Here is a 72,089-nt window from a genome sequence, read left to right on the forward strand (position 1 = left end):
TGAACATGAACATCATTTGAAAACTGTCCTACAAATACTTCAGGAAAGGAAATTATTTGCCAAGCTAAAGAAATGTGAGTTTTGGTTGGATGGAGTTGTTTCTTAGGGCATGTTATCAACAAAGAAGGGATTTCAGTAGACCCACAGAAAATAGAAGCAATTGTGAATTGGCCCACACCGACGAATATAACAGAGGTCCGCAGTTTCATAGGCTTGGCCGGGTACTACAGGAGATTTGTGAAGGACTTTTCGAAATTAGCTGTGCCTCTTACCCAATTGACACGGAAAGGGCAACCGTTTGAATGGAACGACGAAAGAGAAGCTGCCTTTCATGAACTAAAAACAAGATTGACCACTGTACCAATTCTGACACTACCTTTAGGTACGGAGAATTTTGTAATTTTCAGTGATGCGTCTTATAAAGGTTTGGGTTGTGTGTTGATGCAAAACGGAAAGGTTATTGCTTACGCCTCCCGACAGTTGAGGCCACACGAGAAGAATTATCCAACACATGACCTAGAATTGGCCGCAGTTGTTTTTCTTTGAAAATCTAGCGGCATTATCTATATGGAGCAAAGTGTGAAGTCTACATAGATCACAAAAGTCTGAAATACTTCTTTACGCAGAAGGAGTTGAATATGTGACAGAGGAGATGGCTGGAACTGATAAAGGATTATGATTTAGAGATTCAGTATCACCCCGGGAAAGCTAACACAGTTGCTGATGCCATGAGCAGAAAATCAACGGGGTGTATGGCTTGTTTGCTTACTGAACAGAAAGAGATCTTGCAAGATTTTGAGAAGTTTGAAATTGAAGTGGTAACGTGTGAGCAGGGCGGATTGATAGCTGCTATTATAGCCGAGCCAGCAATCATTGATGAAATCAAACAGAAACAGAAAGGGGATGAATTCCTCAAGAAGGTGATAGATGAATTTGAGACAAGTCCGAAAGCAGAGTTTGGCGTTGTAAATGAAGTGTTGAGATTTCAAAACCGAATGTGTGTCCCAGACATTCCGGAACTAAAGAAGAGGGTTTTAGATGAAGCCCACAAACCAACGTTTGCTATGCATCCGGATAACAATAAAATGTATCAGGATTTGAAACAGACCTATTGGTGGCCTAAGATGGAGAAAGAGATTGCAGAATATGTGTCCAAATGTCTTCAGTGTCAGCAAGTTAAAGTTGAACATCAGAAACCAGGTGGTCTACTGCAACCTCTCCCTATTCCTGAATGGAAGTGGGAGCATGTGACTATGGATTTTGTTGTTGGCCTACCTCGGACTTCTCGAATGTCTTCAGTGTCAGCAAGTTAAAGCTGAACATCAGAAACCAGGTGGTCTACTGCAACCTCTCCCTATTCCTGAATAGAAGTGGGAGCATGTGACTATGGATTTTGTTGTTGGCCTACCTCGGACTTCTCGAGGTATGGATTCTATTTGGGTTGTAGTTGATAGACTGACTAAATCTGCACATTTTCTGCCTGTCAAGACTACATTTAATGCTTATAGATTGGCTACTATTTATGTTGATGAGATCGTCCATTTACATGGAGTTTCGGTATCTATTATGCCGGATAGAGATCTGAAATTTGTATCTAGATTGTGGAAGAGTTTGCAAGAAGCTATGGGGACGGAACTAAGGTTCAGTACTACATTCTAGCCACAGACAGATGTGCAATCAGAATGAACAATACAGACTTTGGAAGATATGCTTCGGATGTGTGCTTTGGATTTCCAGGGGAGTTGGGAAGACTATTTGCCACTTGCGGAATTTGCTTATAATAAAAACTTCCACTCCAGCATCGGTATGGCACCATACGAGGCTTTGTATGGTAGAAGGTGTAGATCACCAAATTGTTGGACAGAGGTCGGGGATAGAGTTTTACTTGGGCTCGAAATTGTGCAAGATACTTCTGAGAAAATCAAAATTATTCGGCAAAGGCTCAAAACAGCTTCGGACCGGCAAAAGAACTATGTGTAGACGTCCCCGAACGCCCCGGGAGGGTGAGCTCCCATTCCGTTCATTTTTAGGGTCACTACAGCTCGGACTCTCAAATTGTCACGATTCTTAATCTGAACCAAAGAGTCAAAATCCGGCAAATCGTTTTGAGAAACAGATTTTTGAAAAGAAGTGCTAAACATGGACTGCTTTGCCAGATACAGAGTCGCCATCTAAATATTTTTTATGGGGAATTTAGGAAACCCCGACTCGGTGCCGAAGGCCACATGTTCGTCATCACCAAAATTGTCTTGGCCCGGGAGCTTGGGTACGATCGGGGAAGGTCAGCTATGAGCACCCCCTTTCGCCCGGTCCGAAGACCGGCCTCTACTAACCATGATATCCGATTTTGAAAACGTTATGTGTTCTTATTCCGGTTATTAGCCTAGAATCACTATGTTATGCGCGCAGCAAACAAGTATAGACTAGATTGCCTAATTTGGAAACAAGCATTGCATATCCGTTTGTTTAAAAAAAGTACTTTGGAATTTGCTACTCGCAAGTAGGCTAAAATACGGATTTCAACGAGTTTTTCCAACTCAAACAATCCAACCTTCACCCACAGGCATTCAAAAAATTTATAACACATAAGCATCTAGCCACATGGTAAGCATGCTGTCAGGTTAACATTCACACGCATGCGAGATGCTAAAGCATAAATACTTACATCGTACTCCGTGCCAAAACAATAAACTAGTTAGCAAACATGCATGATCCTAGTTCATGTCAAGTTGACTAATGTAGCACATGCAAGATGCAATTAGAGTAGGCTCGGCTAACCTAAACATGGCATGTGAAATGCAACCAATTAATGCACGTTATTCAATTTGGGATTGAAATACAAATGCAGTTAGAATGATGTACCGAGCCCGGTGCATGTAAGACAAATGTATGGATGCAGGCATGCATAGCATAAGGTATGCTAAATTAAACATTTCCTAATACTAACCATCAAAGCATGTAAGTAAAAGGGAGAAAGAAGTGGGGATTGGAAGACATGCACACACGCACCCACACTTATTACAAATACGCCCTCACTCGGAGGGGCCGAATAAATATTACAGTCCGAATAAATAACTAACTACTTAATTAATTATTACAGAATTCCTATTTAATTAACAAATTAAAGGCAAAGGGAAGGTAGCCACGGCCCCCGCCTTAGGATGCGCGAATGATGCATGCTTGACCTATATCGCCTGGAAACTTGCTGCCATTGCACTGTTGCCTCTGTTTTTCACTGCCCTGCTCCTCTGAGGACTGTCAAAGTCTAAGGACATGCTCTCTGGATGTTGGGGAATACCACCGGCTGGGAGGGATGGCCACTGGCCATGGGAAATGGTCACCGGCTGCTGATGAAGTTATTGGCCATTGATGGATTGCCGGCCAGCACTATATTTAACCGACCGGCCAAAGCTTCCAGCAGAACCTGCAATTGGCAGCAGCAGAGGACAAGCAGTGTATGGCATGGAATTTTTAGGCAAATGTATGCATGGACACACTCCCTATCATATAATGGACTCAAGGGAGCATGGCCCTCGACCCTCAGGCCACCAATCACGCATTTCAATGCATGATGGCCCAAAAGCCAAGTATGCAACTTTGATATCAAATGAAATGCAAGCACAAAACACATCAAAGGGATCCAACCTCAATCATGGTTGATCAAGAGGCGAGGCAATGCACAACAATGCACATGCGACCTAAGCATACAAGCAAACATACAAACATGCAATGCAACTACATGGCACACACAATGCTAACAACATAATATGCACAACGCATTGAAACATGGCATACACAATCCAACATGAGAGAGCCTCAGCCACACTCACATAGGAGGCCATCAGATGAAAACAAGACAACTCGAAATGCGTGCACGCGTGCACGCAAACCGAGGACCGACCCTCAGGCACCGAAATGCCACTCTAACGAGACATGGCAAAGACATGGAATATGATACGCAAACATGAAAAAATCAGTAGCAAAACGAGGGGCAAAACAGCCCCGAAATAAGGCGAAATGATACCTGATGCATGAAATGAAACCGAAATGCAAAACTAAGCCCATGCATTGGCCTATAGCTATATAAAACATGCATAATTTGTACATGAGATGAAAATAAAGAAGCAAGGCAGCCCCTATACAAGCACTTTTACAGTTCAAAACATGGCCAAATAGTAAGCACAAATATGGCAAAACTAGCATGCAAAAATGGCCCTAAACATGAGGTAAAGAAGCAACTCACAGCTTCCGACCCCAAAAAGATTAGGGGCCTTCTACAATATTGAAGAGGGGCCAAAAATATGATATTTTACAGTTGATGGCCAAGCCTAAATCAGTACACAAGTATGCTCAAAATGCCATGCAAGATAGGGCCCAAAAGAGGTCAAAACACAAAGTATATAAAACATTCATCAAACAGCCAAATACCCTTAATGAAACATGAATATGGGGTCAAAATAAGACTGTTTTCAGTTCTGTAAAATGACCAAAAACAGAAGCATAATAGGCTAATAGATCATGCAAAAATGGGGACCAAAGAGGGATATAATGACAAGTGGCACATGGAGGTCCCAAATAGTGATGATCCCTTCTTCAATGTTGAAGATGGGCTCAAAATAATCCTATCTAAAGTTTACACCATGCTCCAAAACAGATCACACACAGGCCAAAAATATTATGCAAGATTATGGCATACAAGAGGGATAAAGAAGGAGGTGCAAGATGGGGACCTCAAATGAGAAAATTTCCTTAATGAAACATGAAGTAGAGCTCAAATAAAGGGTACTTTAAGTTTTGGTCGGAGCTCAAAACAGCAAGAAAAAGGGGCTAAGAAAACTTGCAAAAATGAGCTAGAAAGAGGGAGAAATCAACTCACCCTTGAAGACCAATCCTTTGCTACCTCTTGGACCAAGAAAAGCTGCCTCCTAGCCTCTAAGAAGGCCCTCCAAGCTGCTGGAATGGAGTGGTGGTGTGGTGCTATAGGGTGTAGTGCAAATAGGCCAAGAACAAGGGTCTTTGAACACTCTAACCCACCCAAATGTAGAGAGAGAGGGAGATATAGAGAGAGAGGGTGATATATATGTTATATGTATGTATTAGGTCTGATTTTTCTGAACCAAAACAATGGAGGAGGATGGGTCTCTTTTATAGAGTAAGGAAAATGACATAAAGCTTCTCAAAGAAGCTATACAAAAGGGTGAAAGGGACCAAGCTTCTAAGAGAAGCTAATGCAAAGGTGCAAGCTTCTTGAGGAAGCCAAGACAAGGGGTCAAAGCTTCCTCAAGAAGCTTTGAGCAAAGGGTGCAAAAAAAAGGGTCAAAAGGTGTGCAAAGGGTGCAAAACAGCCACACACGTGCATGGGGAGCAGGGTCTGTGCATTCCAGCTGCCACAGCTGGCATCCATTCAATCTGTAGAATACTCCGGAAGGTCATCGGCTAGCAAACTTGGTCGGTCAGCCATCTTTTCTGGCTGGTCGGCAATCTATTTGGCCGGTCGGCCATCTATTTGGTCGGTCAGCCATTTGTTTTGGCCGGTCGGCAGGAAAAATCTGCTCTGCAGGTCCAACTTCAAATGGGCATAACTTCTTCATATGAACTCCTTTTCAGGTCATTCTTGTGTCAAACGTGAAGCCCCGGAAGTAAGATTTCCAATGGCACCAGCCTTGCCTCAAAATTCCAACTATGCAAAAAGTTATGCTTGTTTTAGTGAAGGCTGCTCAGTTTTGGTCCAACCGGGATGATGCCCAACTTCAACCAATCATATCTCCGCCCTCTGGTCTCGAATTTAAGAGATTCTTGAATGAAAAATGAAGCCCCAGAAGTCTTCTTTCCAACGGTGGTGGCCTCATAGCTTAACTCAAAGTGTATAGACAAATAAGCTTGATTTAGCGAGGACTGCTCGTCCCTCTCTTAGCAATTCTTGCCTATCTTCTTCTCCAACTTGGCTTCTCCCCTCTTCTCCTCTTTTCTTCAACTTCAAACCCCTAAGCAAGGTGTCTTGAAAGATTTTTCAAAGATTTCATCTCTCTTTCATTCATTTCCACTTTGTCCTTGCTCAGTTTCTCGAAAAATGCATTTTTTTGACAAAATGTGAGCCTCGGAACATCGTAGAAACTTTATTTCAAAAATGTTTTAAAAGAGAGGGTTTTAAGGTCTGAAAACCATTCAAAATAGCTTTGGTCTAAAATGGGGTGTGAAGTTGGGATTTGACCTTCTCATTGCCGAAGAAATTGAACCTTTGACCTACACACCTTTCATCATCGAGCAAACCATCAGTAGCGCCCAAGTCTTAAGGGCGGTCAAAAATGGGGTGTCTACAGTTGCCCCTCTTTGACAGAACTCGAAAGTCATAACAATGACGGGAGTGAATGTCAAAGCCCAGAGACGACCCATTTTTGACAAGGCCGAAGACTTGGAGAAACAAAACAAAATAGAAATGAATGAATGGTTGTGCCCGCAGGCTGCCTACGTATCCCTTTGCAAGGAATCAAACCAGCGTAGTTCAGGGGCAGGATGCAAATGATATGAAAGAAGACTTTGACAATTGGACTTATACGCTACGTGAAGCCGGTTTGTATTCAAAACCATGCAATGTACTAACAAGTACAAGTGAGGTGCGCAAGATAGCGTGATAGGATGCCTGCAAAATGCAAGTAAGGTGCACAAAACAGTGCGATGCGCAAGAAAGCGCGAGTGATTTGAAATGCACAAGACAGTGCGATTGAGGTGCCTAAAATAGCGCGAAATGTAAACTGCACAAAACAGTGCAATGCGCAAAATAACGCGAATGATAAGCTGTACAAAACAGTGCGATTGAGGTGCGCAAAATAGCGTGAATGTAAACTGCACAAAATAGTGCAATGCGCAAAATAGCGCGAATGATAGCTGCACAAAACAGTGCGATTGAGGTGCGCAAAATAGCGCGAATGATTTGAAGTGCACTAAACAGTGCGATACGCTAAACAGCGCGATTGATTTTGAAATGTACGAGACAGTGCGATACGCTAAACAGCGCGATTGAAATGCACTAAACAGTGCGATACGCTAAACAGCGCGAGTGATTTTGAAATGCACTAAACAGTACGATACGCTAAACAGCGCGAGTGATTTTGAAATGCACGAGACAGTGCGATACGCTAAACAGCGCGATTGAAATGCACTAAACAGTGCGATACGCTAAACAGCGCGAGTGATTTTGAAATGCACTAAACAGTACGATACGCTAAACAGCGCGAGTGATTTGAAATGCACAAAACAGTGCGATACGCTAAACAGCGCGATTGATTCGAAATACACTAAACAGTGCGATACGCTAAACAGCGCGAGTGATTTGAAATGCACTAAACAGTGCGATACGCTAAACAGCGCGATTGATTTTGAAATGCACAAGACAGTGCGATACGCTAAACAGCGCGATTGATTTGAAATGCACTAAACAGTGCGAGTGAGATACAACCACAAGATGCACAAGACAGTGCTAGTGAGATACAAAGTGTAAGTGCACAAGATAGTGCGAGTGAATGCATGTTCTATGCAAATGAGGTGCATTTTCTATGCAAGTGTGGAAGAGTGCATTTTCTATGCAAAAGTTACGAGCATTTTCTATGCAAGAAACAGGAGCATATTCTATGCAGAATCGAAAGCAAGCATATTCTATGCATGAATCATAACGATGTGCGGCACACATGTCACAGAAGTGTATATGAAAGTGCACATTCTATGCAATGGAAGGGCATCAAACGTGTACTCTGGTGCCTCCGATTTACCTTTCAGAGGACTCGGCAATACGCTCAGCTCAAAAGGGGACACCCTGTTTATATTGACGAGAGATAACATCTGCTGCTGCTTTAATTGCCATTCTGTCTTGAAGCAGGCTTACACTTGGGGTCGAGATACACTCATACTCTAGAGAAATGGCGAGGTCTGGGAAGGTGCGCCTGAAATACAGTCTCGGATCTTGCCAAAGCTGGAACACCCTAAGATGCTCCAAATTTTCCTTTTTTCTTTTGCTTTGCAGTCTGGAACCTACATAGCTTCAGATAGGTCCTTGTTCTACTATTCTCACTTATCGGGGGTGGACCCTGCAGTTTTATGAAAGAACAAATACTGTTTTGCACAAATGTGGAGAATGGCACAGCACTCTGAGCACAGGATGATTTTTTGGAAATTGAGAAATGAGTTCATGACCGGGTATTGAGCCGACGACTGGCCACAGCCAAAACGACTCGACAAGGGAAAAAACAAAGGTAAACAACCTAAACACATCGGTTAACACTCAAAGTGACTTAAAACAAGAATCGAGACAGACAAAATAAAACACAAGGCTCAAATGTGCACATGGAGCCTGTTTCCCCGGGTATTGTTTCCCACCCTTTCTTATTTGTGATTCTCACATCGCTCGGCCCTCAGGCTCTGTTTTCCTGAAAAAATCCCTTTTCTCACTTTTTCTCTCAGCGCACATCTCTCTATTCTTTAATCTCTCATTTTTCATCCCTCCCCAGGGTGTTTGATGAATAAACAGGAAGTTGCGGGTTCTTGCCCCAAGCATTCTGCTAGATTCTCTTCTTCTGCTCACAACAGTGAACTTTCTCCCACAGAGGGGTTGCGATGCGGCTGTATGTGCAGCAGATCTGCAATTGACATTGGTTGACGATGCTCTTACTGGGGAGTTTGGACGTGATTAGATCTGTCCAAACAAAGGAGTGGAATATCTTGATCCATTCCCGTTCGTGCTTCGCACTTGGCTTGATACCTCGTTGCGTGGAGGATGTGAGAGCCTTCTGCCCTTTTGCGGTCAGCTTCAGTGGTGCCTTTTTCTGGCAGGTAGAGTGCCCTTTCTGGCAGATGCATTGGTAACGGGAGAAAGACAGGAAGCCTGACTCAACTGTGTCCCTAGTTCGTCATTTTGACCATTTTTTGTTTTGCTTTCTACTGAAACAATTTTGACCAATATGAGAGTCAGATTAACATACTTGTTCAATTTTTGATTTGAAAATCATGCAAATTAGGTTATGAGCACTGAAAATTTTCCCTTTTTGGGTCCAAGAAATGGTCCAGTTTTGGAAAAGATGGAATAATTTTCGAGAGATCAGTCAACCTCAATAAAAATTCTCAAAAATTATTTTTGCAAACGGCCAATGCTCAACAAGCACGGAACCTACTCTTGAGATGCGTAACTTCAGATCCGAAGGAAAATTGCCCCTTGCTTGGAAAGAGCTGCATGGCAACGGAAAGTTGCCCCTTGTTTGGATGGCATCGCAGCGCATTGCAATCAGTCCTCAAAGTAACGATGACAACCGAACTCTCGGATACAGAGAAGGCAAAGATGATCAAAACCATTACATGGACACAGTCGATTTTGAAGTGCTTTACGGCTGGACTTCGGAATGAAGTTGCCTACGTATCCCAAAGATGAGAATCAAGCCTTACGTAGTTCGGGGTTAAGGTACACTCGGGTATTTAACCTCTCTTTTTGCGCTCTAACTTTTGCCAAGGCCGCCCTTCCGGGTTTTCAACCTTGTGAGCTCTGTTCTTCTTTTCTTTTCAATTCTTTTCATTTTTTTTCTTTTCTTTTCTTTCTTTTATTTCTTTTTTGTTCTTCTTTTCTTCATTTCTTTTTTGTTCTTTTCCTTTTTTTTCTTGCTCTAACTTTTTCCTGGGTCGCCCTTCCTGGTTTTCGACCCAGCGAGCCTCTCAAGGGTAAAAGTGTAGCTTTGTCCATGTCAAATGGTTCTGAGATCTCGAATCCGTCTGAATCCAGGAGAGTGACTGTTGTTCGCTGACAATGCAGGAGTCCATCCCATGGGGGCTGGATTTTCCCCTAGTGTTGTGGATAGGAACTCAGTAGTTCTTCAGCAATACTTTCTTCTTTCTTCTCTTCTGGGGTTTGGCATTCTTACCAGTCTTCATTGATTTGCAGGACGACCAATCTTCGGCTCTTCGAGCACATCTGGCATTTTTGCCCCTAGTTCCAGGGATACTTTTGATCTAGCTTTACAAGCTTCTGTTGGCGACATCTGATCCCCTTGATCTGACTTTTCTTGCCCCGGTTTGAGGGCTGCTTTAAATATGGCCACACGGGCCTCCTTTGATGGTTGACCATCGACCATTCTGAATTTAAGTCTGAGGTTTGAAAATGAGGGGTCAAGTCCCGAGACTGAGAGCGATCCTAGGCTGCACAATCTCAAGAGCGGTTCCACACAGGTCTTCGCAGGATCGCGCAAAACATTTTTTTTTGAAATCTTTTAAGAAAGCGACTAGTCGCTCGCGCTGAAGACAGTGTGAGACCAATCTGGATCAAGCCAGGATCCTTCTCAGTACTCACATTAACAGGCATGACCTCGATCGTTAAAGGCTTAGCATGCCTCTCTTTCTCTCAAATGATCAATTTTTGCAAAACCCAAGGAATTCCTTCCTCTTCGTTTTCACCGCAGTGTTCAAAAAGTTTTGAAAAACTTAGGTCAATGCAATGATTTTGGGGTGCAGAAGAGTAGGCAAAAAGTACTACCGTTTCATTCAAACTTTCTGGCACAACTGGCACAAGGCAGAAGCAAGCACAAAAGCATGAAAAACCACTGCTGTTTCATTCATAACTATTGGTGTAACTGGCTCCATGGCAGAAACAGACTCAAAACAAAGCGAAAAGGCAGACACAAAACAAAATAGTGATGCCCGAGGTAACACCCTCGGAATCATCTGACTCTAACAAAATAGGACTGACTCGATATAACAAGACAGACCCGAAACAAAAAGACTGACTCAAAACAAAGAGACAGACTCAAAACAACACAACAAAAAAAACTTACCTAAGTACCCAAGTCAGAAACTAGCATTCGCAAATGCTCAAAACAGTGTGTGCCATACGCCATATCTGGAGTAAATCGAGCGCCATCCGCAGGTGGTTCATCCCCCGATCACATCACATTATCCCCCACAAGTTCACTGATCCAATGACGATAGACTTTGTTGAGTTGGTGAGACGATGACCTTATTGTCAATCAGATCTTGTATTTCGTGGCGAAGACGGAAACAACCATCAGTGACATGGCCGACTTGCTGATGAAAGGCACAGTACTTGGTCGGATCATGGGAGTGAGGAAGTCTATCTAGCAGTGGTCGCGGCTCCAAGGGTTTCAAATCCCCCTCTCTAATCAAGATCCTAAAGGCCGCTGATAGAGACATGTACAGTGGTGCGAACACCTTCTGGCCTCGAGGTGGGTATTTTGAGGTTTGTGGAGTTTTGCTGGATGCACTAGCAAAGGGATTGGCAGGCGTTGACTGGGTTTGCTGATCGTTTCCGAGCACGGGATTAGGGTTGAAAGGAACATTCCTCGTACAAAGGCCCTTCTCCTGGCTTGCCCCTTGATTCAGACTGCTCTCATTCTGAGTGGCGAAAGTGTCATCTATAGTTTTTGTAACAACTGCGAGGACTTGCTCTTTGTTCAGTCCCTCAGCTTTCAAAGCCTCAATATCCCACCGAAGGTGTTCATGGGGACCAATGCCTGCCCCTCCCTTGTTCTTACCAGTCGCTTCCACTTTGTCAAGAGATTGGCCTTCTTCTAATGCAACTCGTCCCGAAGTTGGGGAGCCTTTAGATATGAACTCCCTGGTACGTGATGTGGTTGATGATGGGGCCAAAACCCCAAAGGCCAGATCTGCTACAGTTCTCTGAAGGTCTTCAATCATTTTCATCAGCTCAGAAGTAGTGGGTTCGTGGGTTTGAGATGATTGGGGTTCAGATGCACCCATCATGCATAAGTCCAGGCTCTCTAGGATAAACACATTAGGCCTGGGTAGATGGACTAGGGTGATGTACATGCTGGGGTCGTAAGGGACGGCCAGTGTGTGGATCAGATTGAGATGTGGGTGATGTACTTGGTCATTAGGGTCTGAAGGTGGAGCTATCGTCTGGTTGTCGATGAGATTTTGGACCTCATGACGAAGGCGGTAGCAACGGTCGGTGCCATGACCGCGCTGCTGATGGTACATACAGTACTTGGAGGGATTATGTCTGGCTGGAAGTGGGTTAGGCAGAGGTTGAGGATCGAGGGGTTTGAGATGCCCTCTTTCCATCAAGGCTTTTAGTGCGCTAGTCAAGCTCATATAGAGGGGAGTGAAAGTTCTGCCCTGAGCTCAAGTTGGGCCGACTGTTTGTAGGCTTGGTTTGGCAAAAGGGTTGGCTGAGGCGACTACATTGATCTTAGTGGGTTTGGGAATGACGCTACTACCAGCATTGGTACTCCCTGCAAAAACCTTCCTCGTCGGTTCACTTGTTCTGGGAATGATCCCACTGTTGAACGCATTCTCGATCTGAACCCCCAGATCATGCAAACCTTTGAAAGTGAATAGCGGAGCGACTATAAACTTTTGCAACATATCATGCTCGAGGTTTCGCACCATCATCTGTACTTGATCCCTCTCAGAAGGGCGGCGATCTATCATCTGTGCTGCCTTTACTCTCCACTTCGCAACAAATTCCACAAAAGGCTCTGTTGGGTTCTGGCGGGTTGCTTCAAGCTCTTGCATGGTCATTTCAACTTGGGTATTGTAAGAATACTGATCAACAAAGGCCTCAGCCAATTCTTCCCAGTTTTGCTTCACTTTATCTTCTAACTTAGCGTACCAAGTGGCTGCTACACCCGACAGGGTTCTTCCATACAGGGAGAGTTTCTGTGGCTTGGTCAGACCCATCGGCTTCAGGACATCCAAGAAAAGTCGAATATGCACCATTGGATCTCCAGACCCGTCGAAACGGTCAATATATGGCATTTTGAATCTGTCTGGGAGCCGAACGGCAGCCTCGGTGTGCCCATCCTCAATGTCGGGAATGGAGTTAAGGCCCTGTGCCTTTTTGAATTGCTTCTCAAGGTTTGCAATCTTCACTGCAGTCGGATTGAGCTCATTAACATCAAGGTGATAAAGTCTCTCATTAGACTGCACCAGGGGTCTGAGCACCTGAGCTTGAGTCAACCTTTCTCGAGGATTCGGACACTGCAAATCTATAACTGGCGAAAGTGGGTCAAAGTTTGGCTGGGGTCCCAAAGCTGGATGTGAGGCAGATGCCCCAGATGGACGCTGCATTTCAATACTGGTCTCAGCCTGCATGGCAGTTCCCTGATTTAATGCTGCTATCACGGCCACAAATTCTTCCGAGCCCTGTGCCATCATGGTCTGCTGAGTCTGAACAAAGGTGATGTGGCTGGCGACTGACGGATCAGATGAACTGGCGAGCCCTGACTGGCCTTTCTTTGCCTTGCCTCAGCGAAAGAACACTAGTTACCCTTGAATTGAATTTCTGACCTAACAAAGTCTATCAACACTAGTCCAATGTACCCCGGGGATATCGGAGCCTTCTGAAGCTATAGTTCCAGGAGTACCCTAGCAAAAGAGAAAACAGACAGCATCTCAGCATAATTTCACTGGAACGGATTTGAGCATACTAGGATGACTGTACTCAATACTGATCACTGTTTCCCAAATATCTGCCTGTAAACTGATACCCTCGGGTAAATCTGATTCCCCAAATACTGATGCTGATGCCCAGAGGCCTGATACCTAGACTTGCAAACTAGTATATGCGTCCCTGTAGAGATACACTCTAAAAGCACATAGCAAGTAAGAGAGAGCCAAAACACCCCTATGTTGGGGTAGGGTTTCCCTGTCCTATTTTGTCAGGAGCTATGGGTTTCACTACGCACGCAGCGGTTTCAAACAACTTAGCATCGGGTAAGCAACCTGCCCTAGCTTGGAATGGTCACTATGGATTCCGAATATGCACTAGGTCGAATGGTCAAAAGGGGTGCCCCGGTAAAACCGGGGTTTGTGTTCCCATACTGTCAGAGCCCATAACCGGTCAGCCTTATGGTCATGCCTTGACAAGACAAGCCTCCGGCAAACCATTCAGGAATGGCAGATGGCAAACACTATGTTCCTAGGCGCACCAATGCACATGCAATGCAAAGAAACACATAAGCGTAATCAAAACAGGATATCATGAGTTCGAGTCAAGCTCTCTAAAATCCCCAGCAGAGTCGCCAGAAACTGTAGACGTCCCCGAACGCCCCGGGAGGGTGAGCTCCCGTTCCGTTCATTTTTAGGGTCACTACAGCTCGGACTCTCAAATTGTCACGGTTCTTCATCTGAACCAAAGAGTCCAAATCCGGCAAATCGTTTTGAGAAACAGATTTTTGAAAAGAAATGCCAAACATGGACTGCTTTGCCAGATACAGAGTCGCCACCTAAATATTTTTTATGGGGAATTTAGGAAACCCCGACTCGGTGCCGAAGGCCACATGTCCGTCATCACCAAAATTGTCTTGGCTCAGGAGCTTGGGTACGATCGGGGAAGGTCAGCTATGAGCACCCCCTTTCGCCCGGTCCAAAGACCGGCCTCTACTAACCATGATATCCGATTTTGAAAACGTTATGTGTTCTTATTCCGGTTATTAGCCTAGAATCACTATGTTATGCACGCAGCAAACAAGTATAGACTAGATTGCCTAATTTGGAAACAAGCATTGCATATCCGTTTGTTTAAAAAAAGTACTTTGGAATTTGCTACTCGCAAGTAGGCTAAAATACGGATTTCAACGAGTTTTTCCAACTCAAACAATCCAACCTTCACCCACAGGCATTCAAACAATTTATAACACATAAGCATCTAGCCACATGGTAAGCATGCTATCAGGTTAACATTCACACGCATGCGAGATGCTAAAGCATAAATTCTTACATCGTACTCCGTGCCAAAACAATAAACTAGTTAGCAAACATGCGTGATCCTAGTTCATGTCAAGTTGACTAATGCAGCACATGCAAGATGCAATTAGAGTAGGCTCGGCTAACCTAAACATGGCATGTGAAATGCAACCAATTAATGCACGTTATTCAATTTGGGATTGAAATACAAATGCAGTTAGAATGATGTACCGAGCCCGGTGCATGTAAGACAAATGTATGGATGCAGGCATGCATAGCATAAGGTATGCTAAATTAAACATGTCCTAATACTAACCATCAAAGCAGGTAAGTAAAAGGGAGAAAGAAGTGGGGATTGGAAGACATGCACACACGCACCCACACTTATTACAAATACGCCCTCACTCGGAGGGGCCGAATAAATATTACAGTCCGAATAAATAACTAACTACTTAATTAATTATTACAGAATTCCTATTTAATTAACAAATTAAAGGCAAAGGGAAGGTGGCCACGGCCCCCGCCTTGGGATGCGCAAATGATGCATGCTTGACCCATATCGCCCAGAAACTTGCTGCCATTGCACTGTTGCCTCTGTTTTTCACTGCCCTGCTCCTCTGAGGACTGTCAAAGTCTAAGGACATGCTCTCTGGATGTTGGGGAATACCACTGGCTGGGAGGGATGGCCACCGGCCATGGGAAATGGTCACCGGCCGCTGATGAAGTTATCGGCCATTGATGGATTGCCGACCGGCACTATATTTAACCGACAGGCCAAAGCTTCCTGCAAAACCTGCAATTGGCAGCAGCAGAGGACAAGCAGTGTATGGCATGGAATTTTTAGGCAAATGTATGCATGGACACACTCCCTATCATATAATGGACTCAAGGGAGCATGGCCCTCGACCCTTAGGCCACCAATCACGCATTTCAATGCATGATGGCCCAAAGGCCAAGTATGCAACTTTGATATCAAATGAAATGCAAGCACAAAACACATCAAAGGGATCCAACCTCAATCACGGTTGATCAGTAGGCGAGGCAATGCACAACAATGCACATGCGACCTAAGCATACAAGCAAACATACAAACATGCAATGCAACTACATGGCACACACAATGCTAACAACATAATATGCACAACGCATTGAAACATGGCATACACAATGCAATAATGGGCTTACACCAACATGAGAGAGCCTCAGCCACACTCACATAGGAGGCCATCAGATGAAAACAAGACAACTCGAAATGCGTGCACGCGTGCACGCAAACCGAGGACCGACCCTCAGGCACCGAAATGCCACTCTAATGAGACATGGCAAAGGCATGGAATATGATATGAAAACATGAAAAAATCAGTAGCAAAACGAGGGGCAAAACAACCCCGAAATAAGGCGAAATGATACCTGATGCATGAAATGAAACCGAAATGCAAAACTAGGCCCATGCATTGGCCTATAGCTATATAAAACATGCATAATTTGTACATGAGATGAAAATACAGAAGCAAGGAAGCCCCTAGACAAGCACTTTTACAGTTCAAAACATGGCCAAATAGTAAGCACAAATATGGCAAAACTAGCATGCAAAAATGGCCCTAAACATGAGGTAAAGAAGCAACTTACAGCTGCCGACCCTAAAAAGATTAGGGGACTCCTAAAATATTGAAGAGGGGCCAAAAATATGATATTTTACAGTTGATGGCCAAGCCTAAATCAGTACACAAGTATGCTCAAAATGCCATGCAAGATAGGGCCCAAAAGAGGTCAAAACACAAAGTATATAAAACATTCATCAAACAGCCAAAGACCCTTAATGAAACATGAATATGGGGTCAAAATAAGACTGTTTTCAGTTCTGTAAAATGACCAAAAACAGAAGCATAATAGGCTAATAGATCATGCAAAAATGGGGACCAAAGAGGGATATAATGACAAGTGGCACATGGACGTTCCAAACAGTGATGAGCCCTTCTTCAATGTTGAAGAGGGGCTCAAAATAAGCCTATCTACAGTTTACACCATGCTCCAAAACAGATCACACACAGGCCAAAAATATTATGCAAGATTATGGCATACAAGAGGGATAAAGAAGGAGGTGCAAGATGGGGACCTCAAATGACAAAATTTCCTTAATGAAACATGAAGTGGAGCTCAAATAAAGGGTACTTTCAGTTTTGTTCGGAGCTCAAAACAGCAAGAAAAAGGGGCTAAGAAAACTTGCAAAAATGAGCTAGAAAGAGGGAGAAATCAACTCACCCTTGAAGACCAATCCTTTGCTACCTCTTGGACCAAGAAAAGCTGCCTCCTAGCCTCTAAGAAGGCCCTCCAAGCTTCTAGAATGGAGTGGTGGTGTGGTGCTATAGGGTGTAGTGCAAATAGGCCAAGAACAAGGGTCTTTGAACACTCTAGCCCACCCAAATGTAGAGAGAGAGGGAGATATAGAGAGAGAGGGTGATATATATGTTATATGTATGTATTAGGTCTGATTTTGCTGAACCAAAACAATGGAGGAGGAGTGGTCTCTTTTATAGAGTAAGGAAAATGACATAAAGCTTCTCAAAGAAGCTATACAAAAGGGTGAAAGGGACCAAGCTTCTAAGAGAAGCTAATGCAAAGGTGCAAGCTTCTTGAGGAAGCCAAGACAAGGGGTCAAAGCTTCCTCAAGAAGCTTTGAGCAAAGGGTGCAAAAAAAAAGGGTCAAAAGGTGTGCAAAGGGTGCAAAACAGCCACACACGTGCATGGGGAGCAGGGTCTGTGCATTCCAGCTGCCACAGCTGGCATCCATTCAATCTGTAGAATACTCCGGAAGGTCATCGGCTAGCAAAATTGGTCGGTCAGCCATCTTTTCTGGCCGGTCGGCAATCTATTTGGCCGGTCGGCCATCTATTTGGTCGGTCGGCCATTTGTTTTGGCCGGTCGGCAGGAAAAATCTGCTCTGCAAGTCCAACTTCAAATGGGCATAACTTCTTCATATCAACTCCTTTTCAGGTCATTCTTGTGTCAAAATTGAAGCTCCGGAAGTAAGATTTCCAATGGCACCAGCCTTGCATCAAAATGCCAACTATGCAAAAAGTTATTCTTGTTTTAGTGAAGGCTGCTCAGTTTCGGTCCAACTGGGATGATGCCCAACTTCAACCAATCATATCTCCGCCCTCCGGTCTCAGATTTAAGAGATTCTTGAATGAAAAATGAAGCCCCGGAAGTCTTCTTTCCAACGGGGGTGGCCTCATAGCTTAACTCAAAGTGTATAGACAAATAAGCTTGATTTAGCGAGGACTGCTCGTCCCTCTCTTAGCAATTCTTGCCTATCTTCTTCTCCAACTTGGCTTCTCCCCTCTTCTCCTCTTTTCTTCAACTTCAAACCCCTAAGCAAGGTGTCTTGAAAGATTTTTCAAATATTTCATCTCTATTTCATTCATTTCCACTTTGTCCTTGCTCGGTTTATCGAAAAACACATTTTTTTGACAAAATGTGAGCCTCGGAACATCGTAGAAACTTTATTTCAAAAATGTTTTGAAAGAGAGGGTTTTAAGGTCTAAAAACCATTCAAAATAGCTTTGGTCTAAAATGGGGTGTGAAGTTGGGATTTGACCTTCTCATTGCCGAAGAAATTGAACCTTTGCCCTGCACACCTTTCATCATCGAGCAAACCATCAGTAGCGCCCAAGTCTTAAGGGCGGTCAAAAATGGGGTGTCTACACTATGCAGACGTTCGAAGAAGACCTCTTGAGTATGAGGTCGGTGAGCACGTGTTTATCCGTGTGTTCCCAATGAAAGGCCAAGTCAGGTTTGGAAAGAAGGGCAAATTGTCGCCCCGTTACATTGGGCCGTTTCAGATTCTGGAAAGGCTTGGTCCAGTTGCCTATAGAGTTGCTTTGCCACCAAGATTCGAACAAATCCATAATGTGTTTCACGTGTCGATGTTGAGGGGTTACCTCTAAGACCCGTTTCATGTGATTGATTATCACCGGGTAGCTATTGATGAAAATATGGAATACGCCAAATGGCCGAAACAAATCGTTGACCGACAAGTGAAACAACTGAGAAGCAAGTCCATCCTAATGGCGAAAGTGGAATGGAAAGAATATTATGGGACGGATGCCACGTGGGAAAAGGAGGATGAAATGTGACTACGCTATCCACATTTGTTTCCTGACGAAGGTAAATTAAGTTTGGAGGACCAAACTTCCTAAAGGGGGGAAGACTGTAATATCCTTGTTTTGTAGTATGCTAATTGGTCCTTAACATGAATATGATTATGTGTTTGATATGATTTTGCATGCTATTATGTGAAAATATGTGGTTTTGAATTTCTATCTGTTCACCGTAGGAATATCTGTTTGATTGTCTGCTTTGGAAATTAAATTGAAGGCTCTATCGGCCACCGACATCGAAATTGGTCGCGCCATTGTGATTGGCATAATTTTTAGAGCCTACGGTGAAATTTAATTAGAAATTGATTCGGATCAAAATAATTAGACTCAAAATGATTAATTAAGTGCTTAATTATTTAATATTGATAAATTGACTAAGTGGGGCTATATAAAAGGGCCATATTCACTCAATCTCTCTTTTTGGATTCATTTTGAAAAGACATTCTGAGTTTCGTTTTCCGTCCTCTTTCACTTCTAAGTACTCTTAGGCATGCATTGAGCATTGTAATTGAGTTAAAGACATAAGAATGAAGCCTAGAGAGGAAAATGTGAATTTAGAACGGATTGAATTGTTTGTGACCCTTTTGTGTTCATGGAATGTGTAGGGTCGAGCTCCAGGGCAAACCAACCAACTGATCACTGTGAGTAATATCTTAACAAAGATATCTGAAATATGTTGTTGTCCAAATTACTTACTTCTATGTAAGTTTTATAAGTTTGTTGATTCGATTGGTGGACAATGTTGCTATGCCAAATGAATGGGCCAGAGGCCAGTTTGATCTGAATGATAGAGTGAATGGGCCAAAGACCGTTTTGACATGAATGAATGGGCCAGAGGCTGTTTTGACACGAATGAATGAACGGGCCAGAAGTCGTTTTGACACGAATGAATGAATGGGCCAGAGGCGGTTTTGACACGAATGAATGAATGGGCCAGAGGCCGTTTTGACAAGAATGAATGAATGGGCCAGAGGCCGTTTCGACATGAAAATATGAATTGGGCCTAAGGCCGTTTGAAGCATGTTGTTCTACATGCCGTTTGTATAACTCCTTTATTTGATATTATTCACTGGGCTTTCACTCACGCTCATTCATATGTTTGTAGGTGAGCCAAGAGAAGTCCAAACCCAGCCCTAGTGAAGTCTGTGAGGATCAACAAAGGTTTTGGAGAGTCAGCCCTTTGCGTCTCACGCAGGAGACCCGTCTTCGCCTTTTTGTCATTCTGTTTTATTTTTTCACGTGGGCGAAGTCTTTGAATATGTTGTATATAGTTTGCTTGGGTTGACTTAGACTTATATGATCCTGTATGTACAAAACCTTGTATAGTACATATTTTGTTGTGAGTTATTAATATGCATGCGCATGGTTTGTTATGATGTGCCATGTAAGCACAGCCCTATGGATAAAGTTTTAAACTGCTTCCGTTTGGCCCCCATTAACTCTGTTAACATACATTTGGATTGATTTGGGGCCGTAGGTAATCATATGATTACTGGCCGGTTATGTCCTCAACCCACGGGGGCGGGTTCGGGTCATGACACCCATCAAGTATACCAATTCTATGAAGAAAACAGGAGGTTTTAACCTTACCAAGCCATGCCAACCACCCAAAAAATTGCACTTTAGGAGGAGCAAAATTATTCCATATAGAACCTGCCATTGTCATCACAGGACCAAGAAGGGATTCAAACCATTTATAAACTGATGCTACACTGAACAATCCAGAAGAGTCTACTGCCCATTTCAATTCATCTGGTTTATCAATAGAAAGAGCTGGTGCACACCTAAGCAAGCAGACTAACCTATGAACTTCCTCCTCCTCCCAGGCCAACAGATTTCTTCTAAACTCTAGATTCCAATCACCAGTTGCACCTCTGTTCTCAAAAAACACCCTTACCACCCCATGCTTATCATTAGATAGAGAGAATAGTTTAGGGAATTCCTCGTTAAAACATACATTGCCAATCTACTTATCCAACCAAAAATGTGCTCTACGCCCATCCCCCAAAACTATCTAAGAGTTATGAACATAGAAATTATGCAAATCTGGATTTAACAGAACTACATTAAGTACATCAGTCCAGATCTTAGAACCTCAACCTTCCAATGCTGGAAACCATTTCGCATTCTCAACATTATATTTTCAGCAGATCATATCTTTCCAGAAGGTTTGAGTCTTAGCTCCAAACCTCTACCACCATTTTAGCAATAGACATTCATTGAATGTTGTAATCCTTCTCAAGCCCAAACCACCTAGATTTTTATTCTTTGCAATCCACTCCCAATGGACCAAATGCACTTTTCTTTGGAGATCTGATCCACCCCACTGGAAAGCTGATTGCATTTTCTCAATCTCCTTAGCCATCCCTACAGGAATCTTGAACAATGATAAATAATAGACAGGTAGATTAAACATAACAGACTTGATTAAGGTTAATCTCCCAGCAAAACAAAGGAGTCTTCTCTTCCAGTTGGCCAGTTTCTGCTTGAATTTGACAAGAACAGGTTTCCAAGTATTTCTCCTACTTGGGTTGACCCCCAATGGTAGTCCCAAATACATTATAGGCAACTTCTGGTGAAGACAATTTAGGTTGGAGACAAACTCATGCAATAGTCCGTCATCAACTCCAACACCACAAATAACGCTCTTATAATAATTTATTTTCAGCCCCGATACCATCTCAAAACATCTTAAAATTCTTTTAATATTACCTACTTCCTCCCTCTTAGCTTCACAAAACAAAATTGTGTCATCCGCAAATTGCAAGTGAGTTACTCTTAAGCCATTTAACCCCACCTCTGCCCCATAGATTAAGTTTAACTCCTTAGCCCTGCTCAGCAATATATTGAGACCCTCTGCTACAATATTAAACAAAAGCGGTGGCAATGGATCACCTTGTCTAAGGCCCCTTTGTGGGCAAAATTTAGCTGCTGGTGACCCATTAACCAAAATAGAGATCTTAGCAAAAGATACACATGCTTTCATCCAACTCACCCATCTAGAATCGAAGCCAAAATTTGATAGCATGTTAAAGAGAAACTCCTAGTTAATTAAGTCATAGGCCTTTTCAAAGTCCAATTTAAGTACCAAACCTTTCTTATTGGATCTTTTCCATCCGTCAAAAATTTCATTTGCTATTAGAATCCCATCCAAAATATTCTGACCACGCAAAAAAGCTGACTGAACCTCACTAATAATCTTGGGCATCACCTGTTTCATCCTGTTTGCTAACACTTTTGCTAGAATTTTATACATGGATCCAATTAGACTAATTGGCCTATATTCATCCAAGCAAGAGGGGCTATCATTTTTAGGAATTAAAGCAATGAATGAGCTATTAATTCCACCCACTAAACTTGCATTATGATGAAATTCCCTCATAAATTGTATCACATCAGCTTTCACAAATTTCCAGCATATCTTGAAAAAGCCATGTTGAATCCAATATTATTGTTCAAAGACAAATGCTATTGAAAATAAAATGAAGTGAATTACTACAATGACCAACCCCCATAATGCGAACAAAATCACCAGCCCACTAACCCAACAACCAACGTTGCATTTGGTTGTCCATTTTGAATTTTTTTTTTTTTTTTGCATTTCTTATATTTTTTCGAGATCTATCCGTTTGTAGACTATTTCACGTGCTTATTTTCTCAACAATATATATATATATATATATATATATTGGCTCTCAATTTGTATTTTTTTTACATAAATCATCAAATACAAGGCCAAAAAATAATGTTATTCAGTCCACGTAGTGAGAAAAATTCTAGTTTTATTGTATTGGACCATAGTTTGAATGCTACCAAATACATAGTGGCCTTACCGTGGGGTTTTTTTTTTTCCTTCACTTGCTTCGAAAATAATTCTATCTGTTGCTTTGTCATTAGTGTATTTATTTTTATTTTTTTTGAATTTTATATTCGATATAAGCATTGTTTTAAAGATCTTGAAAAGATGAATCTGAAATTATGAATTTTATTAAAAATGAATTTATGTTGTTAAATAATAGCATTTTATAGTATTTTAATACAAAATATATGTAACAAAGTAAATATGTCAAGGAACATCCTTGTCACTACATATTTGAACTTCCTAACAATTATGCAGCAGACATGGTATGTTTTAAGCTTCTTCAACAAATAAATTTGTGTTTCATAATATTGTATACTTAAATTATTTGCTACTAGATAATATTTCAATACATGTATAGCATTTTTACAATGAATCCGAAACAGTACTTAGAAACATATTGATACTAGTAAATATTGTACCAATTGAAAAAATGATATTTTGTCCGGTACATGATTAACAACTTTGGTTTAAATAATGGTGTCTTCTTGAGGACGATGGACATGTATAGTCAAGCTTAGAGTTTTGCAAATAACTCAGTTCCGACATTGGAGGAATACAAAAAAACATTATTTAATTGCAGACACATATATTCAAACTCAGGTTCGTTTGGGAAGTGGGTTGACTTTTGACTTGTTTAACCTAGAGCTAAAAATCATTTGGGTTTGACTTTTTGATTTTTTTGACTTTTGTGAGAGAAAAAGTGAAATGATTATGGTTTGGATGTGATATTTTGTCTTGTTTGCTTGTTAGCTTATTTTATCTTTTTGCGACTAAATTAACTCCCACCTTCCAAAAAGTATCATGCCAAATGAGGACTCAATACAATGGACATGGAACGGAATGATACCGAGAGAGAGAGAGAGAGAGTTGTGGACAGGTGCGAGATAGTGGGAGGTAGACAATGAGGAATGGCTAGGCTTGGTTGTTCACCCTCCCGTATTTTTATAATTGGCAAATTACATTTTGCCCCTTTTATGTTTGGTCACTTTCATATTTTGGTCTCTAAGGTTTATTTTTTCTCACTTTGACTCTTTATGTTTTAAATTTTTCTCAATTTATTTCTAAAACTAATTTCTATTCAAAATTAGACAAACAAATGTCATAATAGCTGCCATATAAGATAAAAAGTATATTATTATATTAAAGTGTAAGTTTACGTCAAAGATGTGAGCTATATATAATAAAATATTTTGATATTACGTGACTGTCAATGTATCATTTTTTGTCTAATTTTTAATATAAATTAATTTTAGGAATGAACTAGAAAAACGTTAAAACTTGAAAGACCAAAGGGGAAAAAACAAACCTTAGGGGTCAAACTGAAAAATTAGTGGTTATACGTACGAGTTAAATATTTTTTTTTTTTTTGTGTAAATAATGTTTTATAAATTTCAATTTATTTATTTATATGTATATTTATATATAAATATAAAATTATTTTCAACATTTTATTTAAATTAACATATGTAATATTTTTTGTTAAATTATTTGTGTTTGCCTATATCTACTGATAAATGAAATTATATAATAAATATATGTGACAATTTTAGTTTAATTATTTATGCATATATATATTTATAGGACGCTTCGGCGAAAAGTCCAAATTTGAATTTCCTTTGATCAAAGGTCCATGCACTAAACTTTTTTGTTCATAAGGACATGATTAAGCAAAATGACCCAAAAAAAATCATGCATATATATATGGTATACACGCACAGACCAAATAAACCAAACCCTTCCCCTCTTCTCTCTCTCTCTCTCTCTCTCTCTCTCTCTCTCTTCTTCAGATTCGCTGTTGTCGTCTTGCCATTGTTGTCGCCTCCCGTATCCAAGCCTTCATCTTCCATTTCTGATAGGGCCCTAGACCCTAAGTTGATCCTTTGATTGGAGATTAGCCACCAACAATCCTTTGAATTGGGGGTTAGCCACTTAAACTCTTAATATTATTAAATCTCCTGCTCAAAACCATTACAATAAGCATCCTTATATAAGAAAAATAAAATAACATAGACTTCCTAAATTGATTAGATAGTAAATTGATGTGATAGTAATTGAAAAGAAGTAGGCTTCCTAATATATTAGGTTTCCTAACATTTGACCGCCTTAGAATCACAGCTTGTCCTCAAGCTGGAAAATCTGGATAATGAGCACAAAAATCAGCATGGTCTTCCCAAGTAGCTTCATTAATAGAATGACCCTTCCACTGAATGAGCCAATGTGTGACAGCTTGATTGTTCTTCTTGAAGATGCCGCGATCTAAAATTTTCGTAGGCATCCATTTAGAAACATTAGCAAGAGAAGGTAAGCAGGGGTTTGAAGTAACATTTGCTCCCAACTTTAACTTCATGGTAGAGACATGAAAAATGGGATGTATGCGACACCCTTCAGGAATGTCCAACTTGTAAGAAATAGAACCAACTTGCACAATAATGTGAAAAGGTCCATAAAAATGGGGAGAAATCTTGGAATAATGCTGCAAGGCAGCTGTAGACTGGCGATAAGGTTACAGCCGCAAAAAAACCCAATCATTCACAACAAAACTGCGTTCAGTTCGATTGGCATCAACATAGAATTTCATACGAGCTTAAGCAGATTGCAAATAATCCTTTAAAAGTTGCAAAGTACGATCATGATCCCGTAAAGCAATGTCAACTATATGAACAACAGTTGTACCAGGAAGATAACTAGGAATTGAATGTGGAGGACGGTTGTAGATAGTCTCAAACAGAGTCATTTGAATAGTAGAATGGTAAGTGGTATTGTACCATCATTCTACCCAAGGCAACCAGCGAGACCAATCATGAGGTTTCTGACATGCAAAACATCAAAGATAACACTCTAAAGTGCGGTTAGTAACCTCGGTCTGACCATCTGATTGAGGGTGATAACCGGAACTTTGACATAATTATGTACCATGTATAGTGAAGAAGGTTTCCCAAAAATTACTAAGAAAGATAGGGTCTGTATCACTAATAATTGTACGAGGCATGCCATGTAAGCGAACAATATCTCTTACAAAAACATCAAGAATAGTAGTAGCGGAATAAGGATGAGAAAGAGCACTAAAGTGAGCATATTTGGAGAGGCGATCCACAACCACTAAAATTGTAGTTTTCTGATGTGAAGATGGAAATCCGTCAATAAAGTCCATCGATAAATCAAGCCACACATCATTAGTGATTGGCAAGGGGCTAAGAAGTCCAGGGGGCAAAATTAGCTTTTGTCTTGTTGCGTTGACATACATCACATTGAGCAATAAAAGTTTTTGTTGCTCCTTTCATACCAGGCCAATAAAAATTATGATGTAGATGTTTGTATGTGTGTAAGAACCCATAATGACCTCCTGTTGGGATTGCATGAAATTCATGCAATAACTTAGAACACCAAGGAGAAAATGGAACAACCACAATGCGACCTTTATAGCTAAGAACGCCATCAACATAAGAATAGTGCTTCTTAGGCAAAGAAGAGTGTTGAAGACCATTAATAATAGCACACATTAAATCATCAGAGCATCACTCAAAAATAATATCATCAATACCAGAAAAAATAGTGGAAGATAAGGCAAGAAGACTTGATGGCTCATGATAAGGCATCGGTAGATAATCACATAATTATAGCACAATAATTTAGATAGCCACTTTTGTTGTTCAATGGAAGAAATTCGTTGTTCCAAAAAGTATTTTAGACTCCGATGATCCATATAAATTTTAAAGTGACGACCTAATAAATAAGGACGCCATTTTTGGACTACACAAACAATAGTAAGCATCTCTTTATCATAAATTGAAAGATTCAAATTTTTTCCAGAAAGAGCCCTACTAAAATATGCAATAGGATGACCTCCTTGCATGAGAACAACTCCTAAACCATTGCTCGAAGCATCATACTCAATAGAAAATTCTTTAGAGAAATCAAGCAACGCTAACATTGGAGTTATTGTCAAGGCCAACTTCAAATTAGAAAAAGCAACAGCAGCGACATCATTCCAAATAAAAGAATCTGTCTTTAGCAGTTGGGTCAAAGGTGCATTGATTTTGCCATAGTTTTTAACAAATTTGTGGTAATAACCGGTTAAGCCAAGAAACCCATGAACACCCTTTAATGGAGGAGGGAACAGGCCACGTGGAAACACTAGCAATTTTGTCACTATCAACTAACACACCCTTAGCTGAAATAATATGGCCAAGATACCAAATTGATCTTTGAGCAAAAGAGCATTTTGATTCTTTCACAAATAGGTGATTAGCACACAAAATACCAAAAACGATAGATAAATGGAGAATATGATCTAAGAGGGAAGCACTGTACACCAAAATATCATTGAAGAAAACAAGCACAAATTTAAGTAAGTAAGAACGAAAGAGATCGTTCATTAAACTTTGGAAAGTAGCAGGAGCATTAGAAAGGCTGAATGGCATGGCCATCATGTGTGCGAAACACTGTCTTGGGAATATCTGGTTCTTGCACTCGAATTTGATGATATCCAATACGAAGATCTAACTTAGAAAACATAGTCGCACCATGTAACTCATCAAGTAGCTCTTCTACCACAAGAATAGGGAAGCAATCTTTGATTGTAATTTCATTAAGTGCACGATAATCAACACACATATGCCAGGAACCATCTTTTTTTCAAACCAACAAAACTGGAGATGAATATGGACTTGAGCTATGACGAATAAGGCCAACCTCTTGTAACTCCTCAATAACTTTATTGATTTCATCTTTTTGGAAGTGAGGATACCAGTAAGGACACATTCATTAGGGAACACCTAGGCACAAGGGAAATATGATGATCATGAGACCTGATAGGTGGAAGAGTTGTGGGTGTACCAAAAATATCTGAAAATTGAGAAAGAATAGTGACAACGTCAACAGGCACTTTAGAAGGTACAATTGGAGGTAGCCGAGAATTAGAATTTAATTGTAAAAGGACCCCATGGTGGTCACGCTGTAAAAGACGATGTACTAGGCCATTATCCATAAGCATTAGGGTAGGAGAACCATCACCAACCAAAGTGAACTCTTGATCAGCGACTTGAAATTTCATGGTTAAATTGCAAAAATCCCAAGTAATTAAACCTAGTGATTGTAACCATAGCGCTCTCAAAACCACCTCACAGCTACTAATAGCCCAAAGAAAAAATTCGGTGGAAACTATATAGCCTTGTAAATTAAGTTGAACATCAGAACACTTAACCAAGCTATTTAAAAATCCACCATCAACCACCATGACTCGTAAAGACTTGTCCCTTTGAATAGAATAACCACACTATTTAGCAATAGAAGGATGATAAAATTATGTGTGGGACCAGAGTCGATGAGGACTGTAATAGATTGATTTTTTAGAGTGTTGCTGAGAGCATAGTTTTAGGTTGAGTTGACCCCATAAGAGCATGTAACGAAATTTCAGAAGTTGGGGGTTCTGTGACACCACAAACTACGGTTTTAGATTCAAATTCCTTAACTTCGACCTTCGGTTCACCTTCCAAGAGAGATAATTGTGGCTTTTGGCATCGATGACTAGACTTATAAATCTCATCGCAATTAAAACAAAGACCCTTCTCACGGCATTCCTTTTGTTCATTCCATGACAAACATTTAACACCAGTAGGTAAGGATGGCAATTGGTTAACAGGCTTAGGTACATAAGATATTTAGAAGGCCATGAAGAAGATGGATGAGAAATAGTCTTGGTCATATTATGTGTGATGGTTGCTATAATTGCATCTTCTTGGCCAAATGCTAATTCAAAGGTCTCGGTTAAACTCATTGGACGAAGCAAACAAACACCAGACCTTATCTCGGCACGAAGTCCAAAAAGAAAAATACTAATTTGATGCGACTCAAGCAAACCTAGAACCATATTAGCAAGTCGCTCAAACTCCGTAATAAATTCATGAACAGTGCCAATCTGAGACAGTTTGGCTAATGAACTACAAGGATTAATGTGTTGTCGAGAACCAAAATTGGTGCAAATGGCTCGAGAAAATTACTGCCAAGTCAAAACCCTAAGAGATTGTTTAATTTAGCGATTCCAAGAAATAGCATCTTCTTGAAGGTGCACTACAGCCAAAAAAACCATCTATTCATCTAAAGCACCATTAAGTTCTTGATATTGTTCAGCCTGAAATGACCACCCTTCAGGATCGGTACCGTTAAATTTTGAAAAATCAATTCAGAGAGTTTGACCTTGAAAATTTGGACCAGCACACCGATCGTCGTCGTCGTCGTTGCGTTGTTTAAGTGGATTAAGATTGATGCCAGGTTAGGGAAGGCAAGCTTCACATTGGGGGCAAGGTAGTTCTTGTCTATCTTGCAACAATGCTTCAATATTCTGAAGAATGGTATTATTCGTTTGTCTATCATGTGTCAACTCTTACATATTAGTAGACATCATATCCATCCTAGTAGTAAGAGTAACAACTTGTTCTTCAAGTTCCTTAACTGTCATGTTGATGATGATGAATGGTAAAGTAGGAAGAGATGGAAATTCAAAGATTGAATGCTCTAATACCAGATGATAAGGCCCTAGACCCTGAATTGATCCTTTGATTGGAGATCAGCCACCAACAATCCTTTGAACTGGGGATTAGCCACCTAAACTCTTAATATTATTAAATCTCCTCTTCAAAACCATTACAATAAGCATCCTTATATAAGAAAAATAAAATAGCATAGACTTCCTACATTGATTGGACTTCCTAAATTGATTAGATAGTAATTGAAAAGAAGTAGACTTCCTAATATATTGGGTTTCCTAACTACCTCCTCGCCGCCGTTGCCTTCTAACATTCTCTCTAGGGTTTCTAGATCTCAGCCACATCAAGCTCTTCCTGTAACGCCTCGAAAATATGACAATAAAACCATATCATAATATTTATTAAATAACAACACAGTTTTGAATGTAATATCCTTTCATTCATATGATTCCATTGTACAAAAAGGTAACACATGCTATACATTCATAAGTCCTAACCCTAAATCTATAACATGTGCCACAAACTAATGATATGAAAGAAAAGTTAAACAGATATATAAATGCCCAAATGGCTACAACTTTCTAAGATGATACTTGGTTATAACAAAAGTGAGTTTAAAACTCAATACAAATAAAGGCCTAGGCTTGTACAAAATAAATATAACTAAAACAAAACAAGAAACTCTCGGCTCTAAGTCCTCCCAAGCTATGACCTTGGCAGAGGCATATCATTAACACCTGAAAATGGTTTTCCACATAGGATAAGCCAAAGCCCAATAGAGATACTCTAACACAATGTATGAATCTTAACAAAGTTATAAGGTGAATGCATATGCAATGCTCATGCCAAAACATTTTATATCTCTTTACAAAACCATGCAACTCCAGCTTTATATCACAATTCATGAAAACATTTCCTTTACAATAGAAAACAGGGCAGTGGATACAACATTGGGAATCTCTAGGTACGTGTCTGCAAGTAGGCTATACAAGTACTACCAATTGACATTTTTACTAGTACTAATCGGAAGGCTCAACACCTAACCGCATGAGTTTCTGGACTTTCACCAAGGACACACAGGCCAACAATAATACCACAACCACACCCCCTACCTAGATTCACCAAGGTATTCACTCATTTTTCTTAAAACAATATACATTTTTAATGTGTTAAGTATGCACGATGCTTAATACAAATGGATGAGAAATTAGTTTCAAATCTCCTAATTCTCATGCAATTTCTACAACAATCATAGTCATCCTCCACCGATAGCCCAAAACAGATATCTCTAAACAGAGAAACAATTCCCAATAAAGATAAACTTTCAAAAATTTCAAGATGTGAGTGATAATGCATATCCAATTCCAACATCATCATTCTAATTCCGTAAGACTCAACATCGTTTCCATCTCCTCTTTACAAAATCAAACATTTACATTTTAGGGTAAAATCTCCTTTTCTTTATAAATCAATTCCAAGGGCAAAAATTCCACCATTTTATCACAACTCAACCACATTTTTAATTCCACAACCATTTTCAAGAATTCATTTGAAAATCCTTATTTTGATTTCAAAACCAAAACCATAGATTTTTGTCCAAAAATTCTCAAATCACAACATTATTTAGAAAATCAAATAACTAAGTTAAAAACCATATAAAAGTGTGGAGAAATCCCTACCTCAAGTTAGAAGACAAGCAAGGTTGAAACTTCCATGGAGTCAAAAATGGATTTTGCTCCGATCAAATGGAAGCTGTAGGTGAGCCCTACCTTTTTATTAAAGGTACTAGAGTGTAGAGATCAATAGATGATGGTGTATTTGAGTGTTGAAGATGAGTTTTAGAGAGAGTGTCCAGATTTAGGGTTTTGACATGTTTAGAGAAAGAGAGAGGAATGAAAAAGTGATCCAAAACGTGACTTTTCAGAACTGATATACGCGTAGACAGCTCAAGCGACCAAAACACCGCTTGAGTGACTAGACACAATAAGTGAGATAGTTTCAGCGAACAAAGTGACTGCTCGAGTGAAGAACGCCACTTCCCTGTACTTTTGTAGGCCTGCAAAAGTACTGAGAGTTCGCAAAGATCACTCGAGCGCTAGAATAATTGCTCGAGCCAAGACCCTTCGAGCGCAAGAAACACCGCTCGAGCGAAAAAAATGCCCTCCCAGTACTTTTGCAGACCTGAAAATATATGTAATAACCCTCATTCTTGTCTTAGTCACGTTCATGTGCATTTGCATGATTTTGTCTTGTTAAGCTTGCATTTGTAGACTTTGACTTGTTTTGTCTAAGTAAAGGTCCCTGTCTTGTTTTGTGCTTATGTGATTTTCCTAAGTGTTGCTTGCATGCTTTATTCCTTGCTTGGTGTGTGAAGCCTAGGTCATACCTTTGAGCTTTTACACCTAGGCCATTGCATGCCAACACCTAGGACCACCTTGGAACCACTTTGGTTGACCTCCACCTTCACCCTGGCATATTGGCCGAGATGGCATCATCTAGGCCGAGATGTTATCATCTAGGCGTCCTAGATCTTTGATCTTTGCACCTAGTGATCTTGTTCCGGGACTAGTATGACCAAGATCGAGGTGTGGCACATCTAGGCCAAGGTATGACATAGCTAGGTCAAGTGTTGTCCTTCCTAGCCGAGATCATTAAAACCTTCTTGCTGAAGCCTATGTCCTAATCCGAGATCATTGCCTTGTCAGAGTGCCCATGCCACCTTACTTGTCATGCACACTTTGTCATACTCTTGTCTTTACATTCTGGCACATTTTTGAGGAGATCTAATCCGGCGATGCAATGTGTCCCAGTAGAGGGTTAAATCAGATTGTAGCTGAGAAACCCATATCACTTTCCATATCCTAGCCTTGTAGAGAGAGAAGCTCTAGGAAGAATATGAAGAAGTTTTTAGAGAGAGAACTAGATTTCCAAGTTTGATCTTCACACCTTGAACTGTTAGATTCGTGTTTTGAGGTTAGATTCTTGATCCACTCTTGTTGTTGTTGTTTATGTTGATCTAATCACATTGCATGATCTAGCATGATTCATGAGCCATGCATTGATTTAAAGTTTGGTTTTAGAAAGAGAAAATGATGTTTTTGTGTTCTTCAAGAAAAACTAAGTTTTGATCCGAAAGTTTGTAACAAGTTCCATGTTTTTGTGTTTGTTTTCATGAATTCTTCAAGTATGGGTACCCAGGTCCATGTTTTTGAACTCATGCCATGAAATCTCAGATTTTGTAATAAGAAGTTATGATTTTAACATTCATGTTCTTCAAGGGGGAAACCTAGATTTCCAGACTTCATTTCCCTAAGTGTGGTCCCTGAGACCACTTTTGCCTAGATCTCTCACCTAGGCCAAGCATCGTATCTCACCTTGGCCTACCTTGCATGATCACTTGCACCTTAGTCTGCCTTGCATGCACACCTAGGCCGACCACTGCGCATCTAGGTTGACCATGGTACACCATTGCCGGCACCTTATAACATCTCGGTAGGCAGCCACACACCTAGGCCTAGGCGACCACACCTCGGCCAAGAGGTGTGGGACCTCGGCCAAGACTCTCTAAGTGCACCTAGCTAGGCCATTTTTGCCTAGATCATTTCTGTGCATCCATTCCAAGACCTGGTTGGGTACCCAGCATGACTTCCCTAAATGAAAAACAGTGTTTTAACTCCCAACACATGTTTTGCTTTGTCTTGACTTGGTTTTGGAAAGAAATGCCAGAATCATTTTCATTCACGTAAAGCTTGTTTTAAGAATGCATTGCACAACCATCTTTGAGCATTCCTTATAGTCTTCTTGAAATGCATTCAATATACTTTGCTATATGATTGTAGGTCTTGGATTCTTGCCTTAATCCCTACATCTGAAGAACTATTGTGAGTGGTATTTTTAATAAAGCTATGTTATAATGTTTTCATAAAGCTTTGCTTTGCTTTGTTTTGGAAAAGTATTTAATCATGATGAATGATTATCCCTTAGTTTTTATATCAAGTATTATATTTATTTTGATGACAATCTTGGAAAGTCCTTAGTGCTAGGGGACTATAATGCAACTAGTACCCTTGTTTGAGATATCTCCCTTGCCACCGACGGTCTTGTACGGGTGGGTTTGTCTAATCGATTCCAGGTCGATTATTCCCTTCTTTTGTCAGGAATGTCATCCCTTGTATTATGTTGATGCTAGTAAGCATCCCTTGAAGCTTTGAAAGACTTTGATAGATGAACTTGGTTCATTCCTTGATTTTGTACAAGCTATGATATGTATTGTTTTGATAAAGATCTCCGATATCATTCATTCAAACCTATATTACTTATATCATTCACTGAGTATCCAAGCTCACCTTCTCCTTTATATATATGTAGGTGATGAGCAAGACGGCGGTGATGCCTAGATGTTATTTGCAAGTTTTTTTCAGATTCATGTTTTGCTAGCATCTTGAAGATTATGCTTCTTAGCTTTTGGTTCATTTATTTTGTATATTTCGGCTTGAGAAGCCTTTTGATCAAGATGTAACGTTTAAGCTTAATTCATTGTATTCAAGTTGAAAAAAAAAAAAAAAAAACCATGTTAAGATGTATGACATTTCATTTGATCTATGCACATCTCTTATGGACTACTTAGATTTAAATTTGCTTCCGCACATATAAGCCCCATATGTATACTCTGATTGTGTGAATTTTTGTAAGTTGGCCTTTGGTAATCTCGGATTACTGGCCATCACGACACCATTCTACTAGGGGCGAAATGGGGTCGTGACAATATACTGGAAGTTCTTAAAGACCACTCCAGTGAACTGACCAAAATTTGGACAACAATTCTATTGAAAAACAAACTCCCGACCTATTCCAAATGCAACAAAAACATCCAAACAGCCAAACTCAATCAAGAAGAAGATGGCTAAGGATATGAACAACCAAATAATACTAGGAATCCTGGATCCAAAACAATAAACGGGTCAGGTCTAAACTAGAATCGTTATATTTCCTGTGCTACAAGATGGCGGGGATCGCTGCTCTTGACGCTGGACTCTACTCTGAAGCCAGATTGTAGGACCTTAGTCTCAGCAAAACCCCCTACTTCTCCATACTATTCACCAACTCGAAAGCCCTTCTCTACCGTAAGCCTTGCCACAGCGGTGATCTTCACTTTCCGTGGATCATTCGCTCCGCCAACCTCTTTCATCTCCTCACCTCCGTTCCTCAGATCTGTTCGGATTCAGATCTTAAGTGAAGATCAAGCCGTGATACCAAACTTACCAAATTTTATTTCCCGCTATAATTCCATCTTCATAATCCACAAACACTCATACACTCACAGACAAATGATTATGTGTTGATGATTATCTCTAAGGAAGATGGATCGTAGATCACCATGACTTTCAGATCTAGAAGCATAATTTCATAAATCTTTGAGTGAAAGCTTCGATCTACTCTTTCTCTCTTTTTCTCTCCCTCTCTATCTCTCTAAGGCTCAGTCTCTCAGATTTGTGATTTTTTGTTGTCGTTGAACTTATATGTTCAAACAGATCTGTGATTTTTTGTTGTTGATTCAAAAATTGAACAGATAAACTTGATATGTAGATTGATGGAGATGAAATAGTAAGCTTGTTAGAAATGATTTAGGGTGGTTGTTGTTGTTGATATTTGTTGTTGTCGATGATTGATCTGGATTACTTTTTTTCTTTTTTTGTTATTCTACATCTGTTCAAATTATTGTTATTATTATTATTATTATTATTATTATTAAATTTTTTTTTATAGTTGTTGTTGTTGTTGAATTTGAATTTGGTAGTGGCAACAAAGAGAGAGAGAGAGAGAGAAAGAGAGAGAATTTGAACAGATAGATTTGCTACAAATACATTATTTTAACAAATAATTTCAACAGATATATTTTTTGAAAAAGTTATTTGAGCGGATCATTCTCTTTTAACAAATAAAATTCAACAAATAGAAAATTTTCAACAGATAAGGTTGTAAATTTTAATAAATATGAAAATTTTAACAGAATAAATTCAATAGATAAAGAGAAAAAAAAAAGATAGGTGTAAAAATTCAATAGATCAAGTGGCAAATTTCAATAGATAGAAAAATTTTGAATAGATAAAGAGAAAAAATTGAACAGAGAGGTAAGAAATTTGAATAGATAGTCAAAAATTTTGAACATATAGATATAAATTTGAATAGATAGTCAACGAAAAGTGAATAGATAAAAAAAAGTCAACAGATAAATTAAGGGGTAAAATTGAAAACAAAATGTCCTTCAAAACCTCAAAACCAATAAAAAGACTTCTAACCAAACTATTTTACAAAGTGTGAACCCTCACCAATAAAAAATATTCACTGAACCTAATGCCTTATACCCTCCTTACTTTGTACTTTTCAATAATTATCTCATATATATATTTGTACAAATACATAAAATTATTTTAAAAATTATGTTTCAGCATAAACAATGCATGAGAATAATTTTAGTTTTCGTGATGTGAAATTGATGTTAAATATAAAAAATTTAAAAGAACACACACTTTCATATTAAAGATAATGATTAAATTAGAGGGAGAAATAATAATTCCAAATTAAATAATAATTCAAATTTTTATTTTATTTAAAAAAATTCAAAATTCTAATTGAGTGTGTTTGCAATTTACATGTTTGTAATTTACCCTATTATTATTAGAATTGAGTTATTTCCGATTCGAATTTTTAATTTTTTATTACAATTTGGGCAAAAAACTATTTATTAATAAAATTCAAACTTCACCTTCTGAATTTTTAAAAAATTTCTCTATCTTATTAGTCCTACCTATTTTACATATTTTTATATTTTTTTTTAAACACATTTTAATGTATATTTTTGTATGCTTGTCAAGTCTAATAACAAAATTTTCTATGGTTATATATAAAAACATAGGGTTTGGCTTATCACCAGTCCGCTATCTGGATTGAACACTTGTAGCCCAGTCTCATAAGCCCGTCATAAACTCTATTTCAATGAATCAATCCTTTTATTTTTATGGCCTTGTTTGTTTTAAGAGATGGGAGTTTGGATTGAACTAATAGTGAGGTGAGAATCACAATTATCATATTTGTTTGCCAAATGAACCACCCAATTCATAGTCTTAACAGACTATGAAAGGTATCAAATAAGCGGACTTGTAGTGGCATATTGAAAAATGAATCCATTAGGATTATGAGATAATTGATTATTAGGTTTGGATTATTTCAAGTTTGCCATCTCTACTTGAGATTGTGTTTTGGTATGGTAGGCCTATTTTGGAGTCGACTTCGGTGATTTAAACCGTTTACTTTTTAGTTTTTATCGAGTAAAATATTTATATAAAAAATTAAGATGATCGAATATAAATATTTCTATGTTTGTATTACAGAAAATTTTAATTGTGATTAAAACATATAACTATCGATGTGATTAAAGATAAATGTGATTTAAATATATATATATATATATATATATATATTGTGGGGATATATTTTCTAAGCACCAACACGTGGCCAAGGTGACGCCGACGTGTCAGCTGAGGTGCCACGTGTCCTGGTCGTGACGCCGAGGTAATTTTAGTTAGGCCGAGGTTATCTCCGAAGATATCGGAATCCGGGATAAGCGGATAAGGGACAAGAGTCCTAGAATGAGGAAGGACTTCTGCCTGGATAAGGATAAAGCTCTTAGGGAGTTTATCTTTATCTATTGGAGAGTCCAAGATAAGCATTGAGTAGAAGACCATTGAAGCTAGGCTTCTATTGGGACTAGGATTGAGTTGGATATAAAAGAGAGGCACCCCCAATGTGTCTAAGGTACGTAATTTATACTCAGAACAGTGAGTTAAGCACTATTGATTATCTTTGAGAGATATTTGAATACTGATTTAATCATCAGAGTGCCTCCGGGTGGACGAACTACTGCCGGAATCTCTTCTTTCTGTTGCAGGTCATTCAGGCGCCATCTATTCTGCCAGTGCTTTCCTATTGAATACAGAGTTGGCAGTGTGGTTAGAAATTCTCTCACACAATTTGGCGCGGTCTGTGGGAAGAAAAGAAGAATAGATGGCCAACGACGGACAAAAAGAGAAGATTGGGGACGACACTCCTACTAGGAGTGGGAGACCTATTGACCTTGACTTTGAAAGAGACAACTGCAATGAAGAAACTCATGATAAAAATCACGGAGGAAAGGACGTCGGCCAGGAAGGCGACGTACCAAAGAAAGCGGACCAAAGTGGGTACTACAACGAGGACGACCTCCAGGTATGGAAAGAAAGATGCTTGCGGAGGGACGATGAGGTAAAGACCATGGCGAACAAATTGGTGGACCTGCAAACAATGGTCAATTTGATGATGTAGAATAACATCTTGCAGCCACCGTTCCCTCTGCAGGACATGTCGATTCCAGCGGCCAATGCCCAGAAGGGAGAGCAGAAAACAATCTTTGTAGCCCCACAGCATGGCAGGAGCGAAAAACACTCTCACCGGCCTTCAAAAGAGGTCGAGCAAGGATAGTCGAGAAGGGAAGAATCTTGAAGGACACATCACACCAAGGAGACAGACCCCAGAGAACATTGGCATGTTCAAAGACAGGAGCTGTGCTTCGATGTGACTAATGGAGAAAGGTCGAAAAGGGCCCACAATGAAGCTGAGAGCAGTGCACCTAAAAGGCTGAAGTCAGGAGATAGCCGAGCTCCTGGATGGACCAAAGAGGACTTGAGAGATTACCTCAAGAGGAAGCAATATAATGCCGAAGTAATTTCCCCTGTTAAGCCGAGAACACCATTCTCGGCGGAGTTAGACAAATTTGAGGCACCAAAAGGATTCAGTATGCCGAGGTTCCAGACATATGATGGGAAGTCGGACCCCAACTTTTACGTCAGATTATACCTAAACTCGATGGCACTGTACACTAGGAACGAGCCGTTGCTCTGCAAGGTGTTCCCCTCATCCTTCGGGGAGATTGCATCGGATTAGTTTCACAAATTGCCAAAGGGAAGTGTGAAGACCAGGGAAGGTCTACCCGAGATGTTCGTGGCCAGGTTTGTGGCAAACAAACTATAGCCATTAAGGGTAGACGCCCTGATGGCTCTGAGGATCAGCGAGGATGAAGGCCTTAGGGCCTACGCAAAAAGGTGTTATGAGGTGTTCAATCGAATACCCGAATACAACCAAGAGGTGGCGGTCGTGTCTTTCAAGAATGGCCTAAAAGACAATTGTGCATTACGAAAGTCATTGGCAAAGACATTGCCGAAAAGCATGGAGGAGCTCATGGCCAGAATTGAGAAATACGCCAAAGCCGAGGAAGACACGCCAGAGATTAAGGCGACAAAGCAAGAGAAAACAAACGGCTCGCCGAAGCGAGGCCGAGGTAACAATGGATCCAACAAACAAGAGGTAGGACTGAGAACCGTACAGGCAGTCACAACTGTATTTTGAATCCCAATTCATAAAGTCCTGGATAAAATTTGAATCCAACCCTATTTCAGAGCACCCGAAAGGGTACCAGGAGAGTTTATGGGAAGAAGCCTTGGGAGGCATTGTGCTAACCATAACGAAGATGGGCATCTGACTCAGGGTTGCAGAGCCCTGAAGTCACACCTAGAAGACCTGGTAAGGAAAGGCCATTTGAGGGACCTTGTAGATGAGGCCAGGACAAGGGAAGAGCAAGCAAGACTTCCTCAGGCACCAGCAACTCCACCCCCCCAGCACAACAACCGCAGGCAGGCGGACCTCGGGTAACTAATGTAATTCACTCGAAGGTCAACGAAAACGAAATTCAGGGGGAGACCCAGACGGTAAAGCACCTGCAGCACGTGTACTAGGTCAGGTAGAAAAGACCCTGGTCTGAGGAGTGAGAGGGACCAATGGTGACCTTTACTGAAGCCGACCTAGAGATGGTCCAGCATCCACATAATGATTCCTTGGTAGTATCCCTCCGAGTTGGGGAGTGCCAAGTGAAGCACATCTTAATTGACCAAGGCAACTCTTGTGACATCATGTATGTCAGATGTTTCAAGGAGCTTGGCCTTCACCTAGATGATATGGAGCAATCCAATGGACCAATAGTCGGGTTCAATGAAACGCCGACATGGCCACTGGGAGCAGTAAGCTTGGATGTGCAGGCTGGCACCAAGAAGATAAAGACATAATTCACTGTAATCGATACACCATCCCTTTACAACGTTATCATGGGAAGGCCATGGTTGCATGCAATGGGGGCTGTTCCCTCAACATTGCATCAACTATTGCGGTTCCCAATAGAGAATGGGATAGAAGAAGTCAGAGGAGATCAGCTGGAGGCAAAAAACTGCTCCATGGTAGCAATGAAATCCACTTGCAGCATACGAGAGCCAGAAAGGGCAGAGATCGAAGACGAGGACGTGGAGGTTCTAGAGGACATCGGCAAGGAGCCAACCGAGAAGAGTGAAGAAGCCCTAAAGAAAATCCTCGTCCAGCAGGGCGACGAAGAACGCTTCTTCCTTCTCGACTCGGGCTTAGCCGAAGAAGAGGAAAAAGAACTGGAGGCTTTCTTGAGAGCAAACATTGAAGTGTTTGCCTGGACGCCTTACAAAATGCCAGGCATTGACCCCGAGGTCACTTGCCACAAATTGAACGTAGATAGGTCAGCCAAACCTGTAATCCAACGGGTAAGAAGACCGACGTTGCTGCATGTTGAGGCAGTGGAAGAGGAAGTAGACAAACTTCTGGAGGCCAGAGCCATTCGAGAGGTAAATTACCCGACATGGCTATCAAATACAGTGGTAGTGAAGAAAAAGAATGGTAAATGGAGGGTCTGCATAGACTTTACCAGCCTGAACAAGGCCTGTCCCAAAGACAGTTTTCCTTTACCCAAGATTGACCAACTAGTGGATACCACTTCAGGGCATGGAAGGATGAGCTTCCTGGATGCCTACATGGGGTACCATCAGATAGCCATGTACCCCCTAGATGAGGAGAAGACCACGTTTATCACCCCCAAAGGGCTGTATTGCTACAGAGTGATACCTTTTGGGTTGAAAAACGCAGGAGCAACTTACCAGAGATTGGTAACCAAAATGTTCAGACACCTGATTGGCGGAACGGTGGAAGTTTACATCGATGACATGTTCATGAAGACCAAGGAACCTGAAGGTCATTTGGCCGACCTGAAAGCAATCTTTGACATCCTTAAAACATATCGGCTCCGACTCAATGCATCGAAGTGTGCATTTGGAGTTGGATCTGGTAAGTTCTTGGGATACCTGGTGACCAGAAGGGGCATTGAGGCCAACCCAGATCAGATTAAGGCCATCCCAGAGTTGAAGAGCCCGACGTCAGTAAAACAGGTGCAAATATTGACTGGAAGGGCTGTAGTCCTAAACAGGTTCATAAGCAGAAGCTTTGACAAATGCAAACCGTTCTTCAGCTTAGTGAAGAAGGCCAAAGACTTCTTATGGACAGAAGAGTACGAAGTCGCCCTGGCCGACTTAAAGAAGTATTTGACCACGACTCTAGTTCTCTCAAATCCAAAACCTGGAGAGGAGCTGTTCCTGTACTTAGCAATTTCAGAGCACGCGGTAAGCACAGTGGTAATCCGAGAAGAAAAAGTGGAGCAAAGGACTGTTTACTAATTAAGTAAAACCATGGTTGATGTAGAAACTAGGTATTTACCCCTAGAAAAGTTGATGCAGGCATTAGTAATGGCTTCAAAGAAGCTGAACCATTACTTTCAAGCCCACAAAATTGTGGTGCTAACTGAACAGCCTTTGAAGTCCCTGTTGCAACAGGGAGATCTGACAGGAAGAATAGATAGGTGGGTAGTGGCCTTGGGCCAATATGACCTAGAGTACAGACCCAGAACGGCAATCAAAGACCAAGTTTTGGCCGACTTTGTGGCCGAATTCACTCCAGGAGCCACCGTACATCGGGCTCCGTTGAGCCGAGGTGAACGATGTCCAAGCGAGCAAGGAGGAGCCCAGCCGAGGGCAACAGAACAAAGGAAAGAAGAAAAACTAAGGCCCTATAGCATTTACATCGGCGACTCCTTTCGACTATTTGTTGATGGGAGTTCAAACCGACAAGGAGCGGGGGCAGGAGTAGTACTGGTATCCCCAGATGGACAGATACTAGAGCAATCCATTCGTTTGGGGTTCAAGGCCTCAAACAATGAAGCAGAGTATGAAGCACTAATTGCAGGACTGAAACTGGCAGTAGCAGTAGAGGCAGATGAGGTGATAGTCTTCTGTGACTCTCAGCTTATAGTCAACCAGACAATAAGCGAGTTCGCAGCCCGAGACGAAAGGATATCGGCTTATGTGAAAGAGGTCGGCAGATTGATGGCCCTGTTTCAAAATTTCAAGCTACAGCAAATTAGCCAAGATGATAATAGTCACGCCGATGCCCTGGCCAACCTGGCTAGTGCAATACAACCTAGAAAGGCAAGGACGATAATGGTTGACTACTTGTCGGGCCCAAGCATCGAACCACTGACCACAGAGCGTGAAGCAATCTGTGTGGACATGGGACCAAGTTGGATGGACGCAATAATAGCATTCCTAAAAGAAGGAAAACTGCCAGATGACCACAAAGAAGCACACAAGATCAGATTGAAATGGGCAAGATTCAGTCTGACAGCAGAGGGACATCTCTACAGAAGATCCTTCACTAGACCCCTTTTGAGGTGTGTATATCCTTCACAAACTGAGGATTTTTTGTACGAAATACATGAAGGAATATGTGGAAGCCATGCTGAGGGCAGAGTACTTGCTCATAGGGCCATTACCTAGGGGTATTGGTGGCCCTAGATGCAGAAAGATACAGAGGCCAATGTCAAGAAGTGTGAAAAGTGTCAAAGGTTTGCACCTCTGATACACCAACCAGCAGCAGACCTAAACCCATTATCCAGTCCTTGGTCGTTTGCCCAATGGGGCATGGATCTCGTTGGACAACTACCCCAAGCAACTGGGCAAAGGAAGTACCTGCTGGTAATAACGGATTACTTCACCAAGTGGATAGACCTAAACCCATTATCTAGTCCTTGGCCGTTTGCCCAACGGGGCATGGATCTCGTTGGACAACTACCCTAACCAACTGGGCTAAGGAAGTACCTGCTGGTAGTAACGAATTACTTCACCAAGTGGATAGAAGCTGAACCTGTTGCCAAGATTCGAGACGTGGATGTGAAGAGCTTCATATGGAAGAACATCATCACCAGGTTTGGGATCCCAAGAGCACTAGTTGCAGACAATGGAACACAGTTTCACAGTAAGCTAATCAAGAGCTTCTGTGCAAAGTTCAAAATCAAGAATTATTTTTCCACCCCAAGTTTTCCTCAAAGCAATGGACAAGCAGAAGCATCCAACAAAGTCATCTTGGATGGTATTAAGAAGAGGCTGCAAGCAGCAAAGGGAAAGTAGGTGGATGAACTGCCAAGTGTACTCTGGGCATATCGAACTACGCCGAGAAGATCAACTAGGGAATCCCCATTTGCCATGGCTTATGGCATAGAAGCAGTCATTCCTCTGGAAGTCGGCATCCCAGGGATCAGGACCCAGAGAGTAGAGGACGAGACTAATGATGTACTCTTAGCCCGAGATTTGGATCTTCCAGAAGAAAGAAGGAAGAGAGCTGCAATTCAGCTCGCAGCATACCAGCAGCAGCTTGCCAGAGCTTATAATAAGAAGGTCAACCCCAGGGAGTTTCAAATCGGTGACCTCGTCTTGAGAAAAGTCGTCAGCAACAAGAGGGATCCCAGAGAGGGCAAGCTTGGCCCAAATTGGGAAGGACCCTACAGAATCATCTCGGTACTGGACAATAGGGCATATTGGCTTGAAGATAATGAGGGCAAAGAGTTGCCAAGGCCCTGGAATACTTGCAATCTTAAGTTTTTTTATCATTAAATTTTCTTGTTCTTTGTTATTAGCCGAAGTAATAAATAAAGCTTGATTTTTTGTGATTGATAAGATAGTTGATGACGTTTCCAAAATACATGTATAATGAGAACCCAAGTGGAACTTAAGTTCACATTAGGGAGCAGAGAGTTGGAAAATGGTTTTAACACTTGTTGAAATTTGAGAAAAATTTACAAGTTGAAGTTAAATCGAGATCATGTTTAACACTTGTTGAAATTTATGAAAAATTTACAAGTTGAAGTTAAACCGAGATCATGTTTAACACTTGTCGAAATTTGTGAAAAATTTACAAGTTGAAGTTAAACTGAGATCATGTTTAACACTTGTTGAAATTTTGTGAAAAATTTACAAGTTGAAGTTAAATCGAGATCACGTTTAAACACTTGTTGAAATTTGTGAAAAATTTACAAGTTGAAGTTAAACCGAGATCACGTTTAACACTTGTTGAAATTTGTGAAAAATTTACAAGTTGACGTTAAGCTGAGATCATGTTTAAATGCTTGTTGAAACTTGAGTTTACAAGTTGAAGTTAAACTAAGTTTATATTGAACACTTGTTAAAATTTTGCGAAAAATTTACAAGTTGAGACCAAGGCTGTACCAAGAAAGGTACTTATGTACTTGCCGAGGTAAACCATTGGTTTGTATAACCGAGGCGTATCACCCCGAGAAGGTTGCACAAGACTAAGGTGTATATTGAAGACACAAAATTATTCTAAGTATGAAAGCCATACAAGAGCAGTAAAGGGAAGACAAACATGCAAGCGTTCAAAACAAAGAAGTTATACTTATAAGAAGGCGCATCAGCCATGTGAAGAGCTTACATTGTTTCAAAAGGAAAACAAAGTGCAAGGCACAGAAGGAAGAGAAAAACATAAAACTAAGATTCTTTGGCGCCACTAGCAGGTTGGGTCTGGATCTCGAAGGACTGCTGAGAAGATATCTCGGCGGCCTTCTCAGCTGCGAGCTTGGCGTCAATTTCTTCTAGGGTTTGGTCAAGGCTCTTGTTAGCAATAGGCACGTCCGACCTTGCCTTTCAAGGGTAGCATCTTTGGGAACCTCCTCACCCTCCTCATCCTGAGTCAAGTCCAAGACTTGCTCATTTTGAGTAGGGGACTTGGCCCCATCAGCCTCCTTTAACTTGCTCACCAAAGCTTCCTCCTCAGACTCAGAATCGTGGTAGGATTGGCTTGGAGTTGGGGGGGAATGGCAGGGCGAGGACATCGGTGTTCCTGACGGGGGAGTCCTCGGGGACTTTAAGCTTTTTCAGTAAAGCCATCCAACCAAGGGTGAAACCCTTGTTGCATGCCTACTTCACCTGACGCTCGTAGTCCGCCGTGACATCGACCACCCCCTCAGCATATGCCTTTTCATTTGCGGCCTTGACCTCGGCCGATTTGGTGGCCAAAGCATCGTAGAGTTCCTTTTGGGCCTCGGCTGTCTTTTCTTTGGCCTCTTTCTTTTCTGGGCCTCAAGAACCTTGTTTATGGCATCAGCAGCATCTGCTTTTTCCTCAGCCACATCTTTGGCTTTGACAGCATCCTCGGCCTGGTCTGCTAAAGTCTTCATTTTTTATTGTAAGCTTTTATTGGTCTTTTGCAGACTAGTAAAATCCCTAGTCTTGTCAGCCAACGCCTTCCTTGTCTCAAAAGATTGCATTGAGAAGGAGTGGGCCTGCTGGATTGCCTAAAGAAAAATAGACAGAGCAGAAGTTATTAGAAAATTTTTTAAGTATAAAAAAGAAAGAAAGATACCAAGTGTGAAGACTTACTCGAACAGAGCGCTGGAGCATCAGAGCAAAATTTTCATACTCGCTCATCTCGACGTTTCAATCAAGATCGTCAGGAAGAAGCAAAGCGGTACTAAGAGCGACGCCGACATTAACGTTGTCGACACTATCATTCACTTTGACTAGCCTATCCTCCAAAGTGATTGGTGGAGCCCAGGGGGCATCTGATTTCGTTGGCCCCGAGGTCATGGTAGACTCAGACCTCAGCCTTTTTGATCGAGTTGATTGGGATCGTTGGCCCTCGGAGGGCCTCTTCTCGGGGGCGGAGGTGGTCTTCTCGCTCGAAGCCAATTTTGAAATTGGCAAGGTGTCCTCAGTATCAATCTGAGTCACCGTTGCCTTTGGCTGAGCCTTCTCTATCCTTTTTTGTTTCGGCTTTGGTTGAGATGGTGCTGGTTCAGCGTCAACAGTGGCCGGGATGTTGGCCAAGAGGTCCTTAGCAACTGCTTTCTGACGGCCCATCTCAGCGGCAAAAACTGTTCGGCTTCGTCTACGGCGTTGAGATGGCGGGATCAGCTGTGGTGTCAAGGTAGATGGTTGTTCTGCTGGATCTGAGGTTGAACGCTGATTCGGCCGAGAAGAATAAGCTGTTGGTGGAGTTGTGGCGGAAGGAAGAGACTTGCTTTTTTGCTTCCTTGGGATGTCAGGAAGTACCAACTTGTAGGTCGGGATGAAGTTGAGTACCAAAGGGGCTCTGCGCTTGTGGACTGGCAAATCCAGTAGCTTCTTCAGACCTTTGCTGGGGAAAAAGGACTTGCGGAAGCCTTTTTCTGGTTAGGGAAAAGCTGCAAGAAAAAACAGACACTAGAATAATTGGAGTATTGAAGACTTTAAAAACAAGTAAGTATGAACACATGGCTCTTACCATTACCCTCTACAAAAACTGTTCGATGATGAGGGAAGAGGTGAAGGTCCTCATCTGGAGCGAACTCCCAGTTCCCCGAGATAATGAAGTAATCATCCCCAGCTCCCTTGTTGGAGTCTGGGAGGTCGGCAATAATTTTGTACTCTATGGACCTCGGTTTGAGGTAGTAAACATAGCCTGTCTCTTTTTTGAGGCCACACATGGTGTAGCAGTATTGGATGTCGGCTAAGGTAACCCTAGCATTCTCTTGTTTGGCTAAGGCTATTATACCGTTTATGACTCGGTAGGAATTGATAGCAAGCTGCATTGGGTTTAACTTATAGTAGTGGATTATCTCACGGAAGAGGATGTCAAGTGGGAGCCTAAGTCCGCACTCGATAAAAGCTACAACAGGGAAGGGCATAGAATTAGTCGTGGGCATGATGGAGTCATTCTCCCTAGCCAACCTCAAATGAACGTCGGCGGTGATGGGAAACTCCCGCATAAAGTATTCTAACTTGGTCGGGGTGTCTACCCTATGCCTCTACATACCCATGATGTCGGCTTGAGGAAGGTATGAGACTTCGGATGGGAGCGTTTTGTGACGGTTTTGAGTGACCTTGGCTAAAACCTAAGCGAAATTCGTTTCAGTTTTCCCTAAAAATTTGTGGATTCTATAAGCAAAACCCAAACCTAGATCTATGGAAACAAAGATTGAAGGCACGAATCTGGAAAAGACACAGAAAACAGAAAACAAGAACGTGTTTCAGAATCAAGAACAGTGATGAACTACCAAGAACACTATGACAGAGTGTGTGCAAGGGTACAAGGCCAAAAACAATGGTAAAAGTGAACAAATGTGTGTGCAGTTTGTGAATACTCAAGAAAGGATTGGACAAAAATAGAATCGCGAAGCAACCATACTCAAATACATGAACATATTAAACTAATCAAAGACATAAGCAAGTTTGCAAAAATGACAAAGTTTAAGGTACAGTCAAAAACTGAAACTAGGAGGAACAGTGGCTTACCAGAAAAAGTGAGGCCAGTGTAGGGATTGCCGAAGTCAGACGACGATTGCAAAAGCTACAGAGCGGTGAAAATAATGCCGGAAGAGGTGAACGGAGGAAGTTGTAGAGCTAGAAAAGCTTGAGCAAAGACAGATTAGAGAGGGAAAAAGATGGGTTCTCCAAAAACGATAATGCAAAAAGTGAAGAGACAGAGAGAGAGAATTGATTTTGATAAAAATGCGGAGAATGGCGGCAAAATACCATCAATGCGTCTAGGGCGACGTGCTTGTTAGACGGCGCACCCAGACACAAGACGACTTACAGGCGCGTATTAGGTACGACCCAGTGAGGGGAAGACGCGTGGCAGAAATGGTTGATTTATTTTGCGTGACAGCTCATACGCGTGATAAAACTCTTGAAGTTCTTGGTTTAAATGAAGCAATGATCTCGGCTTATAAGAAGATCTCGGCTAAATAACTCGAATGAATTAGGTTATTGGTTCTAAAAACCTTGATGAGACAAATTACAGGACCTGGTTGTGTGAAGTCGATGTATTGGATGATTCAGAAAGATCGCCGACATTCATGATATAGGTTCCATCACCTCAGCATGCCGAGGTAATAGAACCTAGGGGGTAGTTGTGGGGATATATTTTCTAAGCACCAACACATGGCCAAGGTGACGCCGACGTGTCAGCTGAGGTGTCACGTGTCCTGGTCGTGACGCTGAGGTAATCTCGGCTAGGCCGAGGTTATCTTCGAAGATATCGGAATCCGAGATAAACGGATAACGAACAAGAGTCCTAGAATGAGGAAGGACTTCTGCCTGAATAAGGATAAAGCTCTTAGGGAGTTTATCTTTATCTATTGGAGAGTCCAAGATAAGCACTAAGCAGAAGACCATTGAAGCTAGGCTTCTATTAGGACTAGGATTGAGTTGGCTATAAAAGAGAGGCACCCCCAATGGGTCTAAGGTACGCAATTTATACTCAGAACAGTGAGTTAAGTACTATTGATTATCTTTGAGAGATATTTGATTACTGATTTAATCATCGGAGTGCTCCCGGGTGGACGAACTACCGCCGGAATTTCTTCTTTCTGTTGCAGGTCATTCAGGTGCCATCTATTCTGCCAATGCTTTCTTGCTGAATACTGAGTTGGTAGTGTGGTCAGAAATTCACACACACACACACACATATATATATATATATATATATATCAATATCTGATTGTCTTAATTTTATGCATGAATATTCTACTCGACGAGTTCTAAAAAGTGCATGATTTGAATCATCGAGATCAACCCCAAAATGGGCTTACCAAACCAAAACTACTTTTCAAGTTGGATGACCAACTTGAGAAAATCCAATCCCTTGACTACTTTACTTGTCGAATGACAAAACAAACATGAATTCTTATTAGTCTGGTCATCATCAAGTAAACACAATTTTTTTTTTTTAATCCCTTCACTCAATCCCACTACGCTAATTAATCTCTTCACTAACAATTTCCATACAACAATCCCACCAAATCTAACTCTAAAAACAAACAGACCCTATAGGCTGCTATAGGTTGGTTTAAAAAAAAAAATTAGATCATTTAGATAATCATAGCCACAAAATTTCATCAAAAAAAAAAAAAAAAAAAATTTAATGATATTTTTTCAAAATCATAATTACATATTTTTTGAAAATAAATATAATGAAACTATATGAGTACAATTAAATCATTGTTGCATAATTTTTTTTAAAAAAAATATAAATGTAATAAAATCATGTAATTATGATTATCTAATTAATTCAATTTTTTTTATGAAACACATCAAATTTTTGGAGTAAACCCACAAAATCATGTGATTATGATTGTCTAATTAATTCAATTTTTTTTGTTTTGTTTTGTTTTATGAAACACATCAAATATTTAGAGTAAGCCCATGGTGAGCCCACTTGTCCAATGAGCTCCGGTCCAGCCCATATATAGACCGAAGACAGGCCTTGCCCAAATACTTATCCTTTGGGTCACTAATCTTTGTTCTTGTTTTAGTTCAAGTTCCACTATTTCCTTTATACTGCATGTAGATTGAGTGGACAGAGCGAGAATGAAGGAAAAAACATAGTTAAGAGAGTGTGAAAGGAAAGAAGGAGAAGGAAAGGGAGGAGAGGTGTCCTCCCACTTGTTTGGTTAGTTAATATTTAATTAGGTCTTACAAAATATTATTAAGAAATATTTCACTTTCTTTTTCGTTTCATTAATTCCAATTTTGAAGGGGAAGAGAAGAGTTCAAAATATTTATATTCTCTCCACTTCATAACTTTCCATATATTTCTGTTCTATCTCTTAATACTGTGTTTGGTTGAGAGATTTGAGGATAGATTTGATAAAAAAAAATGGATAAAGTAGGTGAAATGTAAATAAAATATACTTACATTTCACCTAGTTTCACACACCTTTTTCCTTTATCTTTCCAAATCACTTCTCAAATCTCCCAACCAAACACAACATAAAAGTAAATTAAACATAATTTTTTTTTTATCGACAAAAATAAATTTATTGATATAAATCAAAGTTCAACAAGTTCAAATAGATTACATCAAACAAGAAAGCAAAGTAAACCTAGCATCATTCTTGAAGAACATATCCAACTAGGTTGACACATAATGTTGAGTAACTCTACTCTTCCAAATCCTTCACTTTCTCTCCTAAATTATCAATCCATAAGCGTGCCTTTACGAGTATATTATATGTAGCCTCTTTGTTCAGAAGTCTTTAGGTTTGGTAGAAAATGGTAGTTGTATGGATAAGGGCAGTCTAACTTGTAAACCATGTTTGTTAAAAAAATTATATTCAATACTTCTGGAGTAATACTCTATTTCATTTACAAGTTGACACCTAATCAACTATCTCTTAAAACTCTAACATAAAAGTAGTAGATCTTATTGTTTAAACAATAACTACTACTTCGGAGCACCACCAATATTTGCTCTAAAAGTATTGAATAATTTCTCCATGTTTTTTTATAAGTAGATGTTTTAGAAATTAACTATTTTAGTTGACTTTTTGACTTTTTAAGAAAAACGTGTAAAAAAATAAAATGTAAAATTAATTTTTTAGTAGTAACTTTTTGACTATTTTAGTATATTGCCGAACTTGCCCAACATTTTGAGGGTGGTAAATTTGGAGATTATCAATTCCTTTAGATTGTGTATTTCATCCTATGGTTGGATTTACACAAGATTACAAGGATTAACAAAATTCTACCAATTTTGTATTTTATTAAAGAGTAAATATCATTTTCCTCCCAAACTATCACATGTTTTTCACGTTGGCCCCTATACTTTGATTTATTTGAATTTAGTACCTGAACTTTCCACAAATTGATCAATTAGACCCCTGATGTCACATTCCGTCCTCAATTGGACGGAATGTGCTGATGTGGGGGGCAAATTGATTTTTAAAGTATAGTTTGAGGGCAAATTGATTTTTAATTTGGGGGGTAAATTGATTTTTAAGGTATAGTTTGAGGGGTAAAATGAAATTTTAAATGTCACGTCAGCACATTCCGTCCAATTGTAGACGGAAGGTGACGTCAGGGGTCTAATTGATCAATTTGTGGAAAGTTCAGGTACTAAATTAAAATAAATTGAAGTATGAGGGTCAACATGAAAAATGCGTGATAGTTTGGGGGGCAAAATGATATTTCCTCTTTTGTAAATTAATCCAACCTTCTCCTCAATCTCCTATCTCACCCTTCCTATATGGAAGATAACACATGTCCACGTGGATTAGAAGTCCAGACTCTAATTATGTTTGATTGAATTATGTAATTTATTAAAAATATCAAATCCCAAGTCTTCCCCCAAACAAGCAATGCCTAAATGGCAGGGTGCTTATGCAACACTATAGCTCAAATAGTGTATTCTTCTTGTCTTTTAACAAATAATTTTAATTAAATTTCTTACAAATAAAAAACAAAAAATTTCCCTCTAGTGTTTAGGCATCTAACTTAAAAATTTCCCTCCACTGTTTTGTTTGCAGACTTCTCTCAAGAACACAAAATAGGAATTAAATAAGAGTTCTGAACTCAGAATTGGATCACATGAAATTCACAAACAGTGAATCTCACATTCTAAACAACTGATTTTAAAACTATGCACAACCTTCTGGCAAATCTATGACTTAATTGGCCACGCGTCTTGTCCTCACCAATATATAATTTAATAAATGTATCCTTATCACCAACAACATACAAATTCTTAGACTTAATACTGTGCACACCCATCAATGGATTTATAAACAATTTTTCTTATATATATTTTTTAACTTGGTTGACTCTAAAATAGTTTGAAAAAAAAAAAGAAAGGACACTATCATAGATAGGAGTGGGCATTGACCTATTAGCTGCCCAATCCGCCCAACCCAACTCTATTTTTTTAGGACTTGAAAAGATAGTTTAGCACGTAAGGCTAGGGTGAACCAATATTTTAGGCACATTTAATAAATGGGCCGAATGTATTCAAATGTGTAGCCTTGCTCTGCCCGAAAATAATATATTTAATATTTATTTATTTATATGATAAATATATAATTATATATTTGTATAATATATTAAACAATATATAAGTCACTCTACTTCAACCTATATATCCAAAACAGCTGTACAAATCATTTATGAAATATTTTTTATCAAGTGAGACCACTTTGTGATATGCCATTGCCTACTGAAGAAATGATACTACAAACTTCAAACACACCTCAAAAAATCAACTTCCAAAATTTTGGTATTTGCATAACAACATAGAAATTGGCATGAGCAGTTCTGGAAATGAAAGGCAGTTGTACCAAATCTTGGTTACGAGTTGCATCTCAAGCCCTCTTTTTCCTACCCAATGCAGGGACTCCGGCATTCATTTTAGTCTGGCGAGAGCATGGTAACAAGCCACGCAGAATAGCTAAAATTGCAAAACCCAGGAAAGGTAAATACATCATCATCAACATATTTGTGATTCTGGAAGACAAGATCAGCTCCGCTAATACAGTAACCTGAAGCATGAATAAAATAAAGAAGAGATTCAAGCACCAATTTCAAACTCTAATGTTTGCTAAATCTACTTTATTAATCATTATTACATTCATCCATGTCCTATAATTTGTAAAACAAAATTGAACCTTAAGCAAGATTTGATTGTAACCGAATACATCAGGATTCAGAAAAGGAGCATAATCAGTAATCCTTAATCACCAGAAACTGAGCTACATTAGTGACTTATCCAAATTTTAAATTTATGCAAAACCATAACCATGATGCACTCATTGGTAGGAGTTTGGACCTGCTGAAATGTAGGATTATGATATCTTTGTTCCTTGTTCAAAGCCACCATAAAATAATATAAATCATATAGTATATACATTTGAGCTTAAAATTCAATGAAATGGCTAGCCATAAATTTGACTTTGCCAATTATTACATGCAAGTCATTGGAATTTAACAGAGATAAATGCATTTTCGCATCTTCATAATTGAAACAGCTAGGGAAAGAGTGGCTTCTGCTTAAAAGTCTTGACTATATTCCACTTGCATATATAATCACTAAAACTTAAAACTTTTTTTTTAAAAAAAAAAAAAAAAACAATGCCCAATTAGTATCACTAGAATTATATACTAAATTTACTTTCATGATCAAGACATAAAGGCCCTGTTTGGTAGAGCTGTGGGAAAGTGCTTATAGCTTATGCCTAAACAGCTTATAGCTTATAACTATGAACATAAGCTGACTTCTGACTTATAAATTAAGCATCTCCTGCCCCACTCAAAGAATAAGCTGATTTCTGACTTCCAAAAAGCTATAAGCTATAAGTTATAAGCTAAACCAAACACATCAAAATAGCTTAAATTAAGCCGAAAGCTGAAATAAGCAGCTTTTAAGCTGCACCAAACAGGCACAAAAAAATCATTACAAAAGTTAAAAAAACATTAAATAAAATCTCAAGTTATCATATCAAGTAAAAGCTAATTCTCTCTTTCATTTTTTTATAAAATCCAAACATAACATCTTCTTTACCAATTCTATTTTGTGAAATTTGTGAATTAATTTTATTTTATTTTATTTTTTTTGAGTCAAATGCTATGCTTCATACTATGCCAAAACAATACGACTAAAATGAGAGAGTGAAATCCACCTCTTGAAATGCAATCCAATAAATTATACAAAATTTTCCCGAGAACCAAACAAAGAAATGAAAAGAAAAAGAAAAAAAAACGAAAATACCATTCTAGTAAAAACTCCATAGACTAGGCAAGTAGAATTGAACCAAGGCTTCCCTCTCACAAGAATAGCATAGAGATTTGCAATGGCAAGTGGCCATTGGAAGAGAAGCTCGAGCCACATAAGGCCAACAAAGAAAGAAGGCTTTTCAATGAGCAAGTAATCACCGTACTTGCTTGTGAACCAAAGATTGAGGTCAACGAGGAAGTTTAGGAAGAACTTAGAAGGAAAGCTGTAACGCCCTCAAAATAATACATAAAACCCATCATTCTTGACATGCTACAGTATAAAAGAAATAAACATCTTTCTATATATCAGAGTAGTTCTTACAAAAGTATTACATGTTGACATCAAAAGTAAACGCCCTACGGGCTTACAACTTTCCAAGCCAACACTTGGCCACAAGAAATGAGTACTAACTCAGATACATATTAAGCCCTTGGCTTGAATTTACATGTAATACATCAAAAGAAAGTAAAGCAGCAAAAGTCTGTCTGCCTCTAGCCTCCCAAGCTATGTCCTTGGAGGTGGCATGCTACCTGTACCTGAAAATGATGTCCCATAAAGGGTGAGCCACAGCCCAGTAGAAACATAATAAACCAACTATAAACAATGACTAAAAGATTAGCAGTTGATAGATGGTCAACACTTATACATCCATTCGTATCACATTACAGTTCCATGTTACAATTCATTTCCTTTACTTATCAATCCATTCATATACGTGGCTCAGAACCTGGCCAGATAACTCGACAGAGATCACATCTCTAATTAACGATATTTTCAATTCGGGTGAGAGATCAACCCACAATAATAATCTTTTCATACTTCATAATAGATACACATTTTGGTACTGTAACAACCTCAAACAAAAATCACTTCCACACTTTACATATGATACACATTTTAGTGCTTTATCAAAACATGTAAAAACACTTCCATAACCCATAATTGATACACATTGTAGTGCTGTATCAACGTCACACAAACATCAGGTTTAGAGGTCCATCCCCCATCTTCCCCTAAACCGTGGAGTACATCTCCTATCTCCTCCCACACGCACAATGTATATATACACAGATAATATACATAATCAATCAATACATAAGGTTAATGTATTAATCCAAATGTCATATTCGATGACACATCCAATTGATTTGTTTTAGTTTGCCTAATCATCATGCATTGTCTATAACAATCAAGACTATCCTCCACCGATAGCCCAAAGCAGTTATTTCTAAACAGAAAATAAATGCACCACATGGATATATTATCAACATTTTGCCTAGGTGAGCGATTTAATGAATCCGACTACACCCTTTAATTTCATATCTTTCCAATTTGAATATTCTCAATTCAACTCCTCATTTCTCAAAATTAATTATACAAATTAATTTATCCAACTAATTAGGGCATTTTCCATAATTAACATAACAACCCTAAGGTTCCATTTTTCTCAATAGGTCAACATAAATTCTCATTTCTCTATGTCAAACATGCATATAGGTTTATATATAAAACCCCTATCTTTTGTAAAATTACACAATGGCCCAAACTTTTCCCAAAATTACACAACATCTCCCAACATATCAAAATGCTAAAATTAAAAGACAAAGCTCATAAGAAGGAGTAGGGTATCCCTACCTCGAAGTCTGAGCTCAAACGGAGATGAAGACCAAAAACCAATGTGCTCCAAATCCCAAGTTTTTCAGATTAAATCAAAGCCCAAGACACCCTCTATCTTTTTAACAAAGGACTAAGGGTAAAAACTGACTCTAGATAGATCAAACCTGAGAGAGAAGACAAGTATAGAGAGAGAGAGTCGGATCTAGGGTTTGCCAAAAGAAAGGAGATGAAAAAGTGATGTTTTCCCCCCTGTTGTCTGCTGATATAACCAGGCTCGCACGAGCAAAGACTTGGTTGCTCGAGCGACCAGACACAAAGAAATCTCGCTTGAGCATAGAAAGCCTCGCTCGAGCCAACAATTTAAAGCTTCAGGTCAGCAACTCAGAAGCACGCTCGAGTGCAAGAATGCTCGCTCGAGCGAAGGAACCCAAAACATACACATCGCTCGCTCGAGCGAAGGAAATCTCGCTCGAGCCAAGAAACACAGCTCTCAAGTCAAAAAGAGATGCAGACGCACGCTCGAGCGCAATAATTCTCGCTTGAGCGAAGGAACCCTGGCTCGAGCGAAGGATCCAAAACACAGAGCTTGCTCGAGCGACAAAAGTCTCGCTCGAGCAAAGAACCAAAATTCTAGGCAACAACCATTTGCTTCTAATCACTCCCAACCTGTAACAAACCTACCCAACACATCCTATAACTCAGATACAAAGTATGAAAGGACGTAAACAAGATATAAACAACTGCTAACATCCACGTAACTAAGTCCGGATCACTGTACAACAAGGGGTAAAACCCGGAATCGCTATAACCTCCCCCCCTTAAAAAATTTCGTCCCCGAAATTAAGTGCAAGTTTTTAAAAGAATAAGTTTTTCTCCACTTTAAACAATGTTACTTTCAACATTCAATAACTCGACCCATCCCGGTCATTCCATCTCTTGTCAAGAGGCATTACATAACATATATTTCAACCTGCATTATCAACATGCATTCCCATTTCCATAACACATTCAATTTTCATGATATAATTCCATTTCTATAACACATTTAACATATGCAATGTTATATCAAACTTCCAATTCAAGGCAAGTTCCAAAATACTTCCATTAAACCAAAACATACACGATGTTTTTCAACCTAAGATATATTCAATACTCTTAAGGTTCAATAATATAACAAATTATACAACATATGCTCAAATATTCACAAATAGCTCCGGATATTTCTCTCGGACCTCCACCTCACGTTCCCAAGTGGCTTCCTTCACTCCGTGATGTTTCCACAAAACTTTTATCAAAGGGATGGTCTTGCCTCGCAAAACTTGATGCCGCCTATCCAAGACCCGAACCGGTCTCTCCTCATACGAAGCATCCTCGTCAACCTCTAAGTCGGTCCAATCTAATACATGCGATGGGTCCGGCTCATACTTCCGAAGCATAGTCACATGAAACACGTCATGGACTCCGGATAACTGCGGCAGCAAAGCTAAACGATAGGCAGCCTCGCCAATCCTCTCAAGGATCTCAAAAGGGCCAATAAACCGAGGGGACAACTTCCTACTTTTCCCAAACCTCATCAATCCCTGCCTAGGTGATATCTTTAGAAGGGCATGATCACCCACCTCAAATACCAAAGGTCTCCTCCTACGGTCGGCATAAGATTTCTGACGACTCTGGGCTGTAACAAGCCTGCTACAGATAAGCTCAACTTTCTCCGTCGTTTCCCTTACCAACTTCGGACCCAACAAAGGTGCATCACCCACCTCGGCCCAACAAACTGGAGACCTACACGGTCGGCCATACGAGGCCTCAAACGGTGCCATACCAATACTAGACTGAAAGCTGTTGTTTTAGGCAAACTGTACCAAGGGCAAGTGCCTCTCCCACGACCCACTAAAGTCAAGAGCATAACCCCGAAGCATATCCTCATGGATCTGAATAGTACGCTCGGACTACCCGTCAGTTTGAGGATGATAAGCTATGCTAAAGGTCAACTTAGTGCCCAAGGCACTCTACAAACTCTGCCACAACCTGGCAGTAAAACGAGGATCTCTATCTGAGACGATCGTCACTGGGACCCTATGCAACCTCACTATGTCCCCAATATATAAATCGGCAAGATGATCTACCGAATCTCTCACGTGCATAGGGATAAAGTGCGCCGACTTTGTCAACCGGTCTACAACCACCCAAATAGCATCACTACCCACTGAGTCCTCGGAAGACCTACAACGAAGTCCATAGTGACATGCTCTTACTTCCACTCGGCAATAGGCAAGGGTTGTAACAAACCCGCTGGCCTCTGATGCTCGGCCTTCACTTGCTGACAAGTAAGGCACTTGGACACGAAAACTGCCACATCTCTCTTCATGCCCCTCCACCAAAACTGGCAACCCAAATCCCGATACATCTTAGTGCCTCCCGGATGCACCGCAAGATGTGAATGGTGAAACTCTCGGAGTACCTCCTCTCGGCAAGACTCTGGCACAAACAGACAGTCTCGGTATCTCACACTCAGGTCGGGATACACCGTCAAACCCTTCTCAACCTTCCCACTAGAGATCTTCTCTTGGAGGGAATCTACCTCAAGGTCACCTCTCTGTGCCTCTGACACTCGAGTCACAAGTGTAGGCTGCGCAACAACAGAAAACAAGGCCGCAGCCTCAACGGATTCACCCAGAAGTAAATCAAACTTGCCAAGCGCACCTAACATCTCCCACTCCCGGATGGCTATACAAGCTACATCACTAATGGGTTTCCTGCTAAGGGCGTCGGCCACGACATTGGCCTTCCCGGGATGATAATGCAACTCGAAGTCGTAATCCTCAATAAACTCCATCCACCTCCTCTGCCTCAAGTTCAAGTCTTTCTGTGTAAACAAATATTTCAGACTTTTATGATCCGAGAACACCTCGAATCTCTCACCATAAAGGTAGTGCCTCCAGATTTTCAAGGCAAAGATCACTACTGCTAACTCTAGGTCATGGGTAAGGTAATTCTTCTCGTGTATTTTCAGCTGACGTGAGCCATAGGCCACCACTTTCCCCTCTTGCATGAACACACAACCCAAACCCTCTCGTGAGGCATCACAATAGACTGCATAACCCAACCCTCTCTCCGGAATAATCAAGACCGGAGCGGTGGTCAATATAACCTTCAACTCCTGGAACGAATTTTCACAAGTCTCACTCCATACGAACTTGACTACCTTCCGAGTCAATCTAGTCAACGGCGAAGCTAATTTGGAGAAATCCTTCACAAACCGGCGGTAATACCCAGCTAATCCCAGAAAACTGCGGATCTCAAACACACTCTTAGGCTGTGCCCAATCTTGCACTGCTTCCGTCTTGGATGTATCAACAGACACCCCTTCCCCAGAGGCCATATGGCCTAAGAACTTGACCTCTCCTAGTCAGAACTCACACTTCCCAAACTTGGCATACAGCCTATGGGTTCTAAGTAACTCGAGCACCACTCTCAAGTCCTCCTCGTGCTCCTCCTCTGAAGGTGAATAGATGAGAATGTCGTCCACAAAAATGACCATAAAGCGATCTAAGAATTCCCGGAATATCCGGTTCATCAAATCCATAAAGACTGCCGGTGCATTGGTGAGCCCAAATGGCATCACCAGAAACTCATAATGGCCATACCGCGTACGGAATGTCATCTTCGGAATGTCCTCCTCCCTGACCCTCAACTGGTGGTAACCCGATCTCAAGTCTATCTTGGAGAAACAATGAGACCCCTTCAACTGGTCAAACAGATCATCTATACGGGGCATAGGGTACTTATTCTTGATCGTAGCCCGATTCAACTTCCGGTAGTCGATACAAAGACTCAAGACACCATCTTTCTTTTTAGCAAAGAGGGCCGGTGCTCCCCACGACGAAACACTTGGGTGAATAAAGCCCTTATCCAACAATTCCTGGAGCTGAACCTTCAACTCAACTAACTTGGCTGGGGCAAAACGATAAGGTGCCATAGAAATCGGCGCCGTGCCGGGCACTAGATCAATAAAGAACTCAATCTCTCGATGAGGTGAAAAACTAACAAGATCTTCAGGAAAGACATCCGAGTACTCACAAACTACTCTCGACAACACAGTCTGGGTCTCACCACACTCACCACTCAAAAAGCTAGCAAGTAGACCACTAAGCTCACTCCGCCCTCGCGGATCATACACCAGTGGCAACACACTACCAACCCGATCCCCCAAAAAATGGAAACAATCTCCACTCAAGGTACAAACTGTGACCCTTTGGCGGTAGCAATCAATAACAGCCTGGTATGACGATAGCCAGTTCATACCCAAAATAACATCAAATCCCGACATAGGCATCACTACAAAAGGAAACGGAAGCCGGCGATCGGTGACCTCTATATCACAACCTCTACATCCGTGTTTCAAAATCAACTCACCTCCAATAGGTGACACTATACAAATAGGAGATGCTAACTATGCCAACTCCAATCCCAAAACAGATGCAAATGCAGCAGATACAAAAGAATGAGATGCACCCGTATCTATCAATACACTAGCAACTGAGTTGCAAAACAAGAAGGTACCTCTCACAACTGATGGAGCAGGTACAAGATCTTGCGCGGTAACAGCATACACGCGCCCTGTAGGCCCCTGATCCACCTGCTCACCCCTCGGAGCATACGACTGCTGCACAGACTGGGACGACGAAGCTCCCGGATTGGCCTTCGAGGCCTGCACAGACTAAGCTGGCTAAAAACCCTGCGTCTGCCTAGAACCAGACGCTCCTGAAATGGCACTCAACTGTGGGAAAAACCTCTTCAGGTGCCCCGGCTGACCATACTGATAACAAGACAAAGGCTGGCCCCTGCCTTGACTCTGGCTCTGCGGTCTAGCTGAAGATGAAGCAGCTCTCTGACCTCCTTCCTTCTGTGGGAAAACCGAAGCCTTGTGGCCCAGCTGACCACACTTGTAACAGGTGAAATCTCCCTAACTGCCTCTCTCCGAGCCTGCACTCGGCACTGGAAAGGTCGATCTAGCAACACCACCCTGAGACTGCTGAGGGTTAGCACCCCTCTGTCACCTGTCATCACCCTAACCATCCTGGCTCCTCTTGGAGCCTCTCTATCCCTCCTCCTCCTGCATCATGATCTCCATATGGGCTGCAGCATCAACCAAGCGCCCATAGTCTCGGATCATAGAACCCCCAACTCTCATCTTGAGGCCACGCCTCAACTTCCGCTCAAACTCAACGCAACGACATTCCTCGGACGCCACAAGCTTAGGTGCAAACCTGGACAGGCTAGTAAAAGTAGCCTCAAACTCGGCCACAGAAAAACTCAACTGATTGAGCTAGCAAAACTGGTCTCTCAGCTTCTCTCTAACAACTGGAGATAAGTACCTCTCCTGGAAAGCATCCACAAACACCTCCCACGTGTCACCAATACGGTCCCTGATGAACTTCCACCACTGACCGGCATCCCCCTTAAGTTGGAAAGATGCCAAGGTCACTTTCAAAGCTCCATCCTCGATGCCAAGCATCTCGAACGTCTTACTCATCTGCTCCAACCACTCATTAGCCTTCAGTGGCTTTTTCGAATCCCCAATAAACTCATCCGGATTAGACCAGAAGAACTCCCTCTTCAAGAAGGAAGGCCCTGCCTCAACAACTTGGGCCTGAACCTAGGCTTGCACTGGAGCCTGAACCGGATTCTCAGCTCGGAGAATACCTATATACTCCCTCAAAGCATCTGTTATACCGCGGGCCAAGGCACCCATGGCCTGTTGACCGAATGGCTCGGCCACATTGGCCTGGCCAACTCCCTCCTGCTGCACCGGGATATCATCCGGTAAAGGCATCTCCTGCCTACCACGCCTACCCCGTCTACCTCCACGTCCTCGTCCTCGTCCTCGTCCTCGTCCTCGACCTAACATCCTAATAAAGGTAACGGAGAACATTAGCACATTCATAAATGTGCCAAAACTAAAAACTCGCGTCCTAATGCATGGACAACTGTAATTCACTCCACGTAAGCACATAAACACATAAGCACTTATGAATTTCATTTCCGAATAATGATAGTCCCGAGGCGTTGCGAGAGTTCCGGTTAGAAACAACATTGATCAAGTGCTTTTCCAACAAGACTCCCAGAAATCCAAGGATCCAATCAACATCCTAGAAACTAAATCCCATACCCAAGTAGTCACATAAACATGTTATCAAATGAACACATAATGTCACACATAAGTCTCTAACAAGCGAGACAAACCCATTGTGATACTAATCACTTCCCACGTACCCAAAGTATTCAAACTCGGTACGCTCTGATACCAAGTTGTAACGCCCTCAAAATAATACATAAAACCCATCATTCTTGACATCCTACAGTATAAAAGAAATAAACATCTTTCTATATATTAGAGTAGTTCTTACAAAAGTATTACATGTTGACATCAAAAGTAAACGCCCTATGGGCTTACAACTTTCCAAGCCAACACTTGGTCACAAGAAATGAGTACTAACTCATATACATATTAAGCCCTTGGCTTGAATTTACATGTAATACATCAAAAGAAAGTAAAACAGCAAAAGTCTGTCTGCCTCTAGCCTCCCAAGCTATGTCCTTGGAGGTGGCATGCTACGTGTACCTGAAAATGATGTCCCATAAAGGGTGAGCCACAGCCCAGTAGAAACATACTAAACCAGCTATAAACAATGACTAAAATATTAGCAGTTGATAGATGGTCAACACTTATACATCCATTCGTATCACATTACAATTCCATGTTACAATTCATTTCCTTTACTTATCAATCCATTCATATACGTGGCTCAGAACCTGGCCAGATAACTCGACAGAGATCATATCTCTAATTAACGATATTTTCAATTCGGGTGAGAGATCAACCCACAATAATAATCTTTTCATACTTCATAATAGATACACATTTTGGTACTATAACAACCTCAAACAAAAATCACTTCCACACTTTACACATGATACACATTTTAGTGCTGTATCAACGTCACACAAACATCAGGTTTAGAGGTCCATCCCCCATCTTTCCCTAAACCGTGGAGTACATCTCCTATCTCCTCCCACACACACAATGTATATATACACAGATCATATACATAATCAATCAATACATAAGGTTAATGTATTAATCCAAATGTCATATTCGATGACACATCCAATTGATTTGTTTTAGTTTGCCTAATCATCATGCATTGTCTACAACAATCAAGACTATCCTCCACCGATAGCCCAAAGCAGTTATTTCTAAACAGAAAATAAATGCACCACATGGATATATTATCAACATTTTGCCTAGGTGAGCGATTTAATGAATCCGACTACACCCTTTAATTTCATATCTTTCCAATTTGAATATTCCCAATTCAAATCCTCATTTCTCAAAATTAATTATACAAATTAATTTATCCAACTAATTAGGGCATTTTCCATAATTAACATAACAACCCTAAGGTTCCATTTTTCTCAATAGTTCAACATAAATTCTCATTTCTCTATGTGAAACATGCATATAGGTTTATATATATAAAACCCCCATCTTTTGTAAAATTACACAATGGCCCAAACGTTTCCCAAAATTGCACAACAACTCCCAACATATCAAAATGCTAAAATTAAAAGACAAAGCTCATAAGAAGGAGTAGGGTATCCCTACCTCGAACTTTGAGCTCAAACGGAGATGAAGACCAAAAACCAACGTTCTCCAAATCCCAAGTTTTTCAGATTAAATCAAAGCCCAAGACACCCTCTATCTTTTTAACAAAGGACTAAGGGTAGAAACTCACCCTAGATAGATCAAACCTTAGAGAGAAGACAAGTATAGAGAGAGAGAGAGAGAGAGAGAGTCGGATCTAGGGTTTGCCAAAAGAAAGGAGATGAAAAAGTGATGTTTTCCCCACTGCTGTCTGCTGATATAACACAGGCTCGCTCGAGCGAAGACTTGGTTGCTCGAGCAACCAGACACAAAAAAATCTCGCTCGAGCGTAGAAAGCCTCGCTCGAGCCAACAATTTAAAGCTTCAGGTCAACGACTCAAAAGCACGCTCGAGCGCAAGAATGCTCGCTCGAGCGAAGGAACCCAAAACATACACATCGCTCGCTCGAGCGAAGGAAATCTCGCTCGAGCCAGGAAACACAGCTCTCAGGTCAAAAAGAGACGCAGACGCACGCTCGAGCGCAATACTTCTCGCTCGAGCCACCAGACACAAAACTCAACTCTCGCTCGAGCGAAGGATCTAAAACACAGAGCTCGCTCGAGCGACAAAAGTCTCGCTTGAGCGAAGAACCAAAATTCTGGGCAGCAACCATTTGCTCCCAATCACTCCCAACCTGTAACAAACCTGCCCAACACATCCTATAACTCAAATACAAAGTAAGAAAGGACGTAAACAAGATATAAACAACTGCTAACATCTACGGAACTAAGTCTGGATCACTGTATAACAAGGGGTAAAACCCGGAATCGCTATAAAAGCACACTTGTGCGACGAAAGCTGGAGCTGCTAAAATCAACACCAAGAAGAAGAAAAACATAACTGCATCTATTAGCTTAATCAAAACCCCCATCTCAATCTCTCTCTGGTTTTTGTTTTCTGGTTTTTGATGTGAAGATCAGGTTTATTGTCATGTTATATGGGAGGAAGAGGGGATCTTGGTCTTTGAAAGTTGAATAGCGTTCTTTATGTTAGTAAAATAAAATAGAGATATTTACCAATATATCACACTCCATAAATAAGTACTTGAATTAGTTTTAAATTTTTTTTATTAATCTATTAAAGCATATTAGTAAAATGTTTCTTTTTGTGTGGTCAGATTTTTTATTTTGATAGTGTTTTGATAGACAGATATGCTCTTTTATTAATGTGACTGGTATTATGTGATATTTCAACGTGACAGATATTAATATGACACTCTAACGATGTGACACTCCAAAAAAAATTAAAAACTCACAATGTACTTTTTTTAAATGTGACAAGGCGGTGGGTATGATGTGACACTTCAAAATTTTTACTCAAAAAATAATAATAATAACACCTTATTGTACTTTTTTCAAATGTGACAATGTGGCATATATGATGTGACAATTCAAAAAAAAAACAATAATTCCTTAGTATACTTTTTTCAAACGTGACAACCTGACAGGTATGATGTAACACTTCAAAAAAATTTAAAAACTCCTTTGCGTACTTTTCTCAAACGTGACAACGTGACAGATATGATGTGAGACTCTACTTTTTTCAAACGTGACAACGTGACATGTATGATATGATACATCAAAAAAAAATAATAATAACTACTTAGTGTAATTTTTTTCAAACGTGACAACAGGACAGGTATGATGTGACGCTTCAAAAAAAAAAAAAACTCCTTAGTGTATTTTTCTCAAACGTGACAACGTGACAGGTATGATGTGACACTCTAAAAAAAATTAAAAACTCCTTAGTGTACATTTCCTAAACGTGACATGTGACACTCCAACGTGGCGGGTATAATGTAAAACTCTAAAAAAATTGAAAACTCTTTGTATATTTTTTCTAAATGTGATACTCTAACGTGACGGGTATGATGTGACACTAAAAAAGTCTTTAGTGTACTTTTTTCAAATATGATACTCTAATATGATGGGTAAATGAGTTATACACATCCAAAAGGATTAAATGAATCACAAGAAAAAAATATGAAAGTATATGAATTACAAGTCCACAATATAAAATTCATTGAATAAAGTACAATGCATTTTTTTTTTTTTAAGATAGGCATAAAATGTACTTGTTTACTACTCCCTCCATCCCATAATAATGGTCCCTTTTGGGGAATCCAACTTTTTTTGGTAGTACAATTATTGCACTTTAAAAAAGTTAATTTTCCAAAATTATCCTTTGATAGTACATTTTTTGGAGAATATCAATGTCATAATTGTACTTTTTATATTGTTTATGAATTTAAAAGAAGGGCAAAATAATAAATTTATATTATTTTTGTACTTGATTGTCACGACCCCATTCCGCCCCTAGTAGAATGGTGCCGTGATGGCCAGTAATCCGAGATTACCGATGGCCAACTTTCAAAATTCACACACAAACAGAGTATACGTATGGGGCTTACAAATGCGGAAGCAATAAATTCAAAGCTAGGTAGTCCATAAGAGCAGTGCATAAGTTAAATGGAATGGCATACATCATTACATAGCTTTAATACAACAAAATGAAGTATAAAAATACATCTTGACCAAAAGGCTTCTCAGCCATCAAATACAAGAATACAATGAAATACAACTAAGAAGCATAATCTTCAAGATGCTGCAAAAATGCAAAATCCAATACAAATGGCAAGTACATCTAGGCGTCGCCGCCGTCCTGCTCGTCACCTACATATATATGGAGAGGGGTGAGCTTGGATACTCAGTGAATGGTATAAATAATAAAGGGGTTTGCATGAATGATATCCGAAATCTTTATCAAATCAAGGCACATCACATCTTGTACAAAATCCAAGGGCAAAACAAGTTTATCTAACAATCTTTCAAGTCTCAATAATTTAAGTCTTTCATGGCTCTCAAGTTTCAAGGGGTGGCATTAACAGAGGTTGTGCTACAAATGCTTATAGTCCCCTAGCACGTACGGACTTTTCAAGATTGTGCTACAAATGCTTATAGTCCCCTAGCACGTACGGACTTTTCAAGATTGTGCTATAAATGCTTATAGTCCCCTAGCACGTACGGACTTTTCAAGATTGTGCTACAAATGCTTATAGTCCCCTAGTACGTACGGACTTTTCAAGATTATGCTACAAATGCTTATAGTCCCCTAGTACGTACGGACTTTTCAAGATTGTGCTACAAATGCTTATAGTCCCCTAGCACGTACGGACTTTTCAAGATTGTCATTCAAAACAAGGCTAATACTTGATATACAAAATAGGGATCATCATTCATGCTTCACAAAATACTTTTCCAAAACAGGCAAGGCAAAACTTTATTAATAACATAACTTTATTAAAAATAACACTCACATAGCTCTTCAGACGTCGGGGTCAAGGCAAGTCCAAGTCCTACAAACACATGGTAAAGTCTGTTGAATGCACTTTCAAACAAGTTCACATGCATACAGATGATCTCGGCATCCTTCAAAACCAAGCTAAGTCAAAACAAAACACTGTTTCTCATCTCGGGAAAACATGCTGGGCGACTACCAGCTCTAGGCCGAGGTCCCACACCTCCTTGCCGAGGTGTTGCCTCGATGGCCACATTCAAGGAAATGAGGTCGGGAAAATCTGGGTTTCCCTCTCTTGAAGAACATGTCGAACATGAAGAACATGAACATGAGGAAGATGAATGCAAGATCATAATTTGCTATTACAAAATCTGAGATTTCATGCGATGAATTCAAAAACATGGACCTGGGTACCCATATTCGAGGATCTTGCGAGAACGAACACAAAACATGAATCTTAAGGAAAACTTTCGGATCAAACAAGACGTTTTCTTCAAAAACACATGAACACTATCTTCTCTTTCTAAAACCAACTTTAAACCAATGCATAACATGCAAAACAGGTTCGATTGTGCAATGCAGCTAGATAAACATAAGGAACAGCAAAAGTAAATTAAGAATCTAACCTCAATACGGGAATCTAATGGTTTGATCTCTAGGAATCAAGCTCAAAAGCCCACTCTCTCACTCTAAAACTTCTTCTTCTTCTTCTAGAGCTTCTCTCTCCTCACAAACAAAGACATATAGCAAAATGATACATTTCTAGGTCTGCTGGCTGACTTAACACTCAGCTGGGACACGTGGCACTACCGGGTTGGTTCTCCTCAAAAGGTGGCTGAGTGAAAAGACAAGACTATGACAAAGTGTGTTCAACAAGCAAGATGGCATGGGCACTCTGGAGAGTAATGATCTCGACTAATAACATGACATCGGCAAGTAGGGGAACAATGATCTCGGCTAGAAAGGACAACACTTGACTAAGCTGTGCCACACCTTGGTCTAGGTCACACCACTCCAGGACAAGATCACTTAGGTGCAAAGGTAACATCTCGGCCTAGATAATACACATCTCGGCCTTGGTGATGAACACCTCGGCCTAGATAATGACATCTCGGCCAATATGTCAGGGCGAAGGTGGAGGTCAAACAAAGTGGTTGCAAGGAAGTTCTAGACTAAAGATGACCTCGGCTAAACTCACACCAAGCAAGGTACAAAACATGCGAGAAACACTTAAGCAAGACGAATTAAGGTTTGCAAAGATGCAACTTATCAAGACAAGATCATGTAATATATATACAAGCATAACTAGGGTAGAGTGTGGGTTGTTACATTGATTTTTGAAGAGGGACTAATATTTTGGGACAATGAAAAATGTAGTAAGGGATTAATATTTTGGGACGGAGGGAGTATTTATTTCTATAATGAAAAATGCATATTATATAAATAAGGAGAAATTCTAGTATACATATTTATACCATATACACTCTTAAGTTATGTCATTTTTTTTGAGTTACTATTAATTTTTTTCTTTAATTATTACTTATGAGATTTTTTATTATGCCTCATGCATTGTTTAGTTATGGCTTTCTTTTCTTATGTTATGACTCAAGAAGTATGAAATTATATCATTTTCTTTTTTAGTTATAAGGTACATGTAACGCCCTCAAAATAAAAGCATAAATCAGTCATAGGAACATAGAATATGTATTCATTCATCAGAGTATTCTTTACAAAAAGTATTACATGTTGACAACAAAAGTAAATGCCTTACGGGCTTACAAACTTTCCAAGTCAACACTTAGTTACAACAAAAGAGAGTTCTAACTCTTAACATATTAAGCCCTTGGCTTGAATTAGATGTAATACAAAAAGGTAACAACAAAAATAAGCCTTCAACTTCTAAACCTCCCAAGCTACATCCTTGGAGGCAGCATATCACTTGTACCTAAAAATGATGTCCCATATAGGGTGAGCCAAAGCCGAGTAGAGATATGCTAAACATAACATGAGAATTAACTAAAACATTAGCATTCGATAAATGTTTAACACATACGATATAGGTATTACATTTCCATAACCAGCCAACCTTTATATCATGATAAGATCAATTTCCATTATCTATCCGAGTCATTTCATTGACATATTCCAATGTTATCCAAACAGTTTAAACAAAATGAGACTACAACTCATATATCAATACTTCAATAGCAAAGATCATTCAGCACTTCTATTCACATGCCATTTTACAGATCTACGTCCGAGGGAACCGGCACCCAAATATATGAAAGATTTCGGGACTTGCATCCTGGACACTCCGGCCAACTTAATTATCCATGGAGTCCATCCCCTATCACCTCCCAAACAATGGAGTACATCCCCTATCTCCCCCCATACAATATACATATACAATGTATTTAAACACAAAGCCATATACAATGACCCAACAGTTCACATATTCAATGTGTTAATTCCACCGTCGCATTCAATGACATAATCCAATTAATTAGTTTTAGTTTACCTAATCATCATGAAGTGTCTACAACAATCAAGACTATCCTCCACCGATAGCCCAAAACAGTTATTTCTAAACAAATAAATAAATCTATCAAACAGATAATTTATTTCATTTTCCACCGGTGAGTGATTTATTGATCCAACTACACCATTCAACCACAATTCCATCTAATTTCATGATTTCCAAATCAATTTCATATTCCCACAATTTACCAAATTAATTATACAAATTAATTATTTAAACTTAATTAGGGCATTTTTCCCATATTCTCAAACTTTAATTCTAAGGCTCAATTTCACCAATCAAACCCATAAATCCCCATTATCAAGACCTCATATGCACATGGAGCTTACAATCACAAAACCCCTCTTTTAAATATTACAAATCACAAACCCAAACTTTCCAAAATTTCCTTAACTCACCATTTATACAAAATGACCAAAAATTTATGTTAAAACTCATGAAAAGGAGTAGTATATCCTTATCTCAAATGGAGAGACTCAAAGGAGAAAGAGAGGAAATTCGAAGATGCTCCAAACACAAGCTTTTTTCGGATCAAAGTGAAGCCCACACCAAGCTCTACCTTTCTTACAAAGAGACTAGGGAAGAAGACCACTAGAACTAGGTGTATTTGTAGAGAGAGAGACTGTATAGAGAGAGAGACAGCCGGATCTAGGGTTTGAATGAAAGAGATGGTGAAAAAGTGATGTATAACCCGTTGCTGCCAACTGATATATTCGAAGCTCGCTCAAGCAAAGAAGTAGTCGCTCGAGCAACCAGACACAAAGGAACCTTGCTCAAGCGCAAGAAGCGTCGCTCGAGCGAACAATGCGAAGCTTCAGGTTTGCAACACAGACGCACGCTCGAGCGCAAGAGTTCTCGCTCGAGCGAAGAAACACAAAACATAGAGCTCGCTCGCTCGAGCGACAAAATCCTCGCTCGAGCGAAGAATACCAACGTTCAGGTTTTTCACAGACGCAGATGCACGCTCGAGCGCAAGACTGCTCGCTCGAGCGAAGAGACACAAGACACAAAGCTCACTCGAGTGCACAAACCCTCACCAGAAACCCAAGGCTCGGTCGAGCGCAAAAAGCCTCGCTCGAGCGAAGATGCCAGATTCTGGACAGTAACCATTTGTTCTAACTCCCAACCAACCTATTTCAAACTTAACCAATACATCCTAAAACTCAAATACAAGGAATTAAAGGATAGAAAAGAGGTAAAGACAACAACAATCAATCAAGGAACCCGAGTTCGGAATACAATATATGAAGAGAGAAAACCGGGATTGCTATAGTACATACGGTATGCACCATTTGAAAGGTGTGTACCATAATCTTTCACATATATAAGAGACATTTATTTATAAATCCCTCTTCACTTATTTATGTTTCACTTAATACAAATTATTTTCTTATATTCCAATAAATTATATGGGTGATATAGTTATCAAAATACCTTTAATAATAACAGGGCGAACCGCACATTAATATTCATATTGATAGTGTGAATATTCTGCGATGTAATCATTCACATTATTAAATATGAATGTTTATATCACCAAATTACTAAGGGTTCAAAAACATATTTGCAAAGATAAAATTATTCATAAAATACCTTAAATATAAGAATTAAGATTTAATAGATCAAATGTCTAAATAATAGAATTTATTAAAATATAATAATATATCATGGACTAATTAAAATGCAAAAGTATATTTCCTAATAAATTTTCTTTTCTTTTATAATATCCCAAGAATACTTAATCCATTAACCTACATGACCCAAATCAGTTGGGAAGGTGAACGAATATGCAGTTTAAATATTGGATAAATTATATTTTACTATAGTATTACTTAGAATTTGTTTGGCACGTGCTAAAATAGTACATACTATTTTAAAATATTATTTTATTTAGGTCATAATCATTTTATTTGAATCACATCGTTTCTATACCACATTACTTCAATCTTAATTCATATTTTATATTTTTTCGTGAAAGGTCAAAAAAAGATATTAATCTAACTTCCCAAACAACCCCTTAATATTAGTTTACACCACTTAATTAAAAAATGCTAAATAAAAATACTATTTGTAAATCCTGATAAAAGTAAAATAAATATCAAAGAGTCCTCTTAAATTTTAATAATATAATAGACTTAATAAACCGTTTTAAAACTCTTTTGTACTCCTATCAATTGTAACAATAACAAATATTACTTAACACATGTTTTGCGCGGTCAAGGGTCTGGCTTTATACCAATAGAAAAGGGAATAAGAAAGTTAAAGAGAAATGAGTGCAACTACATAAAATAAACAAAAAATAAAAAAATAAAAAAAATAAATGATTTTATTTAGGATAATTTATGGTGACCCACCTAAAAATTTAATAAAATTGTAAAAACCTATCTTGAAATTTTAGAAATAACAAAAACCTTCAGTGTTATCAAACTAAAACGGTTAACATAACTTATATATATATATATATATATATTATAATTTTAACCTTGATTTTTCCTTTTCTTATTCTAGAAACAGTCATATTACAAATTTAAAATTTACTATTTAGAAATTACTCAGAATCATCATCTTGTGGTATATATTTATTCTAACGTGGACTCTACATCTCACAAATTTCATCTTAATCACACAATCTCTTTCGGAATAAATTCGGAATAGTTAATGTGGGGTTCATAACATTTTTCTTCTAAAAATATTTGCTCCAAATCTCATCTTGCTCACCTAGAACGTTGACAAACAACACCTCTTCATTTTGTTCTAAATTCATTTTTTGGCAAATTACTTGCAAGTCCTCTTTGAAAGAGTTGTACTCTATTTAATCACAAAACCTTGTGGATAGACCCAAAGGTCCTGCACCTTCCTTCTTCTCTTTATCTCTCTTTATGACATTTGATGATCGATGACCACGCCTTCCTTCTTCTCTTTCTCTTTCTGATATACAATCACCGACGACCGACAACCATCATCGATTGGGGTTCGTTAGCAACCATTAACCACCAACTCCTTACTTCGCTCTCACCGATGGTGAAGGAGATGAGTTTCTAGCAAACAAAATGAGTAGATCTACTCAAATCTAATGTAGATCTACATCAGATCTGGCTAAATCTAAACTAAAAATAGTTGCCGGAGTACAATCCTCTTTTTACATATGTCTCTTTCTCCTTCGATCTCTTATTATTTTTTTTTTCTCTGCTACACACTTTTCTTTTCTTTTTTTAATGGAGAAAATTTTCAAGTTCTAAACAAATTGTTTTCAAGTTTTAATTACAGGCGGTGAAAATTGTAAAATTTTTCGGTGCTAAAATGTAATATTTTTTAAAACTGTAAAATTTTACAATTTTATAACATACTTTACAATAAGATTTTGCAATTTCATAAATTGCTTTTACTATAAGATTTTACAGTTTTATAACATACTTTTCAGTTTGATTAACAAGGATAAATACTTAATAGAATCATGCTTTGAAATTGTAACAATTTTACAGTTTCAAAACTTACTTTCAGTTTGATCAATATTGGAGATTATTTGTTTAAACCCTACAAAAATTGAAAAATAATGTATGTTTTTTTTCTCATTGTTGTTGTTTGCTGTTGTTACGTTTTTCTCCCTTTCAGTTTATTAATATTTATTACATTTTGTTATCTTTTTTCGTTCTAATTTCTCTATTTATTCTTCTTTCTTTTTTTCTTTTTTTTTTTGTAGACAATATTCTGAACATTCTGGTGAGTCTTCAACGATATTCTTGATGTCCAGCAAACATTCTAGACATTTCGGCAACTTTCAATGACATTCAGAAATTTTTGACGATACTCCGACGACTTCCTAGTAATGTTGAACATTTCGACGAGTCTTCGTTGACTGTATGACGGAAGTCCAACAGTGATGAGATGTAGCAGCGTCTTTATATTTTTTTCATTT

Source organism: Camellia sinensis, chromosome 7 (genome assembly GCF_055761805.1).
Source record: "Camellia sinensis isolate YWXY chromosome 7, ASM5576180v1, whole genome shotgun sequence".
Classification (NCBI taxonomy): domain Eukaryota; kingdom Viridiplantae; phylum Streptophyta; class Magnoliopsida; order Ericales; family Theaceae; genus Camellia; species Camellia sinensis.